The 53,555-nt window shown below is 62.7% G+C and overlaps 3 protein-coding genes and 2 long non-coding RNA genes across 6 annotated transcripts; 1 reads left to right on the top strand and 4 right to left on the bottom strand.

Annotated features, from left to right (window-relative positions):
- Nucleotides 1–4,879: 4,879 nt before the first annotated feature.
- LOC104580558 (synapsin-1-like) lies at nucleotides 4,880–18,846 on the bottom strand (the record flags this gene model as incomplete). The annotated part of the gene is made up of 9 exons (XM_088537877.1): nucleotides 18,701–18,846; nucleotides 15,174–15,231; nucleotides 14,435–14,517; nucleotides 9,389–9,551; nucleotides 8,154–8,243; nucleotides 7,621–7,676; nucleotides 5,732–5,834; nucleotides 5,099–5,150; nucleotides 4,880–4,944 (listed from the first exon to the last, which is right to left on the bottom strand). Coding segments are annotated over exons 1-9 (798 nt in total), but the record flags the coding sequence as incomplete, so codon positions are not given.
- Nucleotides 18,847–20,697: 1,851 nt separating this feature from the next.
- LOC148591285 (uncharacterized) lies at nucleotides 20,698–27,747 on the bottom strand. Its single transcript, XR_015914094.1, has 3 exons — nucleotides 27,614–27,747; nucleotides 24,562–24,673; nucleotides 20,698–20,899 (listed from the first exon to the last, which is right to left on the bottom strand). It is a non-coding gene; the product is annotated as an uncharacterized LOC148591285 (long non-coding RNA).
- A 3,881-nt stretch (nucleotides 27,748–31,628) lies between these two features.
- Nucleotides 31,629–39,041, bottom strand: LOC148591284 (uncharacterized). 2 transcript variants are annotated; one of them, XR_015914096.1, is made up of 3 exons: nucleotides 38,988–39,041; nucleotides 36,235–36,385; nucleotides 31,629–31,794 (listed from the first exon to the last, which is right to left on the bottom strand). It is a non-coding gene; the product is annotated as an uncharacterized LOC148591284 (long non-coding RNA). The 2 variants fall into 2 exon arrangements; XR_015914095.1 differs by lacking the exon at nucleotides 31,629–31,794 and adding an exon at nucleotides 34,885–35,044.
- A 636-nt stretch (nucleotides 39,042–39,677) lies between these two features.
- UXT (ubiquitously expressed prefoldin like chaperone) lies at nucleotides 39,678–44,220 on the bottom strand. The gene is made up of 6 exons (XM_088537876.1): nucleotides 44,153–44,220; nucleotides 43,502–43,583; nucleotides 42,580–42,644; nucleotides 41,896–42,003; nucleotides 41,008–41,071; nucleotides 39,678–39,739 (listed from the first exon to the last, which is right to left on the bottom strand). Exons 1-6 carry the CDS (start codon nucleotides 44,218–44,220, stop codon nucleotides 39,686–39,688), a joined length of 441 nt encoding a protein of 146 aa, XP_088394002.1. The 3' UTR covers nucleotides 39,678–39,685.
- A 2,839-nt stretch (nucleotides 44,221–47,059) lies between these two features.
- LOC148591282 (vacuolar fusion protein MON1 homolog B-like) lies at nucleotides 47,060–52,201 on the top strand (the record flags this gene model as incomplete). The annotated part of the gene is made up of 2 exons (XM_088537875.1): nucleotides 47,060–47,297; nucleotides 51,406–52,201. Coding segments are annotated over exons 1-2 (1,034 nt in total), but the record flags the coding sequence as incomplete, so codon positions are not given.
- Nucleotides 52,202–53,555: the final 1,354 nt, after the last annotated feature.

Genomic DNA, 53,555 nt, shown 5'->3' with positions numbered 1-53,555 from the left:
CACCTATGGCTGCTGGGGGGGTCCTATGGGGCACCTATGGGTGCTGGGGGGGTCCTATTGAGCACCTATGGGTACGGGGGGGGGTGCTATGGGGTACCTATGGGTGCTGGGGATATGGGGCACCCAGGGGCCCCATGAGGACACTATGGGTGCTGGGAGGGATGTGGGGCACCCATGGGTGCTGGGGGGGCCTATGGGGCACCCATGGGTGCTGGGGGGGTCCTATTGAGCACCTATGGGTGCTGGAGGGGGGGGGGATATGGGGTACCTATGGGTGCTGGGGATATGGGGCACCCATGGGTGCTGGGGGGGGTCCTATTGAGCACCCATGGGTGCTGGGGGGGATGTGGGGCACCCATGGGTGCTGGGGGGGTCCTATGGGACACCCGTGGGCGCTGGGGGGGGGGGTGCTATGGGGCACCTATGGATGCTGGGGGGGGGGGCTATGAGGTCACTATGAGTGTTGGGGGGGGTCCTATAGGGCACCCATGGGTGCTGGGGGGGATGTGGGGCACCCATGGGTGCTGGGGGGGTCCTATGGGACACCCGTGGGCGCTGGGGGCGGGGTGCTATGGGGCACCTATGGATGCTGGGGGGGGGGGCCTATGAGGTCACTATGAGTGTTGGGGGGTCCTATAGGGCACCCATGGGTGCTGGGGGGGATGTGGGGCACCCATGGGTGCTGGGGGGGACCCATGAGGGCACTATGGGTGTTGCGGGGGGGGGATATGGGGCACCCATGGGTGCTGGAAGGTCCTATGGGGCACCCATGGGTGCTGGAGGGGACCTATGGGGTACCCATGGGTGCTGGGGGGCATATATGGGGCACCTATGGGTGCTGGAGGGGCTACAGAGCACCCATGGGTGCTGGAGGGGTCCTATGGGCACCCTATGGGCACTGGGGGTGGAGGGCTCCCATGGGTGCTGGGGGGGTCCCATGGGTGCTGGGGGGCATCTGGGGGGCCAGGGCGGCCCCTAAATCCCGTTTTTTTTTCCCCAAAACAGGAACCAGGGGGGCTACGGGGAGCGGTTCCAGTCGGGCTCCTACCGGGACAACTACGACAACTGAGGTAGGGGGGACGGGACCCCAAAACCGCCTCCTTTCACCCCAAAAAACCCAGCGGGGGGGGCGCTCGGGCCCCCCAAATCCCTCATGTGGGAACTGGGACCCCAAAAATCCACCTTTTTGGTGTCTTTTGGGGGATTTGGCCCCCTAAAAATCCTCATTTTGGGGGCGTTTTATATGTCGGGATTCTTCAAAACGAACAGTTTTGAGGTGTTTTTAACTCCAGATGCTCCCAAATTTTCCCTTTTTTGGAGGAATTTTAGGTCAGTATTTCTCAAAACTTAAGTTTTAGGGGAGTTATGGGGCAAGAGCCTTCAAAAATCATGGTTTTTGAGGGGGGGATTGGGTTGAGAACACTCAAAATTGCTTTTTTTTTTTAGGGGAATTGGGGAGGCTTTGAGCTCTCAGAATCCTCGTTTTTGGATTTTTGAGCAGCTTGATCTGTATTTTTTTTAAATGCGATTTTAATGGGACTTTTGGGTTTAGTAAGTGCAGAATTGGCTGTTTTTAGCAAAATTGGGCGTTCTAAGTGCCTTAAATTTATGTTTTTAGTCATTTGCTGGGATTTGGTTAATCAAGAATGGGGATTTCAGTGAATTTTGGATCCCCAAACTCCATTTTGGGGGCAATTTGGGGGTTCTTGACTCCCAGTTTCCCCATTTTGGAGAATTTTGGGCCTTGCAACACTCAAAAAAAAATGAATTTTGGTGTTTTGAGCTTCTGAACTAATAAACTTCCCCATTTCGAGGGATTTATGGTACTTCCAAAATACCCTAAATTGAGGGTTTTGGTCTTTAATTAACAAAATTCCACATTTGGGGGGTTATGCCACAAAACAACAAGGTAAAATTTGGGGATTTGGGGGTCTTTAGCCACCCAAATTCCCTGTTTTTTCATTGCCCTGGGGGGAGGCTTCCAAAATGCTCCGTTTTGGCCCATTTTTATCCCAAATCTCCCCCTTTTTTGCTGTTTTTTTTTTGCACCCTTGTCCCAAAATTGCCCTTTTTCCCCCCAAATGTCCCGTCCCCGCTGACCTCCTTCTCGTCCCCAGCTCGGAGCGGTGCCGGATTCGGGGGACCCGGGGGCTGTTTTGGGGGGGGGGGGTCGGGGACGCGCCGGGACCCCCCCCCTTGTACTGCCCCCCCCCCCCCCGAATAAAGGACGGATCCAGGAGGCCGCTGGATTTGGGGGGAAAAGGGGGGATTTGGGGTAAAACTGTCCTGGGGGGCAAAAAACAGGGATTTTTGGGGGGCAAAAAGGGGGGATTTGGGGGTAACAGTGTTCAGGGGGAAAAAATGAGGATTTTGGGGGGGACATTTGAGGTAAAAGTGTTCTGGGGGAGCAAAAACGGAGATTTTGGGGGTGAAAAAGGGTATTTGGGGTAAAAAGTATTTTGGGGGGGAAAAGAGGGATTTGGGGGGCGTTTAAGGGGTTAAAATGGGTTTAGGGGCAAATACGGAGGTTGGAGGAGGGAAGCGGGTTAAGTGGGGTGCCAAAAAGAGGCATATTGGGGTGATTTGGCTTAAAAAGGGGGATTGTGCGGCTGCAAGATGTTTTGGGGCAAAACTGGGGGTTTTGGGGGGGTAAAGTGAGATTTGGGGGCATAAAATGGGGGGTTGGGGTGCCAAAAGGGGGCGTTTGGGGGAGCAAATGGGAGGTTTGGGGGGGGAAAGAAGGTTTTGGGGCCAAAAATGGGATTTTTGAGGGAAAACAGGGGGAGGCTTATGGCTACTTCCGGGGCGGGGCTTGCCCGTGCCTACGAGGCCGGTGCTGCCCCCTGATTGGCGGGGGCGGCCGTGGGAGCCAATGGGAGCGCGGTGGGGGCGGGGCTCCGCCCCCACGAGTCCCATCATGCTCCGCGCGGCGCAGAGGCTGCTGGGAGTTGTAGTTTCCCCCCCCCCCCCCCAGCCCTATAGGGACCATCCCCCTATAGAGTAGCCATAGGGGGGCGCCCCGCCCCCAGGAATGATGACATCACACGGGCGCTTATGACATCACACCGGGGCTCACCCCCGTGTTTATGACATCACCACGACATCACAAAGGCGGCAACGCGCGGGGCTTATGACATCACACGGGCGGGACCACGTGACCACCCCCCCCCCCAACACCACTCCAAAGGGGAGGGGGGGGGCTCAGAAGCGGCACACGGCAGAGGCGGAGCTTGCATATATTTGCATAATGAGGGCGTGGCGTGGCAGCGACTCTGGGGGCGGAGCTTCCAGGAGGGGGAGGGGTCAAGGAGCAAAGAGCCGGCCAGGCTCTGACGCAGCGACCTGGGGAGGTGGGGGGGGGGGGGGAGTAGGCGGGGTCACGAGGGGCCCCGCCCCCCGGGCCCGCCCCCTGCCCCCCCCCCCAACACTCACCCTTGCGGTGGGGGGCGGGGGCCCCGGTGGGTTTCGGCGCCGGCACCGGTTTGGGCCCAGGGGGCGGGGCCTGGGGGCGGGGCTGCCCCCCGGGGGGGCGGGGCTGAGGCGGGCGGGGCTGCGGGGAGGGCGGGGCCGCGGGGCGGGGCGCCGGCCGGGCGGGGGCTGCGGCCCTGGGGGGGCGGGGCTGGGGCTCCTGGGGGGCGGGGCTGCGCCACGGTGGGCGGGGGTCTGGGGGCGGGGCTGCTGAGGGGGAGAGGGGGCGGGGCTGCGGCTCCTGGGGGCGGGGACTGAGGAGACAGGGGGGCGGGGCTGAGGGGAGGTTGGGCGGGGCTGCGGCTCCTGGGGGCGGGGCTGAGGGGAGAGGGGGCGGGGCTGCGGCTCCTGGGGGCGGGGCTGCGCCACGGTGGGCGGGGTCTGAGGGCGGGGTTGCGCGCCGGGAGGGCGGGGCTGAGGGGCTGCTCCAGGGGGCGGAGCCTGTGGGCGGAGCTGAGGCCCGGGGGGGCGGGGTGGGGCTGTTCCACCAGGGGGCGGAGCCTGTGGGCGGGGCTGCAACCCAGGGGGGCGGGGCTGGGCCACAGTGGGCGGGGGTTGGGGGGCGGGGCTGCGCTCCGGGAGGGCGGGGCTGGCCCATGGTGGGCGGGGTCTGCGGGCGGGGCTGCATCGCCGTGGGCGGGGTTTGAGGGCGGGGCGGGGCCGCGGCCGGTGGGGTCTGGGGGCGGGGGCTGCGGGCTCGGGTGGGCGGGGCTGCGGCGCCATGGGCGGGGCCTGGGGGCGGGGGCTGAGCGGGGGCGGGGCCCCCCGCGGGGAGGCCACGCCCCCCTGCGGCGGCCCCATCCCCGGGGGGCGCTGGGCTGGGGGGCGGGGCCGCCGCTTGGGGGCGGGGCGAGGCGGCTCGAGGGGCGGGGCCAGGCGGCAGCGTCGCTCCTGTGGGGGGGAGGGGGAGCTGTCAGGAATGGGCGGGGCTTGCGAGGGGGGCGGGGCTTTGTGAACCCAAACTGCACAGGGGGGGCATTTGGGGGCCAGAATCGCCCATTTTGGGGCTATTTCTGCCCTTTTTGGGCTTCTTCGTTCCTGTTTCCACCCACTTCAAGGCCCCAAATCATCTTTTTCATCCTTTTTCCCCCATTTTTGGGGGTGTGATTTTTTTCCCCCATTTTGGGTCTTGGCAACCCCCATTTCTGCGCCCTTCCCCCATCCCCACCATTTTTCTGTGCTTTCCCTCATTTGGGGATTTTTTTGCCCAATTTTTTGGCCCAAAACCTCCACTTGAGGCCACTAACCGCCCCCATTCCGGTGCCACTGACCCATTTTGGGGATATTTCCTGCCATTTTGGGGCTCCTTCTCCCCGTTTGGTGCCTTACGCCCTTCCCCCCCTATTTCAGGGACCCCCCCCCCCCAGCCCCATTTTGGGGCCGTTTCCCCCCCATTTCGGGATTTTCTCACCTTGCGGCTGGGGCCGCTGCTGCAGGGGGGGGCCCCGGCCGGGGGGTCCCGGTTGGCGCCGCCACCTGCGTACCCCAAAAAGGGGGGGGATTTAGCCCCAAAAGCAGCTCGGGGGGGGGCCCAGCTGCCCCAGGGGGTGCTTGGGGGGGGCACCTGGGGGGCGCCGGGGGGGGCAGCGCCTGCCCCATGCGGGTCAGAACCAGCTCCACGATGTCCTGCCGGTCCTCGGCCCTCCTGCGGCCCCCAGCAGCGGCATCGAGGAGCCCAGGACCTGCGGGGGAGGCGGCGCCGATGGGCCCCGGCGTCCGGGGAGAGGCACCCAAATGTATGGGAAGGGGCCCAGGCGTCCGGGAAGGGCCCCGGCGTCCGGGAAGGGGCCCAGGCGTCCGGGAAGGGGCCCCGGCGTCCGGGAGAGGCACCCAAATGTATGGGAAGGGCCAGGCTGTCCAGGATGGGCCCCGGTGTCCGGGAAGGGGCCCAGGCATCCGGGAAGGGCCCAGGTGTCCAGGAGGGGCTCCCAGTGTCCAGGAAAGGGGCCCGGGACTCTGGGAAGAACCTCAAATGTATGGGAAGGGGCCCAGGTGTCCGGGAAGGGCCCAGGCGTCCGGGAATAGCCCAGACGTCTGGGAAGGGCCCCAATGTCCAGGAAGGGCCCCAGTGTCCGGGAAGGGGCCCCAGTGCCCAGGAAGGACCCCAAATGTATGGGAAGGGGCCCAGGCGTCCGGGAAGGGACCAGGTGTCCGGGAAGGGGCCCCAGTGCCCAGGAAGGGCCCAGGTGTCCGGGAAGGGGCCCCGGTGTCCGGGAGGGCTCCCCCGGTGTCCCGGAAGGGGCCCCGGCGTCCGGGCAGGCACCTCCACGATGTGCTCGCGCCCGTCGGGGCCCTGCAGCGCCTCCACGGCGCAGATGTCCAGGCCGCCGAAGAGCTGGGCGCAGGCGTCCACCCACTGCCGGTACCTGCGTGGGGAGGGACGGGGCGGGGGCTTCAGCGGGGAGGACACGCCCACCCTTCCGGAGACCCCGCCCCCCCCCCCGTCCGCAGGCCACGCCCCCCCCCGCGCTCACCGCGGCGTCACCTCCAGCGGCTCCAGCGGCTCCGACGGCCCCAGGGGGCGGCCCGGGCCCAGGGGGCCCCCTGCGGGGGGGGGGGGCGGGGAGAGGGTTGTGACGTCACATCAGTGACGTCAGACCCGCCCCCCCCCCCCCCCCACCGGACACCCCGTACCGCCCCCCCCGCCCAACCCCGCACGTGTCCCCCCGTCCCCCGCCGCGCATGCGCAGAGGCCCCGCCCCGCCGAGGAGCCGCTTGACGCTCCACGCATGCCGCGCAGAGCGCCCCCCCGCCCCCCCCCGTTCGTGCGCGCATGCCCCATAGACCCATCCCCCCAGGGCGCATGCGCAGACGCCCCTCTCCCCGCGCCACCTTCCCCCTCCCGCGCATGCGCACAAGGCGCCGCGACGCCCTCGCCCCCCGCCCATGCGCCCCCCCCCGCCCATCGCTCCACCCCGCGCATGCGCCCCGCTCCTTCCCCGCGCATGCGCCCCCCCTTCCCGTGACGCCTCCGCGCCCTCGCGCATGCGCCCCGCTCCTTCCCCCGCTCCCCCCCGCGCATGCGCCCCCCCTTCCCGTGACGCCTCCGCGCCCTCGCGCATGCGCCCCGCTTCCTCCCCGCCCCCCACGCATGCGCTCACGTCTCCCCCGCGACGCGCCGCCCCTCCCCGCGCATGCGCACACGTCCCCGTGACACCCCCCTCGCCCCACCCCCGCGCATGCCCCCCGCTCCCCCCCCCCCCCCCCCCCCGCGCATGCGCGTTGACGCACCGCAGCGCGCGGTAGCGGCCCCCGACGCGCTGGACGCGCAGGCGCCGTGCGGGGGCGGGGCCGGCCCGCGCCGCCAGGGGGCAGGGGGGGCCCCGCGCCAGCGCCGCCGCCGCGCCCGGCCCCGCCCCCCACCTGCGCGGGGCGGGGTCAGCGCCGGGCACGCCCCCTGCCTCCCGCCGCGACACGCCCCCCCTCCTGGATACGGCCCCCCCCTTGGCCACGCCCCCTGCCTCCCGCCGCGAGGACACGCCCCCTCCTGGATACGCCCCCCTGGCCCCGCCCCCCTTCCTCCCGCCGCGACACGGCCCCCTCCTGGACACGCCCCCCTCTTGGCCCCGCCCCCCTTCTCCCGCCGCGACACGGCCCCCCTCCTGGATACACCCCCCTTGGCCACGCCCCCCCTCCTCCCGCCGCAAGGACACGCCCCCCTCCTGGATACGCCCCCTCTTGGCCACGCCCCCCCCGCCCCGTGACTCCCGCCCTGCGGGGGAGGAGTTCCAGACCACGCCCACCTCTTTAGGTCACGAGCCCCTCCGTCAGGCCACGCCCCCTTGCCCCCCCCCCCCCCCCCCCCCCCCGAACTGGGACCCATTTTTTTACCCCACCCAATCGGGTAGTTTTCACCCAGGCCACGCCCACTCCTCAGGCCACGCCACCCACTCCTCTTGGTCCCTCCTCCTATCTTCAGGCCACGCTCCCATCCCCCTCCCGGGCCCCACCCCCACCCACCCACAGCAGGTAGCCCCGCCCCCTCTGCCCGGGAGCCCCGCCCCTTCCCCAGGACACACGCCCACCTCTGCTCACGCCCCGCCCCCAACTCAGCCCCCCCCCCCCCCTTCCTTGGGCCCAACCCCGCTGGGGGGAGGGAGGAGGAGGAGAAGGGGGCGGGGTTTGACGGGAGGAGGCGGGGCCTCACCTCACCCAGCCCCCGGGGGGGCGTGGCCAAGAGTCACCATGGGCAGGTTGGGGACCGACAGCTGGGGGGGAGGGGCCAGTTACCCGCCCCATCCCGTCCCCCTCCCCCCCAGCCCCCCTTCCCTCCCAGCATCTCCCGATTATTCCCAGCAGCTCCCGGCAATTCCCGGTTGTTCCCAGTCCCTCCCATCATTTCCCGGTTATTCCCAGCTGCTCCCAGCGATCCCCGGTCATTCACAGCCTCCCCCAGCACCACCCCCCACCCAGTCCCTCCCAGCATCTCCCAGTTATTCCCAGATTTTCCCAGTGCCCCCCAGCCCTCCCAGTCCCTCCCAGCATCTCCTGGTTATTCCCAGCATCTCCCAGTTATTCCCAGTTTTTCCCAGTGCCCCCCAGGCCCCCCCAGTCCCTCCCAGCATCTCACGGTTATTCCCACTCCCCTCCCAGCATCTCCTGGTTATTCCAGCATCCCCTGGCCATTCCTGGTAATTCCCAGCATTCCCAGTAATTCCCAGCATTCCCAGCATTCCCGCTCTCACCAGCTGCCGCGGATGGGGCAGGAATTGCTGCTCCACGAGCGGGAAGCGCTCCGGCCCCAGCTCCCGCCGCAGCCGGGCCAGCTGCGCCAGCTGCAGGGGGATCCCGGACCCCATTCCCGCCCGCTCCCCTCCCACTGTCCCAATTCCCGCTCAGTCCATCCCAATCCCTCCCAGGTCTATCCCGGTCCATCCTGGTCCATCCCAGTCCTTCCCATTTCCTCTCAGTCCCTCCCAATCCATCCCAGTCCCTCCCAACACTTCCCAATTCATCCCAATCCATCCCAGTCCCTCCCAGGGACATCCCAGGTCCATTCCAATCCATCCCAGTCCATCCCAGGCCATCCCAATCCTTCCCAGGTCCGTCCCAGGTCCATCCCAATCCATCCTGGTCCATCTCAATCCCTCCTAGGTCCATCCCAGTCCCTCCCAGGTCTATCCCAGTCCATCCCAGTCCCTCCTAGGTCCATCCCAGGTGCATCCTGATCTATCCCAGTCCCTCCCAATCCCTCCCAGTCCCTCCCATGTCCATCCCAGTCCGTCCCAGGTCCTTCCCAATCCCTCCCAGTCTCTCCCAATCCCTCCCAGGTCCATCCTAATCCCTCCTAGGTCCTTCCCAATCCATCCCAGGTCCATCCCAATCCCTCCCAGGTCCCTCCCGACCCTTCCCATTCCATCCCGGTCCCTCCCAAGTCCGTCCCAATCCCTCTCAGGTCCATCTCAATCCCTCCCAGGTCCATCCCAGGTCCATCCCAGTCCCTCCCAGGTCCTTCCCAGTCCATCCCTGTCCCTCCCAATCCCTCCCAGGTCCCTCCCAGTCCATCCAGGTCCTCCCAGGTCCCTCCCAAGTCCATCCCAGTTCCTCCCAGTCCCTCCCAGGTCCATCCCAGGTCCTTCCCAATCCCTCCCAGGTCCATCCCTGTCCATCCAGGTCCTTTCCAGTCCCTCCCGATCCCTCCCAGGTCCCTCCCAGTCCTTCCCAGTCCATCCCAATCCCTCCCAGGTCCATTCCAATCCATCCTGATCCATCCCAGGTCCCTCCCAGGTCCATCCCAGTCCATCCCAGGTCCATCCCAGCTCATCCCAGGTTCCTCCCAGGTCCTTCCCAGTCCATCCCAATCCCTCCCAGGTCAATTCCCAGTCCATCCCAGTCCATCCCAGGTCAATTCCCAGTCCATCCCAATCCCTCCCAGGTCCATCCCAGCCCATCCCGGTCCCTCCCGCCCCTTCCCGCGCACCAGGCAGGGCCGGTGTGCGAACGCGTAGAGGGCGGGCAGGGGGTTGGTGGCCGGGACCCCGGCCAGGTGCAGCCCCACGAGCAGGGGCCGGGCCGGGCCCCCCTCGGGCGCCCCGAACCCCGCGGGCTCCTCCCGGACCAGCACGAAGTCGGGGCGCAGCCGCCTGCGGGGACGGGAGCCGCAGGGGGACCCCAGCGTTGGACCCCCAAACCCAACGTGGGGACCCCAGGAACCAACGCGGGGACCCTAAAACCCAAGGTGGGGACCCCAGAAACCAACACGGGGACCCAAAACCCAACACGGGGACCCCAAAACCCAACATGGTGACCCCAAACCCAACGTGGGAACCCCAGGAACCAACGCGGGGACCCAAAACCCAACGTGGGGACCAAAAACCCAACGTGGGGACCCCAGAAACCAAGACGGGGACCCTAAAACCCATGGTGGGGACCCCAGAAACCAACGCGGGGACCCAAAACCCAACATGGGGACCCCAAAACCCAACATGGTGACCCCAAACCCAACGTGGGAACCCCAGGAACCAACGCGGGGACCAAAAACCCAACGTGGGGACCCCATAAACCAACACGGGGACCCTAAAACCCAACGTGGGGACCCCAGAAACCAACACGGGGACCCAAAACCCAACGTGGGGACCCCAGGAACCAACGCGGGGACCCAAAACCCAACATGGTGACCCCAAACCCAACGTGGGAACCCCAGGAACCAACGCGGGGACCCAAAACCCAACGTGGGGACCCCAAAACCCAACACGGGGAACCCAAAACCCAACATGGTGACCCCAAACCCAACGTGGGGACCCCAGGAACCAACGCGGGGACCCAAAACCCAACGTGGGGACCCCAAAACCCAACATGGTGACCCCAAACCCAACGTGGGGACCCCAGGAACCAACGCGGGGACCCAAAACCCAACGTGGGGACCAAAAACCCAACATGGGGACCCCAGAAACCAACACAGGGACCCTAAAACCCAAGGTGGGGACCCCAGAAACCAACACGGGGACCCAAAACCCAACATGGGGACCCCAAAACCCAACATGGTGACCCCAAACCCAACGTGGGAACCCCAGGAACCAACGCGGGGACCCAAAACCCAACGTGGGGACCCCAGAAACCAACGCGGGGACCCAAAACCCAACACGGGGACCCGAAAACCCAACATGGTGACCCCAAACCCAACACAGGGACCCCAGGAACCAACACGAGGACCCAAAACCCAACGTGGGGACCCCAGAAACCAACGCGGGGACCCAAAACCCAACACGGGGACCCGAAAACCCAACATGGTGACCCCAAACCCAACGTGGGGACCCCAGGAACCAACACGAGGACCCAAAACCCAACGTGGGGACCCCAGGAACCAACGCGGGGACCAAAAACCCAACGTGGGGACCCCAGAAACCAACGCGGGGACCCAAAACCCAACATGGGGACCCCAAAACCCAACATGGTGACCCCAAACCCAACGTGGGAACCCCAGGAACCAACGCGGGGACCCAAAACCCAACGTGGGGACCCCAGAAACCAACGCGGGGACCCAAAACCCAACATGGGGACCCCAAAACCCAACATGGTGACCCCAAACCCAACGTGGGAACCCCAGGAACCAACGCGGGGACCCAAAACCCAACGTGGGGACCCCAGAAACCAACGCGGGGACCCAAAACCCAACACGGGGACCCGAAAACCCAACATGGTGACCCCCAAACCCAACGTGGGGACCCCAGGAACCAACACGAGGACCCCAAAATGCAATATGGGGACCCCAAACCCAACACAGGGACCCTGAAACTCAACGTGGGGACCCCAGAAACCAGCACGGGGACCAAAAACCCAACACGGGGACCCCGAAACCCAACGTGGGAAAAAAAACCCAACGTGGGGACCCCAAAACACAACACGGGGACCCCAAAACACAACACGGGGACCCCAAAACCCAACGTGGGGACCCCAGAAACCAACGCGCAGACCAAAAACCCAACGCGGGGACCAAAAACCCAACACAGGGACCCCGAAACCCAACGTGAGGACCCCAGAAACCAACACGGGGACCAAAAATCCAACGTGGGGACCCCAGAAACCAGCATGGGGACCAAAAACCCGACACGGGGACCCCAAACTCAACATAGGGAGACCCAAAACCCAACACGGGGACCCCAAAACCCAACACGGGGACCAAAAACCAACACGGGGACCTGAAACCCAACGTGGGAACCGCAGAAAGCAACACGGGGACCAAAAACCCAACGTGGGGACCCCAAACCCAACGCGGGGACCCCAAACCCAACATGGGGACCCCAAAACCCAACATGGTGACCCCAAACCCAACGTGGGAACCCCAGGAACCAATGCGGGGACCCAAAACCCAACGTGGGGACCCTAGAAACCAACGCGGGGACCCAAAACCCAACACGGGGACCCGAAAACCCAACATGGTGACCCCAAACCCAACGTGGGGACCCCAGGAACCAACGCGGGGACCCAAAACCCAACATGGGGACCCCAAACCCAACATGGTGACCCCAAACCCAACGTGGGAACCCCAGGAACCAACGCGGGGACCCAAAACCCAACACGGGGACCCGAAAACCCAACATGGTGACCCCAAACCCAACGTGGGAACCCCAGGAACCAACGCGGGGACCAAAAACCCAACGTGGGGACCAAAAACCCAACGTGGGGACCCCAGGAACCAACACGGGGACCCTAAAACCCAACGTGGGGACCCCAGAAACCAACGCGGGGACCCAAAACCCAACACGGGGACCCGAAAACCCAACATGGTGACCCCAAACCCAACGTGAGGACCCCAGGAACCAACGCGGGGACCCTAAAACCCAACGTGGGGACCCCAGAAACCAACGCGGGGACCAAAAACCCAACATGGGGACCCCGAAACCCAACGTGGGAAACAAAAACCCAACGTGGGGACCCCAAAACACAACACGGGGACCCCAAAACCCAACGTGGGGACCCCAGGAACCAACGCGGGGACCAAAAACCCAACGTGGGGACCCCAGGAACCAACGCGGGGACCCAAAACCCAACGTGGGGACCCGAAAACGCAACATGGTGACCCCAAACCCAACATGGGAACCCCAGGAACCAACGCGGGGACCCAAAACCCAACGTGGGGACCCCAGAAACCAACACGGGGACCCAAAACCCAACACGGGGACCCCAAAACCCAACATGGTGACCCCAAACCCAACGTGGGGACCCCAGGAACCAACGCGGGGACCAAAAACCCAACGTGGGGACCCCAGAAACCAACACGGGGACCCTAAAACCCAACGTGGGGACCCCAGAAACCAACGCGGGGACCCAAAACCCAACATGGGGACCCCAAAACCCAACATGGTGACCCCAAACCCAAAGTGGGAACCCCAGGAACCAACGCGGGGACCCAAAACCCAACGTGGGGACCCCAGAAACCAACGCGGGGACCCAAAACCCAACACGGGGACCCGAAAACCCAACATGGTGACCCCAAACCCAACACAGGGACCCCGAAACTCAACGTGGGGACCCCAGAAACCAGCACGGGGACCAAAAACCCAACACGGGGACCCCGAAACCCAACGTGGGAAACAAAAACCCAACGTGGGGACCCCAAAACACAACACGGGGACCCCAAAACCCACGTGGGGACCCCAGAAACCAACACGCAGACCAAAAACCCAACGCGGGGACCAAAAACCCAACACAGGGACCCCGAAACCCAACGTGAGGACCCCAGAAACCAACACGGGGACCAAAAATCCAACGTGGGGACCCCAGAAACCAGCATGGGGACCAAAAACCCGACACGGGGACCCCAAACTCAACATAGGGAGACCCAAAACCCAACACGGGGACCCCAAAACCCAACACGGGGACCAAAAACCAACACGGGGACCAAAAACCCAACGTGGGAACCGCAGAAAGCAACACGGGGACCAAAAACCCAACGTGGGGACCCCAAACCCAACGCGGGGACCCAAAACCCCACATGGGGACCCCAAAACCCAACATGGTGACCCCAAACCCAACGTGGGAATCCCAGAAACCAACACGGGGACCAAAAACACAGCATGGGGACCCCAAAACCCAACGTTGGGACCCCAAACCCAATGTGGGGACCCCAAAACCCAACGTGGGGACCAAAAATCCAACATTGGGACCCCAAACCCAACACGGGTACCCCAAAACCCAATGTGGGGACCCCCAAACCCAACACGGGGACCCCAAATCCAGCGTGGAAACCTCAAAACTCAACATGGAGACCAAAAACCCAACTTGGGGACCCCAAAACCCAACGTGGGGAATTCCAAAAACCAATGCGGGGACCGAAAACTCAACACAGGGACCCCAAACCCAACGTGGGGACCCCAAAACTCAACACGGGGACCAAAAGCCCAATGTGGGGACCCTGAACCCAAAACTTGGACCCCCGAAACCAACACGGGGACCCCAAAACCCAACACGGGGACCAAAAACCCAATGTGGGCACCCCAAACCCAACACGGGCACCCCAACGTTGGACGCCAAAACCCAATGTGGGGACCCCAAACCCAACATGGGGACCCCAAAAACCAACGTAGGGATCAAAAGCCCAACACGAGGACCAAAAACCCAACGTGGGAACCCAAAAAAAACAATACAGGGACCAAAAATCCAACACGGGGACCCCAAAATCCAACACAGGGACCAAAAACTCGATGTGGTGGCCAAAAACGCAATGTGGGGACCACAAAACCCAACACAGGGACCCCAAAACCCATACAAAATCCAGCCTCAAAATATCAAAACCCAAGGGGAGACCCCCAAAACCAACATGGTCACCCCAAAAGCCAATGAGGTGACCCACAATTGCAACGTGGTCACCCCAAAACCCAACAAGATCCCCCCAAATCCCAACGTGGAAACCTCAAAAACCCATGGAGGGTCCCCAATATCTCCCAGGACACTCCCAAAAGCCACAAGGTCACCCCAAAATAAGAGGGACAGCCCCAAAACGTCATGGGGTCCCCCCAAAACCCACCTGGTCCCCCCGCGAGGGCTGTCGATGGTGACCGTGAGGGCACCCGTGGTGGAGGCCACCAAGCTGAGCTCCGAAAACTGGGCCTGGGGCAAGGAGGGGGGCCCCCCAAATATTAGGGGACCCCCCCCAAAACCACCTCACGTTCCCCCAAATCTCCTTGGTGCCCCCAAAACCTACCAGGACCCCCCCCCCAAAATCCCTCAGAGCCTCCCAAGTTCGATGGTTCTTCTGTGGGGCCTCTAAAATTGGTGATTTTGGGGGGATTTCAGACCCAAATTTGTTTGGGGGGGGGGCCTGAAATACGTGAGGGACCCCAAAATTCCTTGGATGGGCCCAAAATCATCCCAGGGGCCCCCCAAATCCACCTGGAGAACCTCAGAGAAGCTGGAACCTCCCCCAATTGGGACAAGTGGAGTGAAATGGGGGACCCCCAAATCCCTGGGGGGTCCCAACAAGCTCAAAGGGGCCCAAACCCCCCACGGGTGCCTCCAAAACCCTCTGGGTACCCCCAAAACACCCTAGAGATCCCCAAAAACATCCAAGGACCCCCCCAAGTCCCCCCAATTCGGCTCTGAGGGGCAGGAGACCCCCAAGAGCCTCCAAATCCTTCGGAGATTCCTCAAATCCCCCCAAAAACCATCCCGGAACCCCCAAAAATGAAGGGGGGGGTTTGGGGGTCCCTAAAATACCCCGGGAGGGGTAAAAATACCCCGGGGGGGGTAGGGACCCCCCCACTGACCTGCTCCACCCGGACCTCGATGTCCCCATGGAGCTTCCTGCCCTTGAAGAGCTTCGCCCTGCGGAGGAGCCCCAAAAACGGGCGGAATGGCCCCAAAAATGGGCTGGAAAGCGGCCCCGAGGGCCCAGGCGTCCGGGAAATGGAGGGAGGGATGGAGGGATGAATGCAAAGGATGGAGGGAGGGATGGAGGGGGTGGAGGGATGGAGGAGATGGAGGGAGGGAAGGGATGGACGGGATGGAGGGATGGGGGATGAAGGGGATAGATGGAGGGATGGAGGGGATAGAGGGGATGGAGGGATGCAGAGATGAAGGGATGGATAGAGAGAATGGAGGGATGGAGGGAGGGAGAGGATAGAGGGGATGAACAGATGGAGGGAGGGATGGAAAGGATGGAGGCAGGGATGGAGGGAGGGATGGAGAGGATGGAGGGGATGGAAGGATGGAGGGGATGAAGGGATGGAGGGATGGACGGGATGGAGGGGATAGAGGGGATAGAGCAGATGGAGGGATGCAGAGATGGAGGGATGGATAGAGAGAATGGAGGGATGGAGGGGATGGAGGGAGGGAGAGGATAGAGGGGATGAACGGATGGAGGGAGGGATGGATGGAGGGGATGAAGGGATGGAGGGATGGAGGGATGGAGGGGATAGAGGGGATGGAGGGATGCAGAGATGGAGGGATGGATAGAGAGAATGGAGGGATGGAGGGGATAGAGGGAGGGAGGGAGGGAGGGAGGGATGGATGGAGAGGATGGAGGGAGGGAGGGAGGGATGGATGGAGGGGTTGGAGGGATGGATGGAGAGGATGGAGGGGATGGAGGGAATGAAGGGATGGAGGGATGGAGGGATGGAGGGGAGAGAGGGGATGGAGGGATGCGGAGATGGAGGGATGGATAGAGTGAATGGAGGGATGGAGGGGATGGAGGGATGGAGGGAGGGAGGGAGAGGATAGAGGGGATGAAGGGATGGAGGGATGGATGGATGGAGAGGATGGAGGGAGGGAGGGATGGATGGATGGAGGGGTTGGAGGGATGGATGGAGAGGATGGAGGGGATGGAAGGATGGAGGGAATGAAGGGATGGAGGGATGGAGGGGAGAGAGGGGATGGAGGGATGCGGAGATGGAGGGATGGATAGAGTGAATGGAGGGATGGAGGGGATGGAGGGATGGAGGGAGAGGATAGAGGGGATGAAGGGATGGAGGGAGGGATGGAAAGGATGGAAGGAGGGATGGAGAGGATGGAGGGAGGGATGGAAAGGATGGATGGAGAGATGGATGGAGGGGATGGAGGAGATGGAAGGATGGAGGGGATGAAGGGATGGAGGGAGGGATGGAAAGGATGGAGGGAGGGATGGATGGAGGGGATGGAGGGATGGATGGAGGGGATGGAAGGATGGAGGGGATGAAGGGATGGAGGGATGGAGGGAGAGAGGGAGGGAGGGGAATGGATGGAGGGATGGAGGGAAGGATGGAGGGAAGGATGGAGGGAGGGAGGGATGGAGAGATGGAGGGGATGGAGGGAGGGGTGGAGGGAAGGATGGAGCGATGGAGGTCGGTGGATGGATGAAGGTCAGGACGAGTGGCTGGAGGTCAGGCCGGACACACGGAGGCCCCTATGGATGCACGGCTGGAGGGACGGACACGCGATGGGATGGATGGATGGAAGGACATATGGATGGATGGACATATGGATGGACATATGGATGGATATATGGATGGATGGATGGACATATGGATGGATATATGGATGGATGGAAGCATGGATGGACATATGGATGGACGGAAGCACGGATGTATGGATGGACATATGGACAGGCATATGAATGGATGGATGCAGCCATGGATGGATGGACATATGGATGGATGGACAAACGGACGGACACACGGATGGACGTATAGATGGGCTGATGCATGGACGTATACATGTACAGACGGATGGGCAGATTCATCAACATATGGATGGACATACGTGCATATGGATGGACGTATGGACATAGATGTATGGATGGACGAACAGCAGCATGGATGGAATGTATGGAGGGCCATGTGGACATATGGATGGTCACCTCGATGATGGTATGGATGGGCACATGAATGGCTGAATGTATGGCTAGATGGACATATGGATGGATGTAGAAATGGCCATAGGGATGGCTGGACGCATGGATGGATGTATGGATGGACCCATGGATGGCTGCACACATGGGCGACCATATGGATGGACCCATGGCTCTATGGATGCACATATGGATGGATGGAGGCACACATGGAAGGACCTATGGAAGCACACACGGAAGGATGTATGGATGCTGGATGGACATATGGATGGATGCACGCATGGAAGGACATATGGGAGCACACATACGGTTGTATGGCTGCACATAGGAATGTATGGCTGCACACATGGATGGACATATGGATGCACGCATGGAAGGACACATGGATGCACATATATGGATGTATGGAAGGACATATGGATGCACACATGGATGGATGCACCCATGGAAGGACATATGGGTGCACACACGTATGGATGCACATATGGATGCACAGTTACATGGATGTACGGATGCACGCATTGATGGACATACGGATGCACAGTTACATGGATGTATGGATACACGTATGGATGCACACATGGCTGGACATATGGATGGATGCATGCATGGAAGGACATATGGGAGCACACATGTATGGATGCACATATGGATGTATGGATGCAAACATGGATGGACATACAGATGCACACATATATGAATGTATGGATGCACTTATGGAAGGATGTATGGCTGGACATATGGATGCACGCATGGAAGGACACATGGATACACACATACCTGGATGTGTGGATGCACGTATGGATGGATGTATGGCTGCACACATGGATGGATATATGGGTGCACACATACATGGATGTATGGATGCACGCATGGAAGGACACATGGATACACACATGTGTGGATGCACGTATGGATGGATGTATGGCTGCACACATGGAGGGATATATGGGTGCACACATACATGGATGTATGGCTGCACATATGGATGCACGCATGGAAGGACACATGGATGCACACATACATGGATGTATGGATGCACGCATGGAAGGACATATGGATGCACATCTGCATGGCCATACGGATGCATGGCCGTATGGATGCATGGCTGTATGGATGCATGCATGGCCGTATGGATGCATGGCTGTATGGATGCATGCATGCCCGTATGGATGCATGGATGTATGGATGCATGCATGGCCGTATGGATGCACGCCCGTATGGATGCATGGCTGTATGGATGCATGCATGCCCGTATGGATGCACATATGGATGCATGCCCGTATGGATGTACGTATGGATGCATGCCCGTATGGATGCATGGATGCATGCATGGCCGTATGGATGCATGCCCGTACGGATGCATGGCTGTATGGATGTATGGATGCATGCATGCCCGTATGGATGCATGGCTGCATGCACGCCCGTATGGATGCCCATATGGATGCACGGCCCTATGGCCGCTCCTACCAGGGGGTCCCGGGGCCGTCGATGACCAGCAGCAGCGGGGGGGGCGGCGCGGGGGGGCCCCCCGGCTCGGGGCCCCCGTCCCCCCCCAGGAAGTTGCCGTCCGAGAGCCGCCGCCGCAGGTAGTTCATCCTATAGGCGCCTATGGGGGATCCTATAGGGGCTGGTCTATGGGGGGGGTCCTATAGGTGCCCTATGGGGAGGGGGGGGTCTATAGGGTTGCTCCTATGGGGAAAGGTCCAGTCTATGGTGGGGGGGGGGGGGTCTATAGGAGCCTATAGGGGTCTGGTTCAGAGCAGGGAGGGAGGCTGATCAGTTCTATACGGGGTGAAGCCTATAGGGGCCTGTGCCCTATAGCTGCTGCCCTGCAGTGAGCCATTGGGTGGGGAGCAGCCTATAGGAGCTATAGGTGCTCTCTATAGGGAAAGGGGCTCCAGCGCAGGGGAGGGGCTATGGGGAAAGGGAGCTATGTAGGAAGGCTCTATAGGGGAAAGGGGGGAGGGCTATGAGAGAAGATTCTATAGGGGCTATAAGGGACCTATTGGGAGGGCTATAAGGAAAGGCCGCTATATTGGGCGGGGGGAGGGGGGGGCAGGAAGGCAGTTCTTTAAGGGATCCCTATGGGGGGGAGGGGACTATAGGAGGCCCTATAGGGGGGAAGCCGCTATAGCAGCCGCTATGAGGGACCTATAGGACCGCTACCGGGAGGCTATAGGGCTGATATAAGGTCTCTATAGGGCCGCTATAGAAGCCACTATAGGCTGTCTATAGGAGCCGCTATAGAGCCGCTATAGGCTGTCTATAAGCGCCGCTATAGGGCGGCTATAGGCTCCTCTATAGGTCCCTATAGGCCGCTATAGGCTCCGCTCCGGGTCCCGGCGCGGCCCCCGCCGCTCCCGGCGCCGCCGCCCGCCCCGAGTGGCGCCGCCCGCCCCCGCGCGGCGCCTTTAAGAGCGGCCCCGCCCCCCCCGCCGCGCCGGCCCCGCCCCCGGCACTGCAGAGCGAGGGGCGGGGCCGCGCCGCCGTGACGTCAGCACCGCCCCCCTCCCCTTAATCCCCGTCCTCCTCCCCCCTCCCGCGCTGGCTCGGCCCCCCCCCGCAAGGGGCCCAGGCGTCCGGGCCCCCCCTCCCCCCCCCACGCGGGGTCTGCTGCAGCCTCGGGTGTTTATTGGGTGCCGGGGAGGGGGGGGGGCTGGGGGTTTTGGGGGGATTTTCGCCCTTTTCGGGGCAGTTTCCGCAGGCTCCGGGCGGCTCCTGCAGCCTCAGGGTCCTGCGGTGGGGGGGGGAAGGGGTAAATGGCGGAGGGGGGGGTCTGGGTCACCCCCCCCCCCCAAAGGGGCCCAGGCGTCCGGGTACCGCCCCCCCCAACCCAAATGGGCCCCGGCGTCCTGGTACCGCCCCCCCCACAAGGGGCCCAGGCGTCCGGGTACCCCCCCCCCTACACCCCAAAGGGGCCCAGGCGTCCGGGTACCTCCCCCCCCCCCAACAAGGGGCCCAGGCGTCCGGGTACCCCCCCCTACACCCCAAAGGGGCCCAGGCGTCCGGGTACCTCCCCCCCCCCCCAACAAGGGGCCCAGGCGTCCGGGTACCCCCCCCCCCTACACCCCAAAGGGGCCCAGGCGTCCGGGTACCCCCCCCCTACACCCCAAAGGGGCCCAGGCGTCCGGGTACCTCCCCCCCCGCCAATAAGGGGCCCAGGCGTCCGGGTACCCGCCCCCCCCAACAAGGGGCCCAGGCGTCCGGGTACCCCCCCCCTACACCCCAAAGGGGCCCAGGCGTCCGGGTGCCCCCCCCCCCCAATAAGGGGCCCAGGCGTCCGGGTACCCGCCCCCCCCAACAAGGGGCCCAGGCGTCCGGGTACCCCCCCCCTACACCCCAAAGGGGCCCAGGCGTCCGGGTGCCCCCCCCCACATAAAGGGCCCCGGCGTCCGGGTAACCCCCCCCCCACCCCCCCCCCACCAAGGGGCCCCGGCGTCCGGGCTCCCACCGTGCGGGGGGGGCTCCTCCCCCTCCCCCTCGGGGCGGTCCCAGCCCGGGGGGGCCCAGGCGTCCGGCGGGGGGGGGCAGGGCCGCACGTGCAGGCAGGGCCGGGTCTCCTGCAGGCGGCGCCGCTGCCCCTCCAGGGGGGGGCACTGGGGCAGGGGGGTCCCCCAGAAGGTGACGTTGACGGGGGCCGACGTCCCCACGGGCACCAGCGTCTGCCTAGGGGGGGGGGACAGGGCCCTATGGGGGGCCTGGGGGGGCCATGGGGACAACGTGGAGCCCCCTTGAGCCATAGGTCCGTCATGGAGCCCCTCCTTGACCCATAGATCCATCATGGACCCGTAGACCCGTAGATCCGTCATGGGACCCATAGATCCATCATGGACCCATAAACCTATAGATCCATCATGGGACCCATAGAGCTATTGTGGGACCCATAAATCCATCATGGACCCGTAGACCCATAGATCCATCATAGGACCCATAGATCCGTCATGGGACCCATAGATCCATCATGGACCCATAAACCTATAGATCCATCATGGGACCCATAGAGCTATTGTGGGACCCATAAATCCATCATGGACCCGTAGACCCATAGATCTATCATGGGGCCCATAAATCCATCATGGACCCATAGATCCATCATGGGACCCATAGATCCATCATGGACCCGTAGACCCATAGATCCATCATGGGACCCATGGAGCCATCATGGAGCCCATAGACTTATAGATCCATCATGGGACCCATAGAGCCATCGTGGACCGCCCCCACACCTTGACCCATAGATCCATCATGGACCCATAGACCCATAGATCCATCATGGGACCCATGGAGCCATCATGGACCCATAGACCCATAGATCCATCATGGGACCCATGGAGCCATCATGGGACCCATGGAGCCATCATGGACCCATAGACCCATAGATCCATCATGGGACCCATGGAGCCATCATGGAGCCCATAGACTTATAGATCCATCATGGGACCCATAGAGCCATCGTGGACCCCCCCACACCTTGACCCATAGATCCATCATGGACCCATAGACCCATAGATCCATCATGGGACCCATAGATCCGTCATGGGACCCATAAATTCATCATGGACCCATAGACCTATAGATCCATCATGGGACCCATAGATCCATCATGGACCCATAAACCTATAGATCCATCATGGGACCCATAGAGCTATTGTGGGACCCATAAATCCATCATGGACCCGTAGACCCATAGATCCATCATGGGACCCATAGATCCATCATGGGACCCATAAATCCATCATGGACCCATAGACCCATAGATCCATCATGGGACCCATAGATCCATCATGGGACCCATAGACCCATCAGGAGACCCATAGAGCCACCATGGAGCCCATAGACCTATAGATCCATCAGGGACCCGTAGATCCATCATGGGACCCATAGATCCATCATGGGACCCATAGATCCATCATGGGACTCATAAATCCATCATGGACCCATAGACCTATAGATCCATCATGGGACCCATAGATCCATCATGGGACCCATAGATCCATCATGGGACCCATGGAGCCATCATGGAGCCCATAGTCTTATAGATCCATCATGGGACCCATGGAGCCATCGTGGACCCCCACACACACCTTGACCCATAGATCCATCGTGGACCCGTAGACCCATAGATCCATCATGGGACCCATGGAGCCATCGTGGACCCCCCTCACACCTTGATCCATAGATCCATCATGGACCCGTAGACCCGTAGATCCATCATGGGACCCATAAATCCATCATGGACCCATAGACCCATCATGAGACCCATAGAGCTATCGTGGGACCCATGGAGCCATCATGCAGCCCATACACCTATAGATCCATCATGGGACCCATGGAGCCATCGTGGACCCCCCCAACACCTTGACCCATAGATCCATCATGGATCCGTAGACCCATAGATCCATCATGGGATCCATAAATCCATCATGGGACCCATGGAGCCATCGTGGACCCCCCCACACCTTGACCCATAGATCCATCATGGACCCATAGACCCATAGATCCATCATGGGACCCATAGATCTGTCATGGGACCCATAAATCCATCATGGACCCATAGACCTATAGATCCATCATGGGACCCATGGAGCCATCGTGGACCCCCCCTCACACCTTGATCCATAGATCCATCATGGACCCGTAGACCCGTAGATCCATCATGGGACCCATACATCCATCATGGACCCATAGACCCATCATGAGACCCATAGAGCTATCGTGGGACCCATGGAGCCATCATGGAGCCATCGTGGACCCATAGACCCATAGATCCATCACGGAACCCACAGACCTATAGATCCATCATGGGACCCATGGAGCCCATGGAGCCATCGTGAACCCCCCTGGACCCATAGATCCATCATGGGACCCATAGAGCCATCATGGACCCATAGACCCATAGCGCCATCATGGGACCCATAGAGCCATCATGGAGCCCACGGAGCCATCGTGGACCCCACCTTGACCCATAGATCCATCATAGGACCCATAAATCCATCATGGACCCATAGAGTCATCGTGGGACCCATGGATCCATCATGGACCCCCCTTGACCCATAGATCCATCATGGGACCCATAGACCCATCATGGATGCCCTCTGACCCACAGATCCATGATGGGTCCCCATTGCCCATATAGATCTTCCATAGGTCCCTGTAGACCCTCCATTGACCCTATAGCCACCCCACAGGTCCTCCTGCCCCATAGATTCCCCATTGACCCCACGGATCCTCCATTTTCCCTATAGATTCACCCATAGATCCCCCACCCCACAGGTTCCCCAATGCCCCTGTAGACCCCCCATTGAACCTACAGATACCCCATAGGCCCTCCCACCAGATAGACCCCTCCCTTTGACCCCATAGACACCCCATTGACCCCATAGACTCCCCATTGCCCCTATAGACCGCCATAGACCATATAGACCTATAGATCCCCCATAGGCCCTCCCACCGGATAGACCCCTCCCTTTGACCCCATAGACACCCCATTGACCCCATAGACTCCCCATTGCCCCTATAGACTGCCATAGACCATATAGACCTATAGATCCCCCATAGACCTCCCATTGATCCCACAGACCCCCCATTGACCCTGTAGACCCCCCATTGACCCCATAGACTCCCCACTGCCCCTATAGACCGCCATAGACCATATAGACCTATAGATTCCCCATAGGCCCTCCCCTTGCATAGACTCCCTATTGACCCCACAGACCCCTCATTGACCCTGTAGACCCCCCATTGACCCCATAGACCCCCATTACGCCTATAAACAGCCATAGACCATATAGACCTATAGATTCCCCCATAGACCCCCCCATTGACCCCACAGACCCCCATTGACCCCACAGACCCCCCCATTGACCCATAGACCCCCCATTGCCCCTATAGACCACCACAGACCATATAGACCTATAGATCCCCCATAGATCCTCCCATTGCATAGACCCCCCCATTGACCCCACAGACCCCCCATTGACCCCATAGACCCCCCATGACCCCTATAGACCACATAGACCTATAGATCCCCCATAGACCCTCCCATTGCATAGACCCGCCCCCCACTGACTCCACAGACCCCTCATTGACCCTGTAGACCCCCCATTGACCCCATAGACCCCCATTGCCCCTATAGACCCCCCTAGACCATATAGACCTATAGATCCCCTATAGACCCTCCCATTGCATAGCCCCCCCCATTGACCGCACAGACCCCATTGATCCCATAGATTCCCCATTGACCCTGTAGACCCCCCATGGTCCCCTCTACCCCGTCCCCCTCCCCATTGCCCCGGCCGCCCCCTATAGCCCCTATAGGCGCCACTCACGGGTAGGGGGGCAGCTGGGCCTGGCACTCGCGGTAGCGGCTCCGTGTGGGGCTGTCCCCACACGGGGGGGTGCAGAGGCTCCACGGGCTCCACTCCGACCAATTGCCGGGCACTGCCAGAAAGGGGGGGACACCCTATAGGGGCTATAGGGGGCTGGGGGACCTATGGGACCTATAGGGGGCTGGGGGACCTATGGGGCCTATAGGGGTTTCCGGAGGGAACGGTAGGGTCGCCACAGGGCGGGCATGGGGGGGCCACAGGGCACCCACTGGCTGTGCATAGGGGCCTATAGGGTGCCCATAGGGCATCCATAGGGGTACATAGGGGCCCTCAGGGTGCCCATCAGGTCATTACAGGGATGCATAGATGCCCATAGGGTATTGATAGAGTGTGCATTGGGGCCCGTAAGAGCCCCTAGGGTGCCCTTAAGGTGTCTATAGGATGCCTGTAGAGTCTCCATAGGGGTGTCTATAGGGTGTATAGGAGCTCATAGGGCATCCATAGGGTACACAGGGTGCCCATAGGGTATCCACAGGATGTGTAAAGGCCCATGGGATGCCTATAGGGTCTCTATAGGGTGTATAGAAGCCCATTGGGTGCCCATAGGATGCCCGTAGAGTTTCTATAGGGTGCATAGGGGCCCACTAGGGTATCTATAGAATGTCCATGGGTGCATAGGAGCCCATTGGGAGTCCCTAGGTTATCTATAGGGTCTCTCTAGGCTGTATAGGGTGCTCATAGGATCTCTAGAAGGTGCCCATGGAGTGCATAAGGGGCCTATAGGGTGCATAGAAGCCCCTAAAATACCCATAGAGGCCCAAGGGGTGCCTATAGGGTCTCTATAGGGATCCTAAGAGTTCGTATGAACCAAAGGGTCTCTACAGAGTATCTATAGGTCATCCATAGGGTACATAGGCGGTGTCTCTAGGGTCTCTATAGGGTGCCCATAGGGTACAAGGGAGCCCATAGGTGCCTATAGGTGTGTATAGGTATCTATAGGGTATCTATGGGTGTCTATAGGCACTCATGCTTGCAGAACTGCAGGCTGTAGGGTGTCTATGGGCTCCTATAAGTGTCTATAAGGTGTCTATAGGGTGTCTATAGGCACTTGCTTGCAGAACTGCAGGCTCTAGGGTGTCTATGGGCTGCTATAGGGTGTCTATAAGTGTCTATAGGGTGTCTATAGGTACTCAAGCTTGCAGAACTGCAAGCTGTAGGATGTCTATGGGTGTCTATAGGGTGTCTATAGGGTACCTATAGGCACTCACGCTTGCAGAACTGTAGGCTGTAGGGTGTCTATGGGCTGCTATAGGTGTCTATAGAGTGTCTATAGGGTATCTATAGGTGTCTATTGGGTGTCTATAGGGTGTCTATAAGCACTCAAGCTTGCAGAACTGCAGGCTGTAGCATGTCTATGGGCTCCTATAGGGTGTCTATGGGCTCCTATAGGTGTCTGTAGGGTATCTATAGGCACTCACGCTTGCAGAACTGCAGGATGTAGGGTATGTATAGGTGTCTATAGGGTCCCTATAGGTGTCTATAGGGTGTCTATAGGATATCTCTGGGTGTCTATGGGCACTCACACTTGCAGAACTGCAGGCTCTATGGTGTCTATAGGGTGTCTATGGGCTCCTATAGGTGTCTATAGGGTATCTATAGGCACTCACGCTTGCAGAACTGCAGGCTGTAGGATGTCTATGGGTGCCTATAAATGCCTATAAGGTATCTATAGGTGTCTATAGAGTATCTGTAAGGTATCTATAGGCACTCACGCTTGCAGAACTGCAGGCTCTAGGGTGTCTATGGGGTGTCTATAGGGTATCTATAGGATGTCTATAGGCTCTCATGCTTGCAGAACTGCAGGCTCTAGGGTGTCTATAGGGTATCTATAGGTGTCTATAGGATATCCATAGGGTATCTATAGGGTGTCTATAGGCACTCACGCTTGCAGAACTGCAGGCTGTAGGGTGTCTATGGGCTGCTATAGGTGTCTATAGGGTATCTATAGGTGTCTATAGGATATCCATAGGGTATCTATAAGGTGTCTATAGGCACTCACGCTTGCAGAACTGCAGGCTCTAGGGTGTCTATGGGGTGTCTATAGGGTATCCATAGGGTATCTATAGGGTGTCTATAGGCACTCACGCTTGCAGAACTGCAGGCTCTAGGGTGTCTATAGGGTATCTATAGGTGTCTATAGGATATCCATAGGGTATCTATAGGGTGTCTATAGGCACTCACGCTTGCAGAACTGCAGGCTCTAGGGTGTCTATAGGGTATCTATAGGTGTCTATAGGATATCCATAGGGTATCTATAGGGTGTCTATAGGCACTCACGCTTGCAGAACTGCAGGCTCTAGGGTGTCTATGGGGTATCTATAGGTGTCTACAGGATATCCATAGGGTATCTATAAGGTGTCTATAGGCACTCACGCTTGCAGAACTGCAGGCTGTAGGGTGTCTATAGGGTATCTATAAGGTGTCTATAGGCACTCACACTTGCAGAACTGCAGGCTCTAGGGTGTCTATGGGGTGTCTATAGGATATCCATAGGGTATCTATAAGGTGTCTATAAGCACTCACGCTTGCAGAACTGCAGGCTGTAGGGTGTCTATAGGGTATCTATAGGGTATCTATAAGGTGTCTATAGGCACTCACGCTTGCAGAACTGCAGGCTGTAGGGTATCTATAGGTGTCTATAGGATATCCATAGGGTATCTATAGGGTGTCTATAGGCACTCACGCTTGCAGAACTGCAGGCTGTAGGGTGTCTATGGGGTATCTATAGGTGTCTATAGGGTATCTATAGGTGTCTATAGGGTATCCATAGGGTATCTATAGGGTGTCTATAGGCACTCACGCTTGCAGAACTGCAGGCTGTAGGGTGTCTATAGGGTATCTATAGGTGTCTATAGGGTATCCATAGGGTATCTATAGGGTGTCTATAGGCACTCACGCTTGCAGAACTGCAGGCTGTAGGGTGTCTATAGGGTATCTATAGGTGTCTATAGGATATCCATAGGGTATCCATAGGGTGTCTCTAGGCACTCACGCTTGCAGAACTGCAGGCTGTAGCAGGCGCGCACCTCGATGGTCCCCGGGGGCCCGGGCGGGCAGGGGGCGCCCCCGGGCGAGCGGCCCCGGCAGCTCCGCGTGCGCCGCTGCTGCCCGGCCAGGGGCTGGCAGGCGATGCTGGGCCCGGGCGGCCGCGCGCAGGGCGCCCATGCGCCCCACTCGCCCCAATGGCCGCCCACTGCGGAGGGGACGGGGATGTGGGCGCGGGGGGACCCCATCCGCATGGCCCAGGGACCCTCCCGACACGGCCCATGGGACCCCGACATGGCCGACCGGCCCGCCCAACATGGCCGATGGCACCCCAAGATGGCCGACGTGACCGCGACATGGCCCATGGGACCTCCCACCATGGCCGATAGGATCTGCCAAGATGGCCAATGGCACCCCAAGATGGCCGACACGACCCCGACATGGCCCATGGGACCTCCCAACATGGCCGACCGGCCCGCCCAACATGGCCGATGGCAGCCCAAGATGGCCGACGCGACCCCTACATGGCCCATGGGACCCCAACATGGCCGACCGGCCCGCCCAAGATGGCCGACGCGACCCCAACATGGCCCATGGGACCCCGACATGGCCGACCGGCCCGCCCAACATGGCTGATGGCACCCCAACATGGCCGACGTGACCCCGACATGGCCCATGGGACCTCCCAACATGGCCGACTGGCCCGCCCAACATGGCCGACGGGACCCCAAGATGGCCGACGCGACCCCTACATGGCCCATGGGACCTCCCAACATGGCCGATAGGATCTGCCAAGATGGCCAACAGGACCCCAAGATGGCCACGGGACCCCTACATGGCCCATGGGACCTCCCAACATGGCCGACCGGCCCGCCCAAGATGGCCGACGGGGACCCCAAGATGGCCGACGGGACCCCTACATGCCCCCCCCCCCATGACCTCCCCCCCCATTCCCCCCCCCCCCCCCCCCCCCCCCCACCCCCCCCCCCCCCCGACGGGACCCCAAGATGGCCGATGTGACCCCAACATGGCCCACGGGACCTCCCAACATGGCCAACAGACCCTCCCAAGATGGCCGATGAAACCCCAACGATGCCCGTGGGACCCCAACATGGCTGACAGGACCCCCAACATGGCCCAAAGACCCTCCCAAGATGGCTGACAGGACCCTCCCAACATGGCCGATGGGCCCTACCAACATGGCTGAAAGACCCTCCCAAGATGGCAGACACCCTTCCCCCCCCCACCCCACCCCAAGATGGATGACGGGACCCCCCCCAAGATGGCAGCTGGGCCCTCCCCCCTAAAATGGCCACTGGGGATCCCCAAGGTGGTGGCTGGGACCTCCCCAAGATGGCGGCTTGGACCTCCCCAAGATGGTGACTGGCACCTCCCCAAGATGGTGGCTGGGACCTCCCCAAGATGGCGGCCGGGACCTCCCCAAGATGGCGACTGGGACCTCCCCCAAGATGGTGGCTGGGCCCCCCCAAGATGGCGGCTGGGACCTCCCCAAGATGGCGACTGGCCCCTCCCCAAGATGGCGGCTGGCACCCCCAAGATGGCGGCTGGCACCTCCCCAAGATGGCGACTGGGACCTCCCCAAGATGGCGGCTGGGACCTCCCCAAGATGGCGGCTGGGGCCCCCCAATATGGCGACTGGCACCGTCCCAAGATGGCGGCTGGGACCTCCCCAAGATGGTGGCTGGGGGCCCCCAAGATGGCGGCTGGCACCTCCCCAAGATGGCGACTGGCACCTCCCCAAGATGGCGGCTGGGACCTCCCTAAGATGGTGACTGGCACCTCCCCAAGATGGCGGCTGGCACCTCCCCAAGATGGCGGCTGGGGCCCCCCAAGATGGCGGCTGGCACCTCCCCAAGATGGCGGCTGGGGCCCCCCCAAGATGGCGGCTGGCACCTCCCCAAGATGGCGGCTGGGACCTCCCCAAGATGGTGACTGGCACCTCCCCAAGATGGTGGCTGGGACCTCCCCAAGATGGCGGCTGGCACCCCCAAGATGGCGGCTGGGACCTCCCCAAAATGGTGACTGGCACCTCCCCAAGATGGCGGCTGGCACCTCCCCAAGATGGCGCCTCCCCCAGCCGGGCTCCCCCCTCCCCGGCGCGAAGCCCCGCCCCTTTCCGCAAGCCCCGCCCCTCACCCGGGCATTGGCCGAAGGGCCCGCAGAGCTCCACCCTCGTGGCGTCGCCGGGGCAACCGCGGCCGCCGTGCCGGGGGGGCGGGGCGTCGCAGGCGCGGCGCTGCGTCACCGCCCCCAGCCCGCACGTGACCGCGCAGGGGCTCACGGGAGACCAGGGCCCCCACGCGCCGTCCTCTGCGGGGGGGGGGGGTGGGGGGGGTCACGGGGGCGCCGGGGACACCCGGACACGGCCCCAACCCCCCCCGCCCCGGACACCGGGGCCCTTCCCGGCCGCCTGGGCCCCTCCACTCACCGGGACAGGGCGGCAGCCCCGGGCAGGGCCGGGTGTCCCTGTCGGCGCCGGGACAGGGCGGCCCCGGGGGGTCCCGGGAGGGCTCGGGGCTGTCGCAGCGGCGGCTCCGGCTCTGCCGCGGATCCGACCCCGGCCCCCGGCAGGAGCCGCCGCCGCACGGGGCCCAGGGCCCCCAGGGCCCCCACGCGCCCGGCCCTGCGGGGACGGCGACGTCCCCAACGGCCCCAGTGACCCCCAGGAGACCCCAGTGACCCCCCATGTCCCCAATGACCCCCAATGTCCCCCCATGTCCCCAATGACCCCCAGGAGACCCCAGTGACCCCCCATGTCCCCAATGACCCCCCATGAGCCCCCAATGTCCCCCCATGTCCCCAATGACCACCCATGAAATCCCCGTGTCCCCAATGACCCCCCATGAGCCCCCAATGTCCCCCCATGTCCCCAATGACCACCCATGAAATCCCCGTGTCCTCAATGACCCCCCATGAGACCCCAATGTCCCCCCATGTCCCCAATGACCCCCAGGAGACCCCAGTGACCCCCCCATGTCCCCATGAGCCCCCGTGTCCCCAATGACCCCCCATGAGACCCCAATGTCCCCCCATGTCCCCAATGACCCCCAGGAGACCCCAGTGACCCCCCCATGTCCCCATGAGCCCCCGTGTCCCCAATGACCCCCCCATGAGACCCCAATGTCCCCCCATGTCCCCAATGACCCCCCAATGTCCCCCCATGTCCCCATGAGCCCCCGGTGTCCCCAATGACCCCCCCATGAGACCCCAATGTCCCCCCATGTCCCCAATGACCGCCAATGTCCCCCCATGTCCCCATGAGCCCCCGGTGTCCCCAATGACCCCCCATGAGACCCCAATGCCCCCCCATGTCCCCCATGTCACCATGAGCCCCCCCATGTCCCCAATGTCCCCCCATGTCTCCAATGACCCCCCATGAGCCCCTCCATGTCCCCATGAGCCCCCCCAATGTCCCCTCATGTCCCCAATGTCCCCCATGTCTCCAATGATGCCCCCATGTCCCCAATGACCCCCTTTATGTCCCCCCATATCCCTCCCAATGTCCCCTGTGTCTTTCCATGTCCTCCATGTCCCCAATGTCCCCCCCATGTCCCTCCATGTCCCCCATGAGCCCCCGTGTCCCCCTGTCCCTCTGTGTCCCCCCATGTCCCCATTGTCCCCCATGAGCCCCGCCTCGTGTCCCCCCCCCCGCAGTCTGGCCCCGCCCAGAATCCCCCGGCCCCAATAGCCCCGCCCACCTGGCCCCGCCCCCGAGCCCCGCCCCCCGCTAGCCCCGCCCCACGGCCTCTCCCTGCTCCCCCAAGCCCCGCCCTTCCTCCTCCCCCCTCCCTTTATCCCCCTTCGCCGCTCTCCGTGGCCCCGCCCCTTTTCCTGTAGCCCCGCCCCCAGCTAGCCCCGCCCGCGCGCCTCTAGTTTCGCCCTCCCCTCCCCGCGGCCCCGCCCCTTGGCCCCGCCCCTTCCCGTAGCCCCGCCCGCGCGCCTCTAGTTTCGCCCTCCCCTCCCCGAGGCCCCGCCCCTTGGCCCCGCCCCGCTCACGTGGGCAGGGCTGCTCCGCGCACGCGCGGCTCTGGCCGCTCTCGCCGGGGGGGCAGGCGCCGCCGCAGCGCGGGGCGGGGCTCGCGCATGCGCGGTGGCGCCGCTCCTGCCCCCCCCCGCAGGAGGCGGAGCAGCCGCCCCAGGGCGACCAGGGCGACCAGCCCCCCCCCTCTGCGGGGACAGGGACAATGACACCCAATGGGGACAGCGACACCCAATGGGGACAATGACCCGATGGGGACAATGATACCCAATGGGGACAGCGACACCCGTGGGGACAGCGACACCCGTGGGGACAATGATACCCAATGGGGACAATGACCCGATGGGGACAATGACACCCAATGGGGACAGCGACACCCGTGGGGACAATGACAGCAAGGGGGACAATGACCCAATGGGGACAGCGACACCCGTGGGGACAATGATACCCAATGGGGACAATGACACCCAATGGGGACAATGACCCAATGGGGACAATGACACCCGTGGGGACAGCGACACCCGTGGGGACAATGATACCCAATGGGGACAATGACAGCAAGGGGGACAATGACCCAATGGGGACAGCGACACCCGTAGGGACAATGATACCCAATGGGGACAATGACACCCAATGGGGACAATGACCCAATGGGGACAGCGACACCCGTGGGGACAGCGACACCCGTGGGGACAATGATACCCAATGGGGACAATGACCCGATGGGGACAATGACACCCAATCAATGACACCCAATGGGGACAGCGACACCCAATGGGGACAGCGACACCCGTGGGGACAATGACCCAATGGGGACAATGACACCCAATGGGGACAGGGACACACCAGGGCGACCAGCCCCCCCCCCTCTGCGGGGACAGGGACAATGACACCCAATGGGGACAATGACCCAATGGGGACAATGACCCGATGGGGACAATGATACCCAATGGGGACAGGGACACCCGTGGGGACAGCGACACCCGTGGGGACAATGATACCCAATGGGGACAATGACAGCAATGGGGACAATGACCCAATGGGGACAATGATACCCAATGGGGACAGGGACACACCAGGGCGACCAGCCTCCCCCCTCTGTGGGGACAGGGACAATGATACCCAATGGGGACAGGGACACCCGTGGGGACAATGATACCCAATGAGGACAGCGACACCCAATGGGGATAGCGACACCCGTGGGGACAGCGACACCCGTGGGGACAATGATACCCAATGGGGACAATGGCCCAATGGGGACAATGACCCAATGGGGACAATGATACCCAATGGGGACAACGACACCCAATGGGGACAGGGACACCCGTGGGGACAATGACCCGATGGGGACAGGGACAACAATGGGGACAAGGACACCCGTGGGGACAGCGACACCCATGGGGACAATGATATCCAATGGGGACAGGGACACCCGTGGGGACAGTGACACCCGTGGGGACAATGACCCAATGGGGACAATGACAGCAATGGGGACAATGATATCCAATGGGGACAATGATACCCAATAGGGACAGGGACACCCATGGGGACAACGAATGGGGACAATGACCCAATGGGGACAGGGACACCCCAGGGTCATCAGCCCTCCCCCTTCCCCCTGCGGGGGCACAGGGAGGTGACACATGTCCCCCCATGTCCCCCATGTCTGCCATGTCCCTCCTGTGTCCCCCCATGCCGTGTCCCTTCATGTCCCCCACGGCCTTCCCTGTCACCCCGTGTCCCCCAATTGCCCCCCTATGTCCCTGTGTCCCCGTGTCCCCTATATCCCCCCCATAACTCCCATGGCCCCTCATGTCTTGTCCCCATGGCCTTCTGTGTCCCCCCATGTCCCCCCCCCCGTGGTCCCCCATGTCCCTCTGTGTCCCCATGTTCCTACATGTCCGTGTGTCCCCTCATGTCCCCATGTCCCTGTGCCCTGCCATGTCCCCATGTCCCCATATCCCGATGTCCCATGTCCCCATATCCCGATGTCCCATGTCTCCATGTCCCTGTCCCCCATGTCCCACCATGTCCCCCAATGTCCCCATATCCCCATGTCTCCCTCTATGTCCCCCCATGTCCCTGTGTCCCCCATGTTCCAATGTCCCCCTCGTGTATCCCCCCACATCCCCACGTCCCCGTGTCCTCCACGTCCTCCCATGTCCCTGTCCCCCCATGTCCCCCATGTCCCCATGTTCTCCATGTCCCCATGTCTCCATGCCCCCTGTGTCCCCCGTGTCCCAATGTCCCCCCATGTCCCCATGTCCCCGTATCCCCCATGTCCCCATATCCCCCATGTCCCCATGTCCCTCATGTCCCCCGATGTCCCCCATGTCCCCCGATGTCCCCATGTCCCCGTGTCCCCATGTCCCCATGTCCCCGTGTCCCCATGTCCCCCGATGTCCCCCATGTCCCCCGATGTCCCCATGTCCCCCGTGTCCCCCTGTGTCCCCCCGTGTCCCCATGTCCCCCGATGTCCCCCATGTCTGCCGATGTCCCCCCATGTCCCCATGTCCCCCATGTCCACATGTCCCCGTGTCCTCCCATGTCCCCCGTGTCCTCCCATGTCCCCCATGTCCCCCATGTCCCCCCCATGTCCCCCCATGTCCGCCCGTGTCCCCCATGTCCTCATGTCCCCCTGTGTCCCCCCATGTCCCCATATCCCCCATGTCCCCCTGTGTCCCGATGTCCCCCCCATGTCCCCATGTCCCCCATGTCCCTCCCGTGTCCCCATGTCCATGTCCCCCCCCATGTCCCCCCATGTCCCCCCGTGTCCCCCATCTCCTCATGTCCCCCTGTGTCCCCCTGTGTCCCTGTGTCCCCCATGTCCCCCCATGTCCCGATGTCCCCCCCATGTCCCCATGTCCCCCCGTGTCCCCCATGTCCCCATATCCCCCGTGTCCCCATGTCCCTCATGTCCCCCGATGTCCCCATGTCCCCGTGTCCCCCATGTCCCCATGTCCCCGTGTCCTCCCATGTCCCCCGTGTCCCCCTGTGTCCCCCCGTGTCCCCATGTCCCCCGATGTCCCCCATGTCTGCCGATGTCCCCCCATGTCCCCATGTCCCCCATGTCCACATGTCCCCGTGTCCTCCCATGTCCCCCGTGTCCCCCCGTGTCCCCCATGTCCCCATGTCCCCCTGTGTCCCCCCATGTCCCCATATCCCCCATGTCCCCGTGTCCCCCATGTCCCCGTGTCCCCCCGTGTCCCCATATCCCCCATGTCCCCCCATGTCCCGATGTCCCCCCCATGTCCCCTGATGTCCCCCCGTGTCCCCTCACCGGGGCAGCAGCGGCTCTCGCAGCCCCGCAGCTCCCAGCGCCGCCGGGGGCCCCCGCAGCCCCCCCGGCCCTCGCAGTCCTGGTGGCGCCGCTGGGTCCCCTCCCCGCACGTCACCGAGCAGGAGCCCCAGGGCGCCCACGCGCCCCACGCGGCCGCGCTGGGGGCGGGGCGTCAGCGGCTCCGCCCCCGGGACGGACCCAGGGGCGGGGCCTCAGCGGCTCCGCCCCCCCACTGCCCGCCCCCCCTCCGAGGCGGCCCTAGGGGCGGAGCTTCAGCGGCTCCGCCCCTGGAATGTCACTAGGGGCGGGGCCTCAGCGGTTCCGCCCCCCCCACTGCCCGCCCCCCCTCTGAGGCGGCCCTAGGGGCGGAGCTTCAGCGGCTCCGCCCCTGGAATGTCACTAGGGGCGGGGCCTCAGCGGTTCCGCCCCCCCCCACTGCCCGCCCCCCCCACTGCCCGCCCCCCCTCCGAGGCGGCCCTAGGGGCGGAGCTTCAGCGGCTCCGCCCCTGGAATGTAACTAGGGGCGGGGCCTCAGTGGCTCCGCCCCCGGATGTCCCTAGGGGCGGGGCCTCAACGTTCCCGCCCTCCCCATGCCACCGAGGCAGCCCTAGGGGCGGGGCCTCAGTGGCTCCGCCCCCGGGATGGCCCTAGGGGCGGGGCCTCATCAGTTCCGCCCCCGGGGGCCCCTGGGGGCGGGGAGTCAGCAGCTCCGCCCCTGGGATGTCCCTAGGGGCGGGGCGTCAGCGACTCCGCCCCCCCGCCCCGCCCCCAATGTGCCCCTGGGGCGGGGCATCAGTGGCTCCGCCCTCGACCCGCGCCTGGGTTGGCCCTGGAGGGTGGGCGGGGTCTCAGGACTCCACCCCCTGCCCCCCCCGAGTGTTCAGGGGAGGGTGGGCGGGGCTTCAATGGTCCCTCCCCCTGGGGCGCTCCCCCTCCCAGTGTGATCCCGGAGGGCGTGGCTAAGGGAAGGGTGGGTGGAGCTTGGCACGTGGGTGGTAGTTCCCGGAGGGGGCGTGGCCTTTGGGGTGGGGGCGTGGCCGGGGGAGGGGGGGAGCGTGGTCCGTGGGTGGGAGTAGGAGGTGTGGGTGGGGACCTGGAGGTGGTGGGCGGGGCCTAGGGCTGGGTGGGAGAGAGGGAATAAGTGGGCGGGGCCAACACCATGTGGGCGGGGCCTGGGCCGGGGGGCGAGGCCAGAGCGGCCCCGCGTGGAGGGGGTTAAAACGGCTCAATGGGCGTGGCCAGCGCGGGGTGGGCGTGGCCAGAGCCGCACGGGGGGTGGTAATGGCTCAATGGGCGTGGTCAGCGTGGGGTGGGCGGGGCCTGGGCGCGGGGGCGGGGCCGCGCTCACCGGCAGGGCACGCAGGGCCCCTCGGGGGCGGGGCCGACCGCGTAGGCGGGGTTTTGGCAGCAGAGGGCGGGCGGCACCGGCCCCGCCCCCAGCGGCGCCCCGCACCCCTCTGGCCCCGCCCCCGCGAAGCACCACGTGGCCTCGGCGGCAGCTGCGGGGACACCGGGACCGCTCAGGATGCCCCGAAACACCCCAAAATACCCCGAAACGCCCCCGAAACACCCCAGAATACCCCAAAATGCCCCCAAAATACCCCGAAATGCCCCCCAAATACCCCCTAAACACCCCAAAATACCCCGAAACACCCCAAAATACCCCGAAACGCCCCCAAAATGTCCCCAAAACACCCCGAAACGCCTCCAAAATACCCCAAAACACCCCCAAAATATCACCTAAACACCCCAAAATACCCTGGAACACCCCAAAATTCCCCCTGAACACCCCCAAAACAACCCAGAATACCCTGAAATGCCTCCAAAATACCCCAAAACACCCCCAAAATATCACCTAAACACCCCAAAATACCCCGGAACACCCCAAAATTCCCCCTGAACACCCCCAAAACAACCCAGAATACCCTGAAATGCCTCCAAAATACCCCGAAACACCCCCAAAATGCCCGAAACACCCCCAAAATAATCTGAAACACCCCCAAAATGCCTCCTAAACACGCCAAAATACCCCGAAACACCCCCAAAATGCCCCCAAAACAACCCAGAATACCCCAAAACGCCTCCAAAATACCCTGAAACACCCCAAAAATGCTCCAAAACACCCCCAAAATGCCCCCAAATACCCCCAAAACACCCCAAAATACCCACAAAGACACCCAAAATGCCCACGAAACACCCCAAAAGTCCTGGAAACACCCCAAAAGTGCCCTAAAATATCCCCAAAACACCCCCAACTACCCCTGAAACACCCCCGAAAGACTGCCATAATACCCCGACTGCTTCCAAAATACCCCCAAACAACCCATAAATACCCTTAAAATACCCCCAAACGTCCCCTTAATGCCCCAACCCCCCCGAATCCCCCCCAGTAATGCCCCAAATACCCCAACTCCTCCCAAAATACCCCCCATACCCTGAATACCCCCCAAAATACCCCCAAACACCCCCAAATACCCCCATAACACCCTGAATGCCCCCAAACACCCCCAAACATACTCTCGATACCCCCAAATACCCCTCAAAACACCCCGCAATACCCCAAATACGCCACAAAATCCCCAAGCACCTCCAAAATACCTCATAATACCCCAAATACCCCCAAATAACCGCTAAATACACCCAAAATACCCCACAATGTGTCAAATACCCCCCATATCCTTCAACCACCCCCTAAATACCCCAAAATACCCCAAACACCCCAAATTCGCATAAAACACCCAAAATAACCCCACCAACCCCCAAAATACCCCAAATACCACCAAGTCCCACCAAAACACCCCCAAATCCCCCCAAACCCCTAAAAATACCCCCCAGAATCCCCCACAATGTCCCAATAACCCCCAAAGAGCCCAAATCCCCCAAACTACCACTTAACCAGCCAAAACCCTCCCAAATGCTCCCAAATTCTCCAGAACACCCCAAAACACCCCCCAAAACACCCCCACACCCCACAAAGACCCCCAATATCCCCCAAACTACCCCAAAACCCCCAACAGCCCCAATTCCCCCCAAATTCCCCCCCAATCTCCCAAATTTCTCCCCCAAACCCTAAATCCCTCCAAACCCCCCAAATCCCCCCAAGGTTCCCCAGAATTTCCCCAAATCACCCCAAACTACCCCAAAAATCCCCCAAAAGCCCCAAAGCACCCTCAAAATACCCCAAATTCATCCCCAAACCCTCAAGACACCCTGAAAATACCCCTAAATCACCCCAAACCACCCCAAACACCGCCCTGAAAACCCTAAAATAGCCTCAAAATACCCCAAATCACCCCAAAACCACCCAAAACAGTCCCCAAATCCCTCCAAATAACCTCAAAATACCCCAAAATCACCCCAAACCACCCCCAAAAGACCAAAAACACCCTCAAAATCCTCCCAAATCACCCCAAACCACCCCAAAAATCCCCCCAAAACCCTAAAATACTCTCAAAATACCCGTAAATCACCCCCAAACGACCCAAAAGTCCCCAAATTCCCCCAAATAATCTCAAAATGCCCCCAAATCATCCCAAAACACTCCCCAAAAACCTAAAAACACGCTCAAAATACCACGAAATCACCCCAAACCACCCCAGAAATTTCCCCAAAACCCTAAAATACCCTTAAAAATACCCCCAAATCACCCCAAACTGCCCAAAGTTCCCCCCCAAAAAACAAAAAACTCTCAAAATACCCCCAATCACCCCAACCCCCCCAAAACACCCCCCAAAAAACAAAAACCCCCCCAAAACACTCCAAAATCAACCCAAACCACCTAAACAACCCCAAAACACCCTCAAAATACCCCCAAATCACCCCAAATCCTCTCAAATGCCCTCAAAACCCTAAAATACTCTCAAATACCCCCAAATCACCCCAAACCCTCTCAAATGCCCCCAAAACCCTAAAATACTCTCAAAATACCCCCAAATCACCCCAAACTGCCCCCAAAGCCCGAAAACACCCTCAAAATCACCCCAAACTGTCCCAAATCCCCCCAAAACCTCCCCAAATATAACCCCCCCAAAACCCCCAAATCGCCCTGAATCCCCCCAAATTCCCCCCTCCCGGACGCCGGGGCCCCCCCTTGTCCCGCACCTGGGGGGGGCAGGAGGGCGCCCAGCGCCAGGACCAGCCCGGCCGCCGCCATCGGGGACATGGGGACAACGCGGGGGGGGCGGGGGGGGGGGGGGTCACGCGTCCCCACCCCCCGAAAGGGGAAGTGACCCGAGGGCCCAGGCGTCCGGGTCACCCCGTGCCCCCCCCCGCCTTGTCCCCAAGGGGGCCCAGGCGTCCGGGTGACCCCAATAGTGTCCCCAAGCCCCCCCCCCCCAAAAAGGGGGTGACCCCCCCCCAGGTGGGACCTGCCCCCCCCCCCCCCGCCCGGACGCCGGGGCCCTCCCGGACGCCTGGGCCCCTCCCGGACGCCTGGGCCCCATAAGAGGAACTAGAGCCCGGGCTGGAAGGAGGGGGGGTCGGCAGCCGCCCCGGACGCCGGGGCCCCCTCCTTGGGTGTGGGCATAAGGGCGGAAATGGCTGTTTTTCACCCCAAAAAGTAGAGGAAAACAGTGCAAATTGGGCTGTTTATGGGAGGGCACGGAGTGTCCCCCCCCCCCGGTGTCACCGTCACACACACACGCGTCAGGCATCAAATTGGCTCCGTTTTGATCCGTTTTCTTGCAAATTTGTCCCATTTATCCCGGGTGGGGGGGGGGGTCTCGGTGCCTGGGGAGGGCCCAGGCGTCCGGGCCCCGCCCCCCCCCCCGGGTGGGGGAGGGGGAGGTCGTCAGGGGTCCTCAGGGGTCGGGGGGCGCCGGGGGGTCCTGGAGGCCCTGGAGCTCCCGCAGGCCCTGGGGGAGGGGAAAAGGGGGGGGGGGGTGAGCGAGGGGCCCCGGCGTCCGGGAGGGCCCCGGTGTCCGGGAATGGGATTGGGGATCCCCATGGGATTCCCGTATCCGGGAATGGGATTGGGGATCCCCATAGGGGCCCCAGCGTCCGGGAATGGGATTGGGGCTCCCCATGGGGTTCCCGTATCCGGGAATGGGATTGGGGATCCCCATAGGGCCCAGGCATCCGGGAATGGGATTGGGGATCCCCATGGGGTTCCTGTAACCAGGAATGGGATTGGGGATCCCCATAGGGGCCCCGGCGTCCGGGAGGGCCCCGGTGTCCGGGAATGGGATTGGGGATCCCCATGGGGTTCCTGTATCCGGGAATGGGATTGGGGATCCCCATAGGGCCCAGGCATCCGGGAATGGGATTGGGGATCCCCATGGGGTTCCCGTATCCGGGAATGGGATTGGGGATCCCCATAGGGGCCTCAATATTCAGGAATGGGATTGGGGATCCCCATGGGATTCCCGTATCCGGGAATGGGATTGGGGATCCCCATAGGGCCCAGGCATCCGGGAATGGGATTGGGGATCCCCATGGGGTTCCCGTATCCAGGAATGGGATTGGGGATCCCCATGGGGTTCCTGTAAAGAGGAATGGGATTGGGGATCCCCATGGGATTCCCGTATCCGGGAATGGGATTGGGGATCCCCATGGGGTTCCTGTAACCAGGAATGGGATTGGGGATCCCCATCGGGCCCAGGCATCCGGGAATGGGATTGGGGATCCCCATAGGGGCCCCGGCGTCCGGGAATGGGAGTGGGGCTCCCTATGTGATTCCCGTATCCGGGAATGGGATTGGGGATTCCCATAGGGGCCCCGGCATCCGGGAGGGCCCCGGCGTCCAGGAATGGGATTGGGGCTCCCATAGGGGTTCCTGGCATCTGGGAGGGCCCCAGCATCTGGGAATGGGATTGGGGCTCCCATAGGGGCCCAGGCGTCCGGGAATGGGATTGGGGATCCCCATAGGGCCCAGGCATCCAGGAATGGGATTGGGGATCCCATAGGGGCCCCGGTGTCCGGGAATGGGATTGGGGATCCCCACAGGGGCCCCAGTGTCCAGGAATGGGATTGGGGATCCCCATAGGGGTCCAGGCGTCCGGGAATGGGATGGGGGCTCCCACGGGGGCCCAGGCGTCCGGGAATGGGATTGGGGCTCCCTATGGGATTCCCATATCCGGGAATGGGATGGGGGCTCCCACGGGGCCCCGGCGTCCGGGCGCACCTCCAGCACCAGCCGGATGTTGGCCTTGATCTTGGCGCTGTCCCGGGTCAGGGAGTCGCTGAGGCTGTTGGGGAGGGGGGAGAGAAAGGGGCGGGGTGAGTCGCAAGGGGGGCGGGGTCAACCAGGCTCCTCCCTCAAGGGGCGGGGCCACCCGGGGGGACCCCTTTATGCGGTTGTGGGAGGGTAAATGAGATCCCCCGGGCCAATGAGATCCCTTATATGGTCAAAGGGGTGGAGCCAGCCATATATGGTCATGAGGTGCCACCTCCACATATCGCTAAGGGGGTGGAGCCAACCATAAAAGGCCAGAAAGGTGGAGTCACCCATATATGGGCATGGAGTGGAGCAACCTATATATGGGCATGGGGGTGGAACCACCCCTATATGGGCATGTGGGGGGTGTGACCACCCATATAAGGGCATGTGGCAGAGCCACCCACATATGGGCATGTAGGTGGAACAAGCTATATATGGGCAGGGGATGAAACCACCCATATATGGGCATGAGAGGCAGAGCCACCCATATATGGGCATGGGGGGTGGAGCTGGCCATGCCAGGCAGAGAGGTGGCCAGGGGGTGGGGTCAGTCTGGGGGCGTGGCTTGCTGAAGGGGGCGTGGCCTAGCCAGCCAGCATGCAGGCGGGCGGAAATGAGGGGAGGGGGTGGTCCCATAGAGGGGGCGTGGCCCGGTGGGGTGGGCGGGGCCTGGCTGCAGGGGGGCGGGGCTCCGGTGCCTGGGGGGCTCCAATGGAAGGGAGGGGTTGGGGGGGGCCCCGCGGGGGTGGGCATGGCCTGTGGCCGGGGGCGTGTCTCGGGGGGCGTGTCCCTGGGGAAGGGGGCGTGTCCCGGGGAAGGGGGCGTGTCCCGGGGAAGGGGGCGTGTCCTCACGCGCTCAGCAGGCGGCTCCGGCGCTCCAGGTGCCCCAGGGCCTCCGGCAGCGTCAGCTCCGCAAAGAGGCCCCATCCCAGGGCCAGGAAAAGGCGGGAAGGCTCCGGCCTGGGGGGGGGGGGTCAGGGGGGCCCCGGCGTCCGGGGGGGGGCGGTCCCGGTGTCCGGGGCCACCCATATATGGGCATGGGGGGGCGGAGCCGCCCCTTATGGTTATGCCAGGCAAAAAGGTGGCAGGGTGGTGGGATCAGGCTGGGGGCGTGGCCTGCTGAAGGGGGCGGGGCCTGGCCAGCCAGTATGTTGGGGGGGGGGTTATTGGGGGGTCCCAGGGGATATTTGGGGTCCCTGGGGGGGCCTTAGGGGGGGTCCCTGTTGGGCCTTGGGGCTCCCTGTGGGGGGTCCCCGGGGGGTCCCAGGAGGATTTGGGGGTTCCTGGGTGTATTTTGGGGTCCCTGGGGGGATTTGGGGGTCCCCGGGGGCATTTTAGGGGGCCCAGGGGGTATTTAAGGGTCCCAAGGGCTTTTTTGGGGTCCCCAAGGGGGGATTTGGGACCCCCATGGGGTATTTGGGTGTCCAAAGGGGCATTTTGGGGTCCCCAGAGGGGTATTTTGGGGTCCCCAGGGGGGTGTTTTGGGGTCCCCAGGGGGATTTTGGGGGTGTTTGGGGGTGTTTTGGGGTCTCTCACACTTCGGCCGCGACGTAGAAGTTGCAGCCGAGGTCGACCTGGGTGCGCAGGGGGGCGGCCGCGTCCTGCAAAAGCCCAAATGGCCCCAAAACCCCCTAAAATCCCCCCAAATCCCCCTAAGCCCCCTAAAATCCCGCCAAACCCCACCAAACTGCCCCCTAAATCCATAAAATTTGCCCAAATCCCCCCCGAACCCCTTCAAATTCCCCTAAATCCCAACAAATCCCAGACCCTGAATCCCCCCAAACCTGCCCCGAATCCTCCTAAATTTCCCCGAAATCCCCAATTTTCCGGATTCTGAATCTTGCCAGACCCCCAAATTCGCTGAAATTCCCCCCAAATCCCTCCAAGACCCCAACACCCCCACCCGTTTGGCCCCGCCCCTAATAGCCCTGCCCTTATTTGCCCCGCCCCTCATCAGCCCATTCCCCCTTCCCTGGGTAGCCCCGCCCCTGCGGGAGGCCCCGCCCCCATCACGCTCCTGCTCCCCTCCCCCGTGTGGCCCCTCCCCTTGTCAAGCCCCGCCCTGGGTAGCCCCTCCCCTTTATAGCCCCGCCCACGGATTATCCCATTGCCCCCCCCCTTTCCCCAGTAGGACCCCCGAGGAAGCCCCGCCCCCGAGGAAGCCCCGCCCCCTGACAGCACCGCCTCCTCCCTAAGCCCCTCCCCATCCCCACCCCATGATGCCCATTCCCACCCCCTCCCCCCGTGAAGCCCCGCCCCCTGAGAGGCCCCACCCCTGGCTAAGCCCCACCCCTGGCTAACTCCGCCCCTGCGAGGCCCCGCCCCGGCTAAGCCCCGCCCCCGTATAACCCCTGCCCTGGGCTAAGCCCCGCCCCTGTATAACCCCTGCCCTCGGCTAAGCCCCGCCCCCGAGAGGCCCCGCCCCGGCTAAGCCCCGCCCCCTCGAGGCCCCGCCCACCTGCAGGTGCAGCAGGGCGCTGCGGAGCTGCAGCAGCTGGGCCAGCTGCTCGAACACGGCGTCGCGCTGGCTCTGCACCCGCCTGCGGGGCGGGGCTTAGCCGGGGGCGGGGCTTCACCCGGGGGCGGAGCTTCACCCAGGGGCGGGGCTTCCCCAGGGGCGGGGCTTCCCCAGGGCGGAGCTTCCCAGGGGATGGGGGTTCCCCAGGGGTGGGGGCTTTGGTGGGGCGGGGCTGCCTGGGTTCCCCCCGGGGGCGGGGCCTTCGTTGGGCGGGGTTATGCGGGGGGCGGGGCCTTCCGGGTTGAGGCTTCTCAGGGGGCGGGGCTTACCCGGGGGCGGGGCTATCTGGGGAGCCAACGGGGGGTCCCCGGGGGCGGGGCTGAACTGGGGGAGGGGCTACCTGCAGAGCGGAGAGGGGGTCCCCCAGTGGGCGGGGCTAACCCGGGGGCGGGGCTACCTAGGGACCGGGGAGGACTCCAGGGGGCGGGGTCAGCGTGGGAGGGGCGGGGCTACGATGCGGGAGGGGGCGTGGCCGGGACGCGGTGGGGGGGGGCAGCGGCTCGGAGGGGGGCAGGGGGGCGGGGCTCCGAGGGGCCGGGCCCGGGGGGGGGGTGCGCCCGTGTGACGTCAGCCGGGGGCGGGGCCACGCACTGCAGGTCGCGCTGCAACACGTCGCTCACGAAGGCCTCGTAGCGCTGCAGCTTCCCGGGCGCCGCCATTGCTGCCGTGACGTCACCTCCTGCGTCACCGGCCCGGAGGGGCGGGGCGCGGATCGACGCGCTCGGCGCGCGGCCGCGCTGCCTGCGCGGGTCGGGGCCATCGACGCGCTCGGCGCGCCGCCCATCGACGCGCTCGGCGCGCGGCCGCGCTGCCTCCTCCCCTCTCCCGGCGCTTCTCTACGACGTCATCGCGCCGGCGCCCCGCGGTGGCGTCATCAGCGCGGCGCCGAAATGGCGGCGCCCTCCGCAACCACCCCGTTTTGGCCCCAAATTTGCCCGTTTACTTGGAAAATTGGAGGCGCCGTTTTGGGGCAAGAACACGCGGAAACGGTAAAGCGGCCACGGATGAAAATTCTGTGGGAAATGACGCGATATTCCCCCTTTGGCACACGACTTTGAGCCGAATTCGAAGGGGAAAAAAAAAAAAAAATCAGCGAAATCTGAGAGAAAAGGAGGCAGGTGCTGACGTCATCATCTATGCCGGATTTTATTTTAATAAAAACGCTTTTTGGGATGTTTTTTCCCCCATCCTCCTGTTGTCGCGGCGTGGGGGAGGGGCTTCGGCGTGGCCCCGCCCCCCGCGCCACGTCACACGCGGGACCACGTGGCCGGGGGGTCCCGGGGGCCTTTGGGCTTCGCGATCCGGGAGTTGAAGCCTGGGGTGGAGGGGGGGAGGGGAGTGAAGGGGCGGGGGGCCCGGACGCCTGGGCCCCTTCCCGGACGCCTGGGCCCTTCCCGGACGCCTGGGCCCCTTCCCGGACTCCTGGGCCCTTCCCGGACGCCTGGGCCCTTCCCGGACGCCTGGGCCCCTCCCGGACTCCTGGGCCCTTTCCCGGACGCCTGGGCCCTTCCCGGACGCCGGGGCCCCTTCCCGGACTCCTGGGCCCCTTCCCGGACACCCGGGCCCTTCCCGGACACCGGGGCCCTTTCCCGGACGCCTGGGCCCCTTCCCGGACGCCGGGGCCCTTCCCGGACGCCTGGGCCCCTTCCCGGACGCCTGGGCCCCTTCCCGGTCGCTCACCCAGGCCGGGGCTCCGGGCGCTGTCGGCGGCTCCGACTTCCTCGTAGGCTCCGGCCTGCGGGGGGGACGCTGGGGGGGGGGGGGCGGTTAGTTCCCTATAGGGACCCCCCATGGGAATCCCCATATTGGGAGCCCCATGGGGGAGGGGAGAGGTTAATGGCCCCTATAGGACTTGGGGCGGGTCCCTATATGGTCGCCATAGGATGGGTTCTATAGAAGGTGATGTCTATAGGGTGCTTGGGGCGGGGGGCAGCCCCTATAGAGGCCAATTAGGGGTCCTATAGGGTACCAAGGTAGGCGGGACCCAACCCTTATAGGGCCCAGGGAAAGGCCACATAGGTGTGGGGGGGAGAATGGCCCCTATAGGATCTATAGGGCGCTGTCTATAGGGTGGGGGGGGAATATAATATCCTATAGGGGCAATAATATGAAAATGGGGGGGGGGGGACCCGGGGGGGGTTACTCACCGGAGGGGGCGGGGCGGTGCCCGGGGCTCCCCGGGAGGGAGGCGGGGCCGAGTGCGGGGGGGCGGGGCCCGCTCCGAAGGGGCGGGGCTTCGCGCGGGGGCCCCGCCCCCGGCCCCGCCCCCCCGGCGCGGCTTGTTCACCACGGCGTAAGTGGCCTCCATGGGGGGGGGGGGGGGAGCTGCGGGGGGGAGGGGGGGGCAATGAGGGGCCCCGGCGTCCGGGCGGGGGGGGGGGGGAGGTACCCGGACGCCGGGGCCCCCTTTGGCCACCGGGCCCCGCCCCGGACGCCGGGGCCCCTCTCACCGGCTGCCGCTGCGGAGCCTCCCGGAAGCGCCGGGTCCGGCCCCACAGGAAGCGGCGCCCTGCGGGGAGGGGGGGGCCCCGGCGTCCGGGGAGGGGCCCAACCGCCCCCCCCGCCCCTCCACCCGGTGCCACGTGCGGGCGCGTGACAGCGCGTGACGTCACGGGCGGGCACGTGGCCTCACGAGGGACTGCTGTCCCTTTAAGGGGGAGGTGCCTGCGCGCGGTGACGTCACGCCCCCCCCCGCCCGGGCACGCCCCCCGCCCTTCCCTGGTGGGGGGGGCCGCTCGTTCCCCATTGGCCAATCGCTGCGCGCCTTCCCCGGCCCCGCCCCGCTGCGCGCGGATTGGCTCAGGCGCGCGCTGACGTCACAGGCGGCCGCAACCCGGAAGCGGCGGCGGCGGCAGCGGCGGGAGCGACGCGCGCGGGACCGCGGCCCCCACCCGCGCGGATGGTGAGGGGGCGGGGCCAGCGCCGCCCCACGTGACCCGCGGGAGGGGCGGGGTCAGGCCCGCGGCACGTGACTCGCGGGAGGGGGCGGAGCCATCGCAGCGCGCGGGATAACTCCCCCCCCCCCCCGGCGCGGCTGGGGGCGGGATCGAGATGTGGGCGGGGCCTGGTTCATATGGGCGGGGCTCTGGCGGCGGGGGGCGCCCGGGTGGGCGGGGCAGGGGGAATGTAAAGTGGGTGGGCTCAAAAGGGGGCGTGGCCTTGCAGCGTTGGGGGCGGGGTCTCGCACATAGACGCTGCTCCGGGGGGGGCGTGGCCTACAGGGGCGTTGTCCTTGGGGCGTGGCCGACGTGAAGGGCGTGGCCTTGTGGCATTGGGGGCGGGGTCTCGCACATAGACGCTGCTCGGGGGGGGCGTGGCCTATAGGGGCGTTGTCCTTGGGGCGTGGCCTAATGCCGGGGGCGTGGCTTCCGGGCCGATTCCCTGGTACTGCAGGGGGTTGCAAGGGGGCGTGTTCGCAATGCGTGGGCGTGGCCTAGGGGCGGCCACGCCCCCAATACCCTCCCTTTCCCCCCCAAATAACCCACGTCCGCAGGTGACATGATGGAGGGCGGCGGCGCCGGGGCGTCCCCGTCGTGGCGCGGCCGCGGCGCCGAGGACGTGACGGCGCCGGGGTGGCGCGCGCGGCCCAGTCACGTGTTCGTGCTCAGCGAGGCCGGCAAGCCCATCTACTCGCGCTACGGCGACGAGGAGGCCCTGGCGCCCACCATGGGCGTCATGATGGCGCTCGTGGCCGTGCTGCAGAGCGCCGGCAACGCCATCCGCGCCATCTGCTCCGGTGCGTGGGCGGCCCCGGGGGGTGCTCACAAAATGGCCGCCTGACCCCCAAAACACCCACTTTTCCTCACGTTTTCCCTCAAAATGGCCACCGGAGTCGCCCCTTGGGTTCACAAAATGGCCACCTGACCCCCAAAACAGCCCATTTTCCTCGGGTTTTCCCTCAAAATGGCCACTGGAGTTCCCCCTTGGGGTCCTTTGCCTCAGGTGTGCTTACAAAATGGCCACCTGACCCCCAAAACAGCCCATTTTCCTCGGGTTTTCCCTCAAAATGGCCACCGGAGTCGCCCCTTGGGTTCCTTTGCCTCAGGTGTGTTCACAAAATGGCCGCCTGACCCCCAAAACACCCACTTTTCCTCAAGTTTTCCCTCAAAATGGCCACTGGAGTTCCCTCTTGGGTTCCTTTGCCTCAGGTGTGTTCACAAAATGGCCGCCTGACCCCCAAAACACCCACTTTTCCTCACGTTTTCCCTCAAAATGGCCACTCGAGTTCCCCCTTGGGGTCCTTTGCCTCAGGTGTGCTCACAAAATGGCCGCCTGACCCCCAAAACACCCACTTTTCCTCACGTTTTCCCTCAAAATGGTCAACGGAGTCGCCCCTTGGGTTCCTTTGCCTCAGGTGTGTTCACAAAATGGCCGCCTGACCCCCAAAACAACCCATTTTCCTCGGGTTTTCCCTCAAAATGGCCACCGGAGTCGCCCCTTGGGTTCCTTTGCTTCAGGTGTGTTCACAAAATGGCCGCCTGACCCCCCCGGGGGGCGCTTTTCTTTGGGGTTTCTCTCAAAATGGCCACTGGAATCCCCCAGGGGGTCCTTTGCTTCAGGTGTCCTCACAAAATGGCCGCCTGACCCTGAAAACGGTCGCTTTTCCTCCAGTTTTCTCTTAAAATGGCCCCTGGAGTTCCCCCTTGGGTTTCTTTGCCTCAGGTGTGCTTACAAAATGGCCACCTGACCCCCAAAACAGCCCATTTTCCTCGGGTTTTCCCTCAAAATGGCCACTGGAGTTCCCTCTTGGGGTCCTTTGTCTCAGGTGTGTTCACAAAATGGCCGCCTGACTCCCAAAACACCCACTTTTCCTCAGGTTTTCCCCCAAAATGGTCACTGGAGTTGCCCCTTGGGTTCCTTTGCCTCAGGTGTGTTCACAAAATGGCCGCCTGACCCCCCAAACCCAAGCTTTTCCTTGGGTTTTCCCTCAAAATGGCCACCAGAGTCGCCCCTTGGGTTCCTTTGCCTCAGGTGTGCTCACAAAATGGCCGCCTTGCCCCCAAAACGGCCCCTTATCCTCAGGTTTTCTCTCAAAATGGCCACCAGGGTCACCCAGGGGGCTCCTTTGCCTGAGCGGTGCTCACAAAATGGCCGCCTGACCCCTAAAACGGCCACTTTTCCTTGGGTTTTCTCTCAAAATGGCCACCAGGGTCCCCCAGCCGGTTCCTTTGCCTCAAGTGTGCTCACAAAATGGCCGCCTGACTCCCAAAAAGGGCCACTTTTCCTCGGGTTTTCTCTCAAAATGGCCGCTGGTCTCCCCAAGGGCCCCGTTTACCTCAGATGTGTTCACAAAATGGCCGCCGGACCCCCACAGGGCCCCCTTTCCAGGCCCCCTCCCCTCAAACTCCGCATTTTGTCACCCGGAAGCCAAGCCCCTCCCCCAAACGCCTGTGTTTTGTCACCGCGAACCCGGATCCTCCCCACAACAGCCGGACCGCGTCACCGCGAACCCCAATCCTCTCCCGACACCCGGATTTTGTCACCGTGACCCCCGAAACCCTCCACATTTTGTCACCGCGAACCCCAAACCATTCCCACAACAGCCGGACTGCGTCACCGCGAACCCCAGTCCTTTCCCAACACCCGAATTTTGTCACCGGGAACTCCCAAACCTCCCCCAAAACCTCCCTATTTTGTCACCCCAGACCCTCTCCCAACCCCTCCGCATTTGTCACCGTGACCCCCAGGACCCCCATGTTTCATCACCATGAACCCCAAGTCCTCTCGCAACACCCGGATTTTGTCACCGTGAGCCCCAACCCCTCCCCATTTTGTCACCATGAACCCCAAACCACCCCCAAAAACTCCCTATTTTGTCACCCCAAACCTTCCAACCCCTCCATGTTTGTCACCGTGACCCCCCAACACCCCCCAGGACACCATGTTTCATCACCAAGAACCCCAAGTCCTCCCGCAACACCCGGATTTTGTCACCGTGAGCCCCAATCCCTCCCCATTTTGTCACTGTGAACCCCAAACCACCCCCAAAACCTCCCTATTTTGTCACCCCAAACCTTCCAACTCCTCCATATTTGTCACCGTGACCCCCCAACACCCCCCAGGACACCATGTTTCATCACCACGGACCCCAAGTCCTCCCGCAACACCCGGATTTTGTCACCGTGAGCCCCAGCCCCTCCCCATTTCGTCACCGTGAACCCCAAACCACCCCCAAAACCTCCCTATTTTGTCACCCCAACCCCTCTCCCAACCCCTCCCCATTTGTCACCGTGACCCCCAGGACCCCCCAGGACCCCCGTGTTTCATCACCACGAACCCCAAGTCCTCCCGCAACACCCGGATTTTGTCACCGTGAGCCCCAATCCCTCCCCATTTTGTCACTGTGAACCCCAAAGCACCCCCAAAACCTCCCTATTTTGTCACCTCAAACCTTCCAACTCCTCCATATTTGTCACCGTGACCCCCCAACACCCCCCAGGACACCATGTTTCATCACCATGAACCCCAAGTCCTCCCGCAACACCCGGATTTTGTCACCGTGAACCCCAAAGCACCCCCCAAACCTCCCTATTTTGTCACCCCAAACCTTCCAACACCTCCCCATTTGTCACCGTGACCCCCAGGACCCCCCAGAACCCTCGTGTTTCATCACCATGAGCCCCAGGTCTTCCCGCAACACCCGGATTTTGTCACCGTGAGCCCCAGCCCCTCCCCATTTCGTCACCATGAACCCCAAACCACCCCCAAAACCTCCCTATTTTGTCACCCCAAACCTTCCAATCCCTCCCCATTTGTCACCGTGACCCCCCAACAGCCCCCAGGACCCCATATTTCATCACCATGAACCCCAAGTCCTCCCGCAACACCCGGATTTTGTCACCGTGAAGCCCAAACCACCCCCAAAACCTCCCTATTTTGTCACCCCAAACCTTCCAACACCTCCCCATTTGTCACCGTGACCCCCCAACACCCCCCAGGACCCTCGTGTTTCATCACCATGAGCCCCAGGTCCTCCCGCAACACCCGGATTTTGTCACCGTGAGCCCCAGCCCCTCCCCATTTCGTCACCATGAACCCCAAACCACCCCAAAAACCTCCCTATTTTGTCACCCCAAACCCTCTCCCAACCCCTCCCTATTTGTCACCGTGACCCCCCAACACTCCCCAGGACACCATGTTTCATCACCAAGAACCCCAAGTCCTCCCGCAACACCCGGATTTTGTCACCGTGAAGCCCAAACCACCCCTAAAAGCTCCCTATTTTGTCACCCCAAACCTTCCAAACCCTCCCCATTTGTCACCGTGACCCCCAGGACCCCCCAGAACCCCCGTGTTTCATCACCACGAACCCCAGGTCCTCCCGCAACACCCGGATTTTGTCACCGTGAGCCCCAGCCCCTCCCCATTTCATCACCGTGAACCCCAAACCACCCCCAAAACCTCCCTATTTTGTCACCCCAAATCCTCTCCCAACCCCTCCCTATTTGTCACCATGACCCCCAGGACCCCCCAGGACCCCATATTTCATCACCATGAACCCCAAGTCCTCCCGCAACACCCGGATTTTGTCACCGTGAAGCCCAAACCACCCCCAAAACCTCCCTATTTTGTCACCCCAAACCTTCCAATCCCTCCCCATTTGTCACCGTGACCCCCCAACACCCCCCAGGACACCATGTTTCATCACCAAGAACCCCAAGTCCTCCCGCAACACCCGGATTTTGTCACCGTGAAGCTCAAACCACCCCCAAAACCTCCCTATTTTGTCACCCCAAACCTTCCAACACCTCCCCATTTGTCACCGTGACCCCCAGAACCCCCGTCCCCAAACCCCCCCCCGAAGCAGCGCCCCGTCCGCCTGACGCTCCGCCTGTTGCCCGCAGAGGACCGCACGCTGGTGTTCGAGCAGCGCGGGCCGCTGTTGCTGGTGACGGTGTGGCGCAGCCGGCGGCCGGCGGAACAGCTCCGCCGCCAGCTGTCCCTGGTCCACGAGCAGATCCTGAGCCTGCTGACCGCCGGCGGCATCGCGCGGGTGTTCGCCCGCCGCCGCGGCTACGACCTCCGCCGCCTGTTGGCCGGCGCCGAGGCCGTGCTGGACCGCCTGTTGGCGGGCCCGGCCGCCGACGGCCGCCTGTTGCTGGCGGCTACCCCGGCTGCTCCGCTGGCGCCGGCTGTGCGCCGCGCCGTGGGGCTGGCGCTACAACGCGCCGCCGCCGCCGTCACCCCGCCGCCGGCGCTCGCCTTGGTGGTAACGTCACCCGGCGGGCGCCTGGTGACGGCGGCCCGGCAGCGGGCGCTGGCGGAGGACGGGCGCCTGCGGCCGACTGACGTGCACCTGTTGCTCAACCTGTTGCTGGGCGGCGGCGCGGGTGACAGCGGCGAGGTGTGGACGCCGGTGTGCCTGCCGGGCGTCAACGCCGACGGTTACTTCTACGCGTACGCGGCGGCGCTGCCGGGCGGCACCGCGCGCCTGGTGTTGTTGTCAACCGAACGCGACGGTTTCGAGGCCGCCGCCGGGGTGCGCCGGCGGTTCCTGGCCGCCCTGGAGGCGCTCGGAGGCTTCACAGTCGGCGGCGGCGGTTACGGCGCGGCTGACGCGGGCGCCCCCGAGCTGCGGCATTTCCTGTACAAACCGCTGGACGGGCCGCCCGACAGTCGGCAGCTGCCGCAGTTCACCAGGTGCCGGGGACGGCGGAGCGGGGGGAATCGGGGCAAAATGGGGCGAATTGGGGTGAATTGGGGCAAAATGGGGTGAATGGGGGGCAATTGGGGTGAATTGGGGGCAATTGGGGTGAATTGGGGGAATTGGGGCAAAATGCAGTGATTTGGGGCAATTGGGGTGAATTGGGGCAAAATGGGGTAAATTGGGGTGAATTGGGGAAATTGGGGTGAATTGGGGCAAAATGGGGCGAATTGGGGGCAATTGGGGTGAATTGGGGACATTGGGGTGAATTGGGGCAAAATGGGGCGAATTGGGGAAATTGGGGCGAATTGGGGCAAAATGGGGTGAATGGGGGGCAATTGGGGTGAATTGGGGGAATTGGGGCAAAATGCAGTGATTTGGGGCAATTGGGGTGAATTGGGGCAAAATGGGGTGAATTGGGGAAATTGGGGTGAATTGGGGCAAAATGGAGCGAATTGGGGGCAATTGGGGTGAATTGGGGACATTGGGGTGAATTGGGGCAAAATGGGGCGAATTGGGGGCAATTGGGGTGAATTGGGGGGAATTGGGGTGAGCTGGGGGCAGTTGGGGTGAATTGGGGCTAAATGGGGCAAATTGGGGTGAATTGGGGGAAAATGGGGCGAATTGGGGGCAATTGGGGTGAATTGGGGCAATTGGGGTGAATTGGGGCAAAATGAAGTGAATTGGGGCAATTGGGGTGAATTGGGGACATTGGGGTGAATTGGGGCAAAATGGGGCGAATTGGGGGCAATTGGGGTGAATTGGGGGCAATTGGGGTGAGCTGGGGGCAGTTGGGGTGAATTGGGGCTAAATGGGGCAAATTGGGGTGAATTGGGGGAAAATGGGGCGAATTGGGGGCAATTGAGGTGAATTGGGGGCAGTTGGGGTGAATTGGGGCAACATGGGGTGAATTAGGGAAAAATGGGGTGAATTGGGGAAATTGGGCTGAACTGGGGCAAAATGGGGTGAATTGGGGAAATTGGGGTGAATTGGGGCAAAATGGGGTGAATTGGGAAAATGGGGGCAAAATGGGGTGAATTGGGGGCAATTGGGATGAATTGGGGCAAAATGGGGTGAATTGGGGAAATTGGGGCAAAATGGGGTGAATTGGAGGAAATTGGGGTGGTTTGAGGGAAATTGGGATGAATTGGGGCAAATTGGGGAAATTGGGGTGCATTGGCGCAAAATGGGGTTAATTGGGGGAAATTAGGGTGCATTGGGTGAATTGGGGAAATTGGGGTGGTTTGGGGGAAATTGGGATAAAATGGGGGAAATTGGGGCAAATCGGGGGGAATTGGGGCAGATTGGGGGCAAAATGGGGTGGTTTGGGGCAAAGTGGGGTGAATTGGG

The sequence above is a fragment of the Tinamus guttatus genome, unplaced genomic scaffold, assembly GCF_059628265.1.
Source record: "Tinamus guttatus ecotype Peru unplaced genomic scaffold, ASM5962826v1 Tinamus_guttatus_pri_ptg000875l, whole genome shotgun sequence".
Classification (NCBI taxonomy): Eukaryota; Metazoa; Chordata; class Aves; order Tinamiformes; family Tinamidae; genus Tinamus; species Tinamus guttatus.
This window is presented reverse-complemented; position numbering and strand designations above follow the sequence as displayed.

What these genes read in the sequence shown, in the direction of transcription:
- UXT (XM_088537876.1), bottom strand. Translation starts at nt 44,220, where the DNA reads ATGGCGGCGCCCGGGAAGCTGCAGCGCTACGAGGCCTTCGTGAGCGAC. An exon ending in GCGCCCTGCTGCACCTGCAG is followed by an intron (nt 42,645 to 43,501) that starts GTGGGCGGGGCC and finishes GGGCTTTTGCAG; the next exon opens with GACGCGGCCGCCCCCCTGCG. An exon ending in ACATCCGGCTGGTGCTGGAG is followed by an intron (nt 39,740 to 41,007) that starts GTGCGCCCGGAC and finishes CCCCTCCCCCAG; the next exon opens with GGCCTGCGGGAGCTCCAGGG.